The sequence below is a fragment of the Papio anubis genome, chromosome 15 (genome assembly GCF_008728515.1).
Source record: "Papio anubis isolate 15944 chromosome 15, Panubis1.0, whole genome shotgun sequence".
NCBI classification, from domain to species: domain Eukaryota; kingdom Metazoa; phylum Chordata; class Mammalia; order Primates; family Cercopithecidae; genus Papio; species Papio anubis.
Genome location: NC_044990.1, coordinates 34691302 through 34763390, shown reverse-complemented (window position 1 = coordinate 34763390; position 72089 = coordinate 34691302). Strand labels below are relative to the sequence as shown.

Here is a 72089-nt window from a genome sequence, read left to right as displayed (position 1 = left end):
CACTTTGTTTTTAAACTCTTGTAATTTTATTTATCCTGCAAATTTCAGATTCATATTTTTTTCAGACTAGCTACTAAAATATATTGTCAGAGATTGAAATATGCATTTCAAATAATTATGACCTTAGTTATTGACTTTATCTGGTGTGTATTTGTTTATGACTTTTAATTTGAAGGGAGAAATATAGCTGTTTATCAGTACATAATTTTATGCTATGTAATCCTTTACAGTTTGAACAGAAAATTTCCTGTGTATGTAAGTGCAATGTGCTTTAATGTGTTTTCTTTGTTTGCTTTGTTTTAATATTTTCTTACCTCCTTTATGTCAACATTTCTTTAACATTTTACTTTTCACAAATGTTCAAGAGCTGTTTCATTTTATCAGCAGTATCAGAAATAAGGAATAGACGCTTCTTATTAGAATGTAATCTTCTCTATTATCCAAGAAGTGTTGAAATCCAGAAGATCTATGATATTCCATTTGGTCAGCTTCAGGCTTATACAGCCATGTTGTTCTGCTGTATTGGGCTTTTGTCTTCAGGAATGTGATTGGTCCCAAAATTACTGTTGGAGCTCTAGCAATTATATTTACATTCAACCAGTAAGAAATAAGAAAACAAGTTCCAATGCTCCTTTGATTTAAAGCCATTCTCCAGAAATTATACATAGATCTAATTACATTCCTTTGACAAAATTTAGTAACATGGTCACAACCAAGCTGTAAGTCAATCAGAAGTATTTAATCATATATTCTGCTAAATCTGCTGATTGACAACCACAGCTTATAATGATATAATCTGAGAAATGGAAGCCATTGGATTTTTCAACCTGTCAAAGTTCCAAACTGCATATTTACCACTGAGTGTGCCTCCTTTAGCAGAAAGCTATATCCCCACTTCAAGACTGTCTATTGCTAGCTAAGTACTTCTGTCTTGAAGAACTGTAATAGAAGTCGCAAGAAATGGACAACTGAGACCAACACTGTTAATTTTCCACTATTCCTTCTACTGTAGCTTTTTACTCTATCTGAAAATGTAAGGATATAGCTTCCCTTATATAACAGACATCATCAGACTGTCAGCCTGCAGTATGTGAATACTCGATTCTTGCCGCCCATCTGCTCCTATGATTCCAATGTTACATATTTTTGGCTCTTTCCTATACAGCACTCTACTTCTCACTTCCAAATTTGTATTCATTAGGAGTAGAGTAACCTGAGAGTTTCACAACATACAAAAGAACTAGAGTTTAAACAAAATAAACGCTTATTTTTATGTGATATTGCAAAAGGTTGGAAAGAGGCATGCTAGCAGTGATATGTCACCCAAAATCTATAGGGACACAGACTCCTTTAATCTTGTTTTACCTCATGGAAAAGTTTCTATTCTAAAGGTCATACTAGGGGCCAAAATGGCTGGTAGATCTTTATCCAGTACCTCCACACTCTACTCGGAAGGAGGAAGAAAGCATATCTTACAGTGTTAAGGTTACGGACAGGAATTCAAAGACACTGCATCTGCCCACATGTGTGGGAAGAAAAGAGTTAACAATCCAATATGTATTTAAAGAAAGAAAGAAGGCAAGTGACCTGTTTTAATATCCTTTTATATATGTCAATCACAGACTTCCTGACAAAAAACAACAATAACAAAAAACTAATGATATTTGACAGCAGCAAAGTCTGTATGCCTTGGACACTTTCAGAGGGAAGTACTTGGCAGGCCGTTTAGGATTGTTTATAGGACACAAAAATAAAATATGTGGATATATGGGCAATGGCTCCCTGGAAAATGTCACTATCTTAATATAAAATGGAAGTGTTTCATAACTGATATGACTCCCTCTTGTGTAAGTACTGTGGTTACATACATCAGTTAGATGCCTTATATGTAAGTCATGACCAAGCAAGTCTAATGTAGTGTGAAGGAGCCCAGTAACCACATTAAAAGTCCCGTATCACTCTTTTTACAGTGCCTTGAGATTACTTGTGTAACTGAAATTACTAGTAAAGTTTAATGCAGGGTAATATCTCTGATTTTTCCGAGACTAATTTGGCAAACCAGTGCTTCATAATATTTCATTCACTTGGCCAGTACTTACACATGGCTGCAAATTACGCTGAAGCGTTCTTTTATTCTGAGGGACCATGTATCCAGTTAAATATCAGGGATTCCAATTTACCTTTTAAAAAGGGACATTATTAATATTGAGGGACAATTAGGATCTCTGTAATTCACTTCCAGGTATGTATCTCATATAAACTTATAAATAAGCATCAAAACACATGTACAAAAATATTCACATATTGGAACTGATAAACATACTGGGTATCCCAAATGGTTGTGAAAAAGGTTGCCTTTGTTCCTTTCTCTCCTTGCTTGCAAAGTTCCGTCAACAGAAATCTTAGAGGCAGAGAGAGCAAAACCTGATACACAGCCCTGGAATCACTGGAATCAGAGATGTCAGAAGATCTTTCCAGAAAGATTTATCTGGCCAGAGCAGCTCTATTTCTCAGTTATCTTCAAGACACTAAGTATCTCTGGAAAATGCCATGTTACTCTTGTTTCAAGGTTTTTCACAGCTGGTTGTTACATTGGATACCCTGGTGCCAAATGTCTCCTCCTAGCTTGTAGCACAGTCCTCAAATTCACTCACGTCATGGTGAAATATATGAATGGACACTGAAACTCAGGATCACAGTAGACTGGGAAGGGCAGCAAGCATGCATTTGCAATGCCAAGGCTTTCTTCCAAGAACCATTCCCTCTATCTATCATTTTAAAAATAAATGTATAGCATAGATAATATAGTCTTGTCTTCATAAAAACTTTCTGTTAGTCTATCCAAATAAATGTATAAAATATACTTGGCTAACAATGACATCTACTCTTATTTTTGAGAGTTAGAATTAAGGCAGATTTTAAAAACTTATTCTGTAAGTTCCTGACATTGTCTCAATTATTAAAATAATCATATAAGCTAAAAAATAACATTTTTGCCAAGTATCTTAAGAAACGAAAATATGTTTTCTCTAAAAACACAGATTTAACATAATTCTCTTGTAGATAATGACCTTAAACCCATACGTACAAGATATTCTGGACATACAATAGTTCACCTTATAATTTCTTAGAAATTTGACAGAATTAAACATTATTTTCAAAAATTTTATGTTAAAACACTCTATCTTATGTACATCATGAATTTCTATGCAAAGATCTCATCAGCAAAATGAACTGCATTTCAAATTAAGCATAGCATGAACCTCTCTTTAAAAAGAAAAACTTTTATATAAAAAGTTAAAATCTGATGCTGCTAAAATAAGTTTCTGTTTAACTCACAATATGTCTAAGTCAAAATAATCCATATTATCTAATCAGTTTTCCATTCAGTATGAACCTTCATGATCGCTTTACAATATATACTTTTGGAAGGAAGTAAATGTTTTGTCAATTAACTACAAATTCTATATGCCTGAAAGATCAAGGGCTTATCTACATTTGCACCTATATAAAAGACCAAATTTTTTCTATTATAAACTATACTTGCTCTTCATGCTTAATCAGTGCACATATAAAAAGGCATGAAGTATCCAATTCTCTGCACACAATTTTCAGAAGCTAAGGTGAATTGGCTGTCCTGTGTCTTTGACTCAAATTAATAACTAAGAGAGTTCTTGAAAATAAAATATGTTTAGTCATCTTTAATCAAGTGAATAAATTGACTAATAAGAAGGGCCCAGTGATCACTCTCTGGAGAAATACATTAATTCATGTATACACTTGAGCCTTTCACCCAGAAAGAGGTCATTTATACTCTCTGTACTGATTGCTATGTTAAGTGCATTTTGGGCTGGGTAAACATTCAACTTGCTTCATAAAATGATGGTTTAGGTCCCTGGATAACTGTTAAGATTGCAAACACCAAATGAGTATGTGAGAGACTTTCTGTTTTAAAACAAAATAAGCAGGTTATAAAATGCTTAGCATTTTTTTCTAGTTCAGGATGTGAGTTTATTGACATGAAGTTTTATTTTCAAAAGCAACAGACATAACATATAAAAAATAAAATACATTGTATTATATTCCTTTTGATTTAAGTATTTTATAATTTACAACAATATTCATAATACAACCTAAACAGACAAAGAGTTTTAGACAGGCAATCATGTAATGTGTCAGAGTTAGACTACAAAAAATTCTCTATAAAAGGGAAAAAAGATGTTTTACTTTTTTTGATTATTTGTCATAATATAACAATTTTACAAAAGTGGTGCATTCAAACTTAAAAGCTGTAAGATTCAAATCCATTCAAATTAAACAAAGAGAAAAGAATATAAATCTTGAACAAAGTACTTAGATGTGTGTTAAAACCACAATGCCCTAGGGACAACTCAAATGAAAAACATAACACTGCTCATCTCAAGTCACAGCCACAGCCTGCATATAGGATAAGTTTTGCTCTCATTCTACAATATACTTAATAGTCCAGCACTTAGTCTTTGCTCTTTCTAAACAATACATTCCATAGGATCTTGGGATGTGAAAGCCATATATTTCCAGCTTTCCACAGGACTGTCAGGCAGGCTTCAGGCACATTTTTTGCCTTTTTTAAGTTGATAAGAAAAAAAGGACTATTTATATTTTTATTTTTTATGAAAAATTCCTATTTTTCACAAATAGGAAAAATGAGTTGTAATCGTGGAATCTAACTTACTTAGGTTCACGCAAATGATATGGCACAAGAATATTCAGCTTTAAAGTTCGCACCCTTATAACAACTATACGAAACTGAACAATATGTGAGTGTAATTAATATGTCATGACTACATGTGTCTATACTGGGACACACTGTTTCCATTATTTCTGTATCAGACAGAGGTTTTATTTCATATGAACCCAAGATGTGAGTCTTTTAATTTCAGAAGTTAAGTAGAGGACAAATTTTGTATTATTCACATTGAGGTAATATTTACATTCTAAGAACAGCTGAGAGGATGGAGAGAGAGTATGTGCATACAGAAAAGAAAGGAGCATAAAGTGTAACCTTAGTAAATGTCCGTGTATGAGAGTAACAGAATGAGAATTGTAAATATCTAAGTTAGAAGAAAATCAAAGCAGAAAACCAGGTGCCATATAACCAAATCAAGGAAAATTGAAGCATTAAAATGTCATTAATAGCGTGAACCTGGGAGGCGGAGCTTGCAGTGAGCTGAGATCCGGCCACTGCACTCCAGCCTGGGCGACAGAGGGAGACTCCGTCTCAAAAAAAAAAAAAAAAAAAAAAAAAGTCATTAATGATGAAAAAAGAGAGGTCAACAGTGAGAAAGAATGACTGGCAAGGAAAAGACAGAGTATGGATTCCTCAAGATGAGGATACAGAGCAAGTACAGAGCCAAGCAGAAATTCTTCTGGACAGGAGAGAAGCAAGGGATAATATGACAAAATTTACTCATATATTTGTTATTTGCAAAAAATATCCCAGGTAGAAAATGTGATGGAAATAATGATGAAAAGAGTTTTCGGGTAGAATTACCTCATAGGAAATGATGCCAATCATTAATTTAAGAGACAACGAAGATCTAAATAAAACAATGTGCATAAAATAGGAAAGCTTGATGTTTGAAGTAATTCAGATTTCTGGATAGGAGATTTAGTTTTGTTGTTTACTAAATAATATCTCAAATTTTGAAATTAAGAGACATGGCTCTTTCCTTCCACCTAATTCTCAAAAATTGATGTAAATAGTGCTACAACAATAGTTATGTGTGTTAGTAGCATGATAACCTAGTAGACTTAAAAAGGAACTTATTGTGCTGTCCATACAGCACAATTAAGGTTCTACAGCAAATATGTGAGAAGAGATATATATAAAAATAGGTGATAGGGAAGAGATGAAACTTACGCTTGGTTCATTCCCATATTTAAAAACTATTTATATGCATATATGTATACTTTTTCAATTTATACAAATTTAATCTCTGCTGTAACATCTGTAACTCAACGGGACCAGAAGTAGACCTAAGGAGAGATAATACAGTAAAAGTCTCATAGCAGAATACAACAAAATTCCTCCCTCCTCTGTCACTTTCAGCTTTGATTATAGTTCTACATGAGGCAGTAATGCTATTATTCCACTCAAATTAAGATCCACATCCTTTTAGTGGATGAAATATTTTCAATCTGGTTAAAGTAAATAGGTTAATAAACGTAACAGTCACAACTTCAGTACGTATAAAAAAACCAGAAATTGAAATCATATTCGGATACCATTACACATACATCAGAACCACTGAAATGGAAAGTTCTGGCAATGCCAAGTGCCGACAAGGTGGTGCAACCTGAGAGCTTTCCTAGAGAGAAAGAAGGAATGCAAATTGGCACATCCAATGTGGAAGACTTTTTTGGCAGTATCTCCTAACACTGAATATATGAACCCAGTAATTTTATTTCTAGTTATATACCCAATAGAAATGTGTGCATATGTTCAGTTCAGAAATATATAAGAATGTTCATAGAAGTAACATTTATAATTGCCCCAAACTAAAAACTACCCAAATGTTCATAAGCAGGAGAATAAATAATTGAACTGTGTTATATTAACCCAACGGACAATGCAAAGTAATGGTAATGAGTGGACTGCAAATACATGCAAAAAAACAGATGAATTCCAGAAGCTAATGTTGAGCTAAATAAGCTAGGGACAAAAATGCAGCTATTACATCTCTCTCTCTCTGAGATACAGAGTTAGTTTAAGAACAATGCAAACAAATGGTTGCCTTCAGTGTGATGTAAATAAGAGAATGCTGATATGATTTGGATCTGTATCCCCACCCAAATCTCATGTGGGAAGTGATTAAATCATGGGGTCATGAAAAATTCTCTGGCCATGTAAAATGGGCCTGCTTTCCCTTCATCTTCTGCCATGATTGTAAGTTTCCTCCCCAGAAGCCAGGCAGATGCGAGTATCATGCTTCCTATACAACCTGCAGAACTGTGATCCAATTAAAACCACTTTTCCTTTTTTTTTTTTTTTTTGGAGACGGAGTCTCACTCTATCACCTAGACTGGCGTGCAATGGTGCGATCTCAGCTCACTGAAACCATTGCTTCCTGGGTTCAAGCAATTCTGTCTCAGCCTCCCAAGTAGCTGGGACTACAGGCACACACCACCATGCCCAGCTAAATTTTGTGTTTTTAGCAGGGACGGGGTTTCACCATGTTGACCAGGATTGTCTCAATCTCTTGACCTAGTGATCCATCCGCCTTGGCCTCCCAAAGAAACCCACTTTTCTTTATAAATTATCTAGTCTCAGTTATTTCTTTATAGCAATGTGCATTCTAATACAGAAAATTGGTACTGAGGAGTAGGGCATTGTTATAAAGATGCATGAAAATGTGGAAGTGACTTTGCAACAGGGTAACAGGCAGAAGCTGGAGGAGTTTGGAGAGCTCAGATAACAGGAAAATGAGGGAAAACTTTGATCTTCCTAGAGACCTGTTAAATTGTTATGACCAAAATGCTGACAGTGATATGGACAATGAAGTGCAGGCTGAGGAGGTCTCAGATGGAAATAAGGAACTTAGTGGGAACTGGAGCAAAGGTCACTTTTGTTATGTATTAACAAAGAGATTGGCTGTGGTGGCCCTGCTCTAGGGAATGTGTAGAACTTTTGACTTGAGATTGATGATTTAAGGTATCTGGAGGAAAAAAATTCTAAGCGGCAAAATGCTCCAGGGTTGCTTCTAACAACCTATGCTCATATGTGTGAACATAGAAATGAACTGAAACTGGAATTTTTATTTAAAAGGGAACCAAAGCATAAAGGTTTGGAAAATTTGCAGCCTGGCAATGTAGTAGGAAAGAAAAACCCATTTTCAAGGGAGGAACTCAAGCAGGCTGCAGACATTTGCATAACTAAAAGTAAAAGGCAAGTGCTGATAACCAGGACAATAGGAAAAAGACCTCGAAGGTATTTCAGAGACCTTTGCAGCAGCCCCTTTTATCAACTAGCCCAGAAGCCTAGGAGAGAAGAACGGTGTTTTGTGGGCCAGACCCTGGGCCCCACCACTCTGTGAAGCCTAAAGACACTGCTTCCTGCAGCCCAACTGCTCCAAGTCCAGCTGAGGTTAAAAGGGGCCCAGGTACAACACAGGCCACTGCTTTAGCGAGTATAAGCCATAAGCCTTGGTGGCATCCATGTGGTGTTAATCCTGTGGGTGCACAGACTGCAAGCGTTGAGGCTGAGAGACAGGAGTAGTTGGATTTCCTAGGCCGACTAAGAATCCGTAAGCCTAGCTGGGAAGGTGACCACCACCTTTAAACATGGGGCTTGCAACTTAGCCCACATCTGACAAATCAGAGAGCTCACTAAAATGCTAATTAGGCAAAAACAGGAGGTAAAGAAATAGCCAATCATCTGTTGCCTGAGAGCACAGCAGGAGGGAAAAGGATCAGGATATAAACCCAGGCATTCAAGCCAGCAAGGGCAAACCCCTTTGGGCTCCCTTCCCTTATATGGGAGCTCTGTTTTCACTCTGTTTCACTCTATTAAATCTTGCAGCTGCACTCTTCTGGTCCCTGTTTTTTTAGGGCTGGAGCTGAGCTTTCGCTTGCCCTCCACCACTGCTGTTTGCCGCCGTCGCAGACCCACCGTTGAGCTGACTTCCATCGCTCCAGATCCAGCAGGGTGTCCGCTGTGCTCCTGATCCAGCGAGGCGCCTATTGCCACTCCCGATCGGGCTAAAGGCTTGCCATTGTTCCTGCACAGCTAAGTGCCTGGGTTCGTCCTTAATCAAGCTGAACACTAGTCACTGGGTTCCATGGTTCTCTTCCAAGACCCACGGCTTCTAATAGAGCTGTAATACTCACTGCATGGCCTAAGATTCCATTCCTTGGAATCTGTAAGGCCAAGAACCCCAGGTCAGAGAATATGAGGCTTGCCACCATCTTGGAAGTGGCCCACCGCCATTTTGGAAGCGGCCCGTCACCATCTTGGGAACTCTAGGAGCAAGGACCCCCTCGCCCCGTAACATTTTGGCGACCATGAAGGGACCTCCAAAGCGGTGAGTAATATTGGACCACATTTACTTGCTGTTCTGTTCTATCCTTCCTTAGAAATTGGAGGAGAATACTGGGCACCTGTCCGCCAGTTAAAAACTATTAGCGTGACTGCCTGACTTAAGACTCAGATGTGAGGCTACCTGTGGAAGGGCTTTCTAACAACCTCCAACCCTTTTGGGTTGGGGGACATTGGTCTGCCTGGAGCCAGTTTCCACTTTCAATTTTCTTGGGGAAGCCGAGGGTCGACTAGAAGCAGCAAGCTGTCCTCCCGAACTCCTGGCATTAGCCGGTTGAGATCACGGCGCAGCCAGAAGCCTCTACTCAACAGTTGCCCTTGCGTGGGCCCCTACCTTTCCTTGTGACCCATACCTTCTGGGTCCCAACCATGACAATCTTGAAAGTGTATCCCCAAAATTCTCCTTACCTGTGAGTCTACTTCCTCTGATCCCTGCCTCCTAGGTACTAATGGTTCAGATTTTCATTTCCTCTAGCAAGTTGTATCTCCAAAGGGATCTAAGGAAGCTCTAGGCTGCGTCCTTAGGCATCTAGACTATAAACCCAGAGAGTCTTATTCCTGGTGTTCTGCCCAATTCAGGTATACAGCTGTCCACATGGGCAGTTATGTGAGACCCGTTCCCCACCACCCTTGCCAGGGCCCCAAGTTTGTAATGGCTGAGAGAGAGAGACGGAGGGAGAGACAAAGAGGGAGACAAAGAGAAAAAGAAAGAAAAAGAAATAGAAAAAAAAAAAAAAAAAGTGTGCCCTATTCCTTTAAAAGCCAGGGTAAATTTAAAACCTGTAATTAATTATTAAAGGTCTTCTCCGTGACCCTGTAACACTCCAATACTACCTTGTTGTCAGTGTAAACAAGGGCGTAGCCTGAGAACACTGAGGCCTCTGACAACCCAGAGCTTTCGTATCAAAAATCCTTAACCCAGCAGGTTTCCTAACAGGGGATTAAAATCTTAATTACCATGCAAGGTCCGACCAGACCTAGGAGGAACTCCCTTCAGGACAGGACGATAGATGGTTCCTCCCAAGTGATTGAGAAAAAGACCCAGTGGGTATTCAGTAATTGATACGGAGACTCTTGTGGAAGCAGAGTTAGAAAAATTGCCTAATAATTGGTCTCCTCAAACATACGAGCTGTTTGCACTCAGCCAAGCCTTAAAGTACTTACAGAATCAAAAGGCTATCTCAATCCTGACTCAAAAGGTTAGCTACACCTTCTCTGAAATGAATTTGCATAAGAGCTGTTGTTTATAGGAACGCATCTTGATGGCGCAGCTGGGTTGTTATGAAATACTCAGGAGCCCAGTCTAGCTCTAGGATTCACCCCTGAGCACACAGGCAATATTGGGCACGCTGGTAAAGGACGACTAGAATCCAGCAGCCTGAACCCCTTTCTTTGTGTCAAGAGAGGTGGGAAAACAGGTGCAGGACTGCTACATCGGTGAATGTAACTAATCTGATAAGCAGAGGTCTATGGGTGGTTACGCATCCTGGAAAGGAACTCACCCCTGAGCACAAATGCAATGTTGGGCACGCTGGTAAAAGACCACTAGAATCCAGCAGCCCTGACCCCTTTTTTGTGGTCAAGAGAGGCGGTAAAGCAGGTGCAGGACTGCTACACGAGTGAGCATAACTAATCTGATAAGCAGAGGTCCGTGGGTGGTTACGCACCCTCGAAAGGAATAAGCATTAGGACTATAGAGGACGCTCTAGGACTAATGCTCATCGGAAAATGACTAGGGGTGCTGGCATCCCTATGTTCTTTTTTCATATGGGAAACATTTCCCCCTTCCAGGCAAAAATGCCCCTAAGATGTATTCTGGAGAATTAGGAACAATTTGACCCTCAGATGCTAAGAAAGAAACGACATATTCTTCTGCAGTACCGCCTGGCCATGATATCCTCTTCAAGGGGGAGAAACCTGGCCTCCTGAGGGAAGTATGCATTATAACACCATCTTACATCTAGACCTCTTTTGCAGAAAAGAAGGCAAATGGAGTGAAATGCTGTATGTACAAACTTTCTTTTCATTAAGAGACAACTCGCAATTTTGTAAAAAGTGTGATTTATGCCCTATAGGAAGCCCTCAGAGTCGACCTCCCTACTCCAGTGCCCCCGACTCCTTCCTCAACTAATAAGGACCCCCCTTCAACCAACGCATACGGTCCAAAAGGAGCTAGACAAAGGGGTAAACAATGAACCAGAGAGTGCCGACATTCCCCGATTATGCCCCCTCCAAGCAGTGGGAGGAGGAGAATTCAGCCCAGCCATAGTGTGTGCACCGTTTTTTCTCTCAGACTTAAAGCAAATTAAAATAGACCTAGGTGAATTCTCAGATAACCCTGATGGCTATATTGATGTCTTACAAGGGTTAGGACAATCCTTTGATCTGACATGGAGAGATATAATGTTACTGCTAGATCAGACACTAACCCCAAATGAGAGAAATGCTGCCATAACTGCAGCCCGAGAGTGTGGCGATCTCTGGTATCTCAGTCAGGTCAATGATAGGATAACAACAGAGGAAAGAGAATGATTCCCCACAGGCCAGCAGGCAGTTCCCAGTGTAGACCCTCACTGGGACACAGAATCAGAACATGGAGATTGATGCCACAGACATTAGCTAACTTGCATGCTAGAAGGACTAAGGAAAACTAGGAAGAAGCCTATGAATTATTCAATGATGTCCACTATAACACAGGGAAAGGAAGAAAATCTTCCTGCCTTTCTGGAGAGACTAAGGGAGGCATTGAGGAAGCATACCTCCCTGTCACCTGACTCTACTGAAGGCCAACTAATCTTAAAGGATAAGTGTATCACTCAGTCAGCTGCAGACATTAGGAAAAAAACTTCAAAAGTCTGCCTTAGGCCCAGAGCAAAACTTAGAAACCCTATTGAACTTGGCAACCTCGGTTTTTTATAATAGAGATCAGGAGGAGCAGGCAGAACGGGACAAACGGTATAAAAGAAAAGGCCACTGCTTTAGTCATGGACCTCAGGCAAGAGGACTTTGGAGGCTCTGGAAAAGGGAAAAGCTGGACAAATTGAATGCCTAATAGGACTTGCTTCCAGTGTGGTCTACAAGGATACTTTAAAAAAGATTGTCCAAGTAGAAGTAACCTGCCCCCTTGTCCATGCCCCTTATGTCAAGGGAATCACTTCAAGGCCCACTGCCCCAGGGGATGAAGTTCCTCTGAGTCAGAAGCCACTAACCAGATGATCCAGTATCAGGACTGAGAGTGCCCGGGGCAAGCGCCAGCCCATGCCATCACCCTCACAGAGCCCTGGGTATGCTTGACCATTGAGGGCCAGGAGATTAACTGTCTCCTGCATAATGGTGTGGCCTTTTCAGTCTTACTCTCCTGTCCTGGACAACTGTCCTTCAGATCTGTCACTATCCGAGGGGTGCTAGGACAGCCAGTCACTAGGTACTTCTCCCAACCACTAAGTTGTGCCTGGGGAACTTCACTCTTTTCACATGCGTTTCTGATTATGCCTGAAAGCCCCACTCACTTGCTAGAGACATTCTAGCAAAAGCAGGGGCCATTATACACCTGAACATAGGAGAAGGAATACCCGTTTGCTGTCCCCTGCTTGAGGAAGGAATTAATCCTGAAGTCTGGGCAAGAGAAGGACAATATAGACGAGCAAAAAAATGCCCATCCTGTTCAAGTTAAACTAAAGGATTCTGCCTCCTTTCCCTACCAAAGGCAGTACCCCCTCAGACCCAAGGCCCAACAAAGCCTTGGCATAACAGGTTTCTGCTGAATATGGATTCCCAGGTACAGCAAAATAGCCAGACCATTATATACACTAATTAAGTAAACTCAGAAAGCCAATACCCGTTTAGTAAGATGGACATCTGAAGCAGAAGCAGCTTTCCAGGCCCTAAGGAAGGCCCTAACCCAAGTCCCAGTGTTACGTTAACCAATGGGGCAAGACTTTTCTTTATCTGTCACAGAAAAAACAAGAATATCTCTAGGACTCCTTACACAGATCCGAGGGATGAGCTTACAATCCGTGGCATACCTGAGTAAGGAAATTGATATAGTGGCAAAGGGTTGGCCTCATTGTTTACAGGTAGTGGCGGCAGTAGCAGTCTTAGTATCTGAAGCAGTTAAAATAATACAGGGAAGAGATCTTACATCTCATGATGTGAATGGCATACTCACTGCTAAAGGAGACTTGTGGCTGTCAGACAACCGTTTACTTAAATATCAGGCTCTATTACTTGAAGGGCCAGTGCCGCGACTGCGCACTTGCGAAACTCTTAGCCACATTTCTTCCAGACAATGAAGATAGAACATAATTGTCAACAAGTAATTGCTGAAACCTACACCGCTCGAGGGGACCTTTTAGAGGTTCACTTGACTGATCCCGACCTCAACTTGTATACTGATGGAAGTTCCTTTGTAGAAAAAGGACTTCAAAAAGCAGGGTATGCGGTGGTCAGTGATAATGGAATACTTGAAAGTAATCCCCTCATTCCAGGAACTAGTGCTCAGCTAGCAGCACTATTAGCCCTCACTAGGCCACTAGAATTAGGAGAAGGAAAAAGGATATATATACACACACACACACACACACACACACACACAAATAGACTCTAAGTATGCTTACCTAGTCCTCCATGCCCATGCAGCAATATGGAGAGAAAGGGAATTCCTAACTTCCAAGGGAACACCTATCAAACATTAGGAAACCATTAGGAAAGTATTATTGGTTGTACAGAAACCTGAAGAGGTGACAGTCTTACACTGCCTGGGTCATCAGGATAGGAAAGGGAAATAGAAGGGAACCGCCAAGGCAGATATTGAAGCCAAAAGATCCACAAGGTGCCCATTGCCACTCCCGATCGGGCTAAAGGCTTGCCATTGTGCCTGCACGGCTAAGTGCCTGGGTTTGTCCTACTCGAGCTGAACACTAGTCACTGGGTTCCGTGGTTCTCTTCTGTGACCCACGGCTTCTGATAGAGCTATAACACTCACCCCATGGCTCAAGATTCCATTCCTTGGAATCTGTAAGGCCAAGAACTCCCATCACCATCTTGGGAGCTGTGGGAGCAAGGGCCCCCGAGTAACAAGGCTTGGGAGCCTCCACTTAGATTTTAGAGGATGTATGCATAAGCCTGGGTGTTCAGGCAGAAGCCTGATGAAGGGGCAGAGCCCTCACGGAGAACATCTAAAAGGCAGGGTGGAGGGAAAATGTGGAGTTGGAGCCCCTACAGAGAGTCCCCACTGGGCCATGGCCTAGTGGAGCTGTGAGAAGAGGGCCACTGTCCTCCAGACCCCAGAATGATGGATCTTTTGACAGTTTGCACCAATGTGCCTGGAAAAGCCACAGGCACTCAATGTCATCCCTTAAGAGAAGCCATGGAGGCTGAGCCTTGCAGAGCCATAAAAAGGGAGCTGCCCAAAGATTTAGAAGCCTACTCATCGCATCAGTATGACCTGGATATGGGGCATGGAGTGAAAGGAGATTTAGACTTTTAACATTTAATGACTACCTTGCTGGGTTTCAGGCTTGCGTGGGTGTTCTAGCCTCTTTCTTTTGGCCATTTTCTCTCTTTTGGAAGAGTTGTACTTATCCAGTACCTGTACCCCCTTGTATCTTGGAAGTAACTAACTTGTTTTTTTTTGTTTTGTTTTGTTGTTTGTTTGTTTTAATTTTCCAGGGTCATAGGCAGAAGGGACTATCCTTGTCTCAGATGAGACTTTTGACTATGGACTTTTGAATTAATGCTACAATGAGGTAAGATTTTGGGGGACTATTCAGAAGGCATGATTGTATTTCAAAATGTGAGAAAGACAGGAGATGTGGGAGAGAACAGGGGCTAAATACTATAGTTCGGATCTGAGTCCCAACCCAAATCTTATGTTGAAATGTAAGCCCCAGTGCTAGAGGTGGGACCTGGTGGGAGGTGATTGGATCATGATGGTTTCTTATGGTTTAGCACCATCCCTCTAGTGTTGTACTGTGACAGTTATCATGGGTTCTGGTTGTTTAAAATTGTAGCACCTCCCCACTCCATCTCTTTCTCCTGCTTTGGCCATGTAAGAGGAGTCTACTTCCCCTTTGCCTTCTGCCATAGTTGTAAGTTTCCTGAGGCCTTCTCAGAAACCAAGCAATTGCCAGAATCATACTTCCTGTAAAGTCTGTGGGTCTGTGAGCCATTTAAACCTTTTTTTATTCATAAGCAATCTAGTCTCAGGTGTTTCTTTATAGCAATGCAAGAACAGAATAATACATATGTCTAATGGAACTCCTAAAATTGGCAGCAAACATATATTGTAGTGTGTAAACTAAATTAATGGGTTATATTCTATATGAAAATCATCAAATAATGCTTATAATTTATACACTTTTCTATATGTGCATGATATATATTATATTGGTGTGCTAGAGCTGCCATAACAAAGCACCATAGGCCAGTAATTTATTTTATTAAACTACTGGAGGTTAAAAGTCCCAGATCAGGATACCAGCAAGATTGAGTTCTTCTGAGATCTCTATCCTTGGCTTACAGATGGGCACTTTGTCACCTTGTCCTCAAATGGTCGTTTCTCTGTGAATGCACGTCCTTGGTATACCTTCTTATAAAGATACCAGTCATACAGCACTCCACCCTTAAGACATCATTTAACATTAACTGCCTTCTTAAAAGTACCTTTGCCTGGTCAGACACAGTGGCTCACACCTGTAATCCCAGCAATTTGGGAGACCAAGGTGGGAGGATCACCTGTGGTCAGGAGTTCAAGACCAGCCTGACCAACATGGTGAAACTCCATCTCTACTAAAAATACAAAAATTAGCCACGCATGGTGGTGTGTACCTGTAGTCCCAGCTATTCAGGAGGCTGAGACAGGAGAATTGCTTGAACCTGGGAGACGGGGGTTGCAGTGAGCTGAGATCGTGCCGTTGCACTCCAGCCTGGGTGACAGAGCAAGACTATGTCTCAAAAACAAAAGACAAAACAAGCAAGCAAACAAACAAAGTATCTTTGCCTATCTCGAAATGAGAGCGTCACCAAATCAATTTTGGGGATACCATTTAGTCTAAAACAACAACAATAAAAATATAACAAAAATGAAAGAAAAATAAACAACATCTAAAATCTAAAAGGTATCTTACATGGCAATCATCTACCCTCACTCCTTCCTTTGCTACCTTTGTATTTCCATTACACATCTCAGTATAACAGATTTTAGTAGTCTTCCTCCTTCCTTGCTTGTATGTCTGCATCAACCATATTGTGCATCTGCCATTAACTTAGCATCATTCCTCCTGTTATCATTGGGAAGAGTTGAGAATGTTTATTCCCAAAACTTCGGGACAAATATTGAAAGTGTAATAATCATTGGATTTTATTGAGAATAAGAAGCTTCCCTTTGCCTTAAAGAAATAAAATTTCATTGAGAAATATATCAAATCTTATTTTTTTCAAACCACTTTCAAATGTAGATCATATTTGGAAACTCAAGTAAAAATGTAGCATCATGTTAATTAATACATACTTGCTATGAAAGTAATTAGTAATTTAAATGACAGAAACTTTATTAAGCCTAAACAATTTTAAAGATCAAATTAGAAAAGAATTCTTAAAGATTGCTTTTTAATGACTAAATGTGTTATAAATCTGAATTGTACTTAAATATGTTTATACTCGGATTTAGTTATTTTACCAGTATTCCACACTATCCAATTCTGTTGTTGAATAATACACAGGAGCAGTGCCTGATCTGGGATTATACAGTTGGTTCTTGGAACCTGGCAAAGAATTTTAGAAATTTTAGATACCCATGATAACAACTTTGAAGTTGGATGAACTATAATCCTTGAATGAAATCAAAGTCACACTCAAGATTTTTAATACAAATCATACACAGTACATTTTAAAAGTATACCCAAAGTAAAGAACTGAAATACATAGCAACTAATCCAGCCCCAGGGGTGAATGAACAGCTGGCTTACTTTTCACTGCTCATAAGCCTTTGAATGTAGCTGTACTGTTTACTGCATTTAAACATGTGGTGCTTATAACATTCTTAACAAGGAAAACAGGACTGCTTTCATAAGCACAAGCCTCCTAGTTACATCATAAGAAACACATAAATAATAATATTAAATACACTCAATTATCCAAGAATATGGAATACTTTGCAAATTATGTTATATGCTGAAAAATGATACTTCGAGTATCTGTCATTTTTCTTGTATGGACTGTATTCTACATCTATTTTTCTATTTGGTAGCTAAAATTAGAATAAAGGCATGCCCTGAATATAACATACATAAAAATGTGGTACATTTACTCTAAACTATTCAAATGGAAGAAACTCATTTGATATTTTTAGATATCAGTTTAATTTTTTGAGTAATAGAAAATAGGACAATTTACAGATTATTCTGGAAGCCTAATGCACATGCTTATGTATACTGTAGCAAAATTAAAAGGCTATAAACTGTGTCTTAACCAAATAATTTTATATAAAGAGATGTTGACATATGTATATAATCCTTCAGAAGGTAGACATAAATATTTGGCATATTTACTGATTTCTTTATTGATTTAATAGTAATGTTAATTGTAAATGCTTAAGAAAATTCTAATTTCTTCTGTTTCAATTTTTAAACCATTTTTTTAAAGATATAATTAACATATCACCATACAATTCACCCATTTAAAGTGTACAATCTAATGATTTTCAGTATGTTCACAGAGTTGTGCAACCATCACCACACTCAAGTTTAGTACATTTTCACCTCCTAAGAAACTTTCTAATCATTGGCAGTCATTCCCAGTTTCTCCCATATTCCTCACCTATCCTTTGTCCCCTACCCCTTAGCTCTAGGCAGCCACTTATTTATTTCTGTCTGTATATACTTGCCTATTCTAAACTTGTTTTCCTCCTATATAACTGTAATTATATATGCTTGGACAAAATCAAACATCTCCACCTCTCTCACTCCCCACCCAACCACCTCAGCCTCTGGTGTAAAACCACCATTTCACACCACCCTTCTATGAGATCAGTGTTTTCAGATTCCACATGTAAGAGAGATCTTGTGGTATTTTTCTTTCTGCACCTTCATTATTTTACTTAAAATAATATTCACCATGTTGATCCACACTGTCACAAATGACAGGATTACATTCTATTTATAGTTAAATAGTATTCCATTATGTATATATACCACATTTATTTCCATTCCTCTATTCATGGACACTTCTGTTGATGCCATATCTTAGCTATTGTGAATAGTTTTGCAATAGACATGAGAGTGCCGATAGCTCCTCAACATACTTATTTCATTTCCTTTGGATACATACTCAGTAGTGAAATTTTTAGATAATATAGTAGTTTAACTTTTAATATTTTGAATAAATTTCACAATGTTTTAAATTATGGCTACACTAAGTTACATTCCCATTAAGAGTGTGTAAGTGTTCTCTTTTCTTCACATCCTTACCAATACTTGTTCTCTTCTGTCTTTTTGATAATAGTCGTTTTAACAGGTGTGAAGTGATGTCTCATGGTTTTGATTTGTATTTTTATAACGATTAGTGATGTTAAGCATGGCTAACTGTTTCATTGTTAATGGGTTGAGTTTCTTGTATGTTTTAAATATTAACTCCTTATAAGATGCATTAAATGATTTCTCTACATCTGTAGATTTTCTCCTTACTCCATTTATTGTTTCCTTTGCTGTGCAAAAACTTTTTTTAGTTTGTGGTAATCCCATTTATATTTTTGCTTTTGTTGCCTATGCTTTTCAGGTAATTTTCAAAAACATCACTGGCAGGACTAGTGTCATGGTTGTTTTCATCCCTAAGATTTCCTCTTGTAGTTCCACAGTTTCAGGTCTAACATTTAAATTAGGTTTAACACGAAATTCAAACATTTATTGAATTGGTTTAGAATTAATTTTTGTATATAGCTTGAGTCTCAGTTTAGCTTCCTTCTGCATATGTTTAGAATTAATTTTTGTATATGGCTTGAGTCTCAGTTTAGCTTCCTTCTGCATATGTATGTCCTGTTTTCCTAATATCATTTATAGAAGAGATTTTCCTTTCATTATGTGTTTCAGCACCTTTGTCAAAAACCAGTTTGTTTTAAATGCAAGTATTTACATTGTAACTCTATTCTGTTCCATTGGGCTGTTTGCTTTTATGCCAGTACCATGCTGTTTTGCTTATTACAGCTTTGAAGTTTACTTAGGAGCCAAATAGGGTGATACCTTCAGCTTTAATTGTTTTTCCTTATGATTGCTTTGGCTGTTTGGGCCTTTTATGGATCCCATACAAATTTTAAGATTTCTTTTTTTGTGTGTGTGTGAATAATGTCATTAGTATTTACATAAAAATTGCATTTAATTTATAAATTGTTTTGGGTAGTATGATATGAATATTTTAACAATATTCATTCCTCCAACACATGAACATGAGGTAGTTTCCCACTCATTTGTACCTTTCTCACTTCCTTTTATCAACGTTTTATGCTTTTGAGTGTTCAGATTTTTTTACTTACTTGGTTAAAGATATCACTAAATTTTAATTTGTATAGATATTAGGAATGGGATTAATTTATTGATTTACAAATAGTTCACTTTTGGCATATGGAAACACTAGTAATTTTGTTAGTTGATTTTGGATCCTGCAACTTTACTAAATTTGTTTATTAGATCTAATCGGGTTTTTTTTTTTTTTTTTCTGGTGAAGTTTTTAAAGTTTTCTACATATAAAATCCTATCATGTGCAAACAGAAACAATTTGAGTTTTTGCTTTCCAATTTTGATACCTTTTAGTGTTTTCCTCTTGCCTAATTGTTCTGGCCAGGACATCAAGTATTATGTTAAATAGATGTGTCAAAAAGTCTGTATCCTTATCTTGTTTTGGATCTTAGAAGAAAAACCTTTCAGTTTCCTCATTCAGTATGATGTTAGTTATGGGTTGTCATCTATGGACTTTATTATGTTAAGGTACATTCTTTCTATGCTTTCGGGGAAAGTTTTTATTATGAAGGGATGCTGAATTTTCTCAAATACTTTTTCTGCAATTATTGATATGATTGTATAACTTTTATAATTCATTCTGTTAATGAGATATATAATGTTTATTGCTTTGTATATGTTGAACCATTCTTGCATCCCTGGGATTAATTACACTTGATTATGACAAATGATATTTTTAATGTGCTATTGAATTCAGTTTGCTAGTGTTTTGTTAAGAATATGTGCATCTATGTTCATCACAAATATTGCCCTGTATTATCTTTTTTATACTGTGTCCTTTTGTAGTTTTAGTATCAGGGCAATGTGTGCCTTGCAGAATGGGTTTGGAAGGATTCTCCCCTCTATATTTTTTTAAAAATAGTTGTAAAAAAATTGTTATTAGTTTTTTTTAACATTTTATAAAATTTGGCAATGAATCCATCAGTTTCTGTACTCCTCACTGATGACAGACTTTTATCACTGATTCACTTTTCTCACTCATATTTGTCTGTTTAGGTTTTCTGTTTATTCATAGTTCAATCTTGGCAGATTGTATGCATCCAGTAGTTCATTCATTCTAAGTTATCCAATATATTGTCATATAATTGTTGATAACATTATTTTATGAACATTTGTAAATCTGTGCTATCATTTTTAACGTCTTCTTTTTCTTATCTGATTTTATTTGAGTCTTCTCCATTTTTTTCTTAATCTAGCTAAAGGTTTGTCAATTTTGCTTATCTTTATAAAAAATTCTTCATTTTGTTTAATATTTGTAATGTTTTCACGGTCTATTTGATTTATTTCACCTCTAATGTTTATTATTTTCTTCTTTCTATAAATTTGGGGTTGAGTTTGTTTTTATTTTTCCAATTCCTTGAGATACAACATTAGGTTTTTTTACTTGAGATATTTCTGTTTTATTTTCTTTTCAATTTGTATAAATTTATGGCATACATGTGCACAGTTGTGGAGCTGTCAAGTCGGGACTTTTTTAATATGTCAATCACTCGAGTAATGTACACTGTACCCATTAAGTAATTCCCCATTATCCACCACCATGGCAACTCCTTCAGCCTTGTGAGACTCCATTGTCCATTATTCTACTGTCTACATCCATGTGTACATATTATTTAACTCTGGCTTATGAATGAGAACATATAATTCTTGTCTTTTTTTTTTTTTTGAGATAGAGTCTCACTTGCCCAGACTAGAATGCAGTGGCCTGATCTCGGCTCACCACAAACTCTGCCTGCCAGGCTCAAGGGATTCTCCCATCTCAGCCTCCCAAGTAGCTGGAATTACAGGAGCACACCACTACTGTCCAGCTAATTTTTGTGTATCTAGTAGAGATGAGGTTTCACTATGTTGTCCAGGCTAGTCTAGAACTCCTGACCTCAAATGATCCACCCATATTTGTCTTTCTGTTACTGACTTGTTTCACTTAAAATAATGGTCATTTGTTCTATCCATGATGCTGCAAAAGACATGACGTTATTATTTCTTATGACTGAATATTATTCCATTGTGTATATAGACCACATTGTTTTAAATTCAATCATCCATTGATGGGCACTTATGTTGATTCCATATCTTTGCTAATACTACTATAAACTTCCCTTTTAGAACTGCTTTTGCTGTATCCTGCAGGTTTGGATCTGTGATGTGTCTTTCGTATTTGTCTCAATAATTTTAAATTTCTCTTTTAATTTCTTCATTTAATCATCAGTTATTCAGAAGTATATTGTTTAATTTTGAAGTATTTATAAAATTTCTGAGGTTCTTCCTGTTGTTGATTACTATTTTTATACCATTGTGATCAAAAAAAGAGATTTTATATTATTTCCATCTTTTCAAATTTGTTAAGATTTGTTTTGTGGCATGTTATAAAATCTATGTTGCAGAATATTTTATTGTCCCATGTATAGTTGAGAAGAATGTGTATTCTGCAGTTGTTGGAATGCTCTGTATGTGTCCATTAGGTCCATTTGTACTAAAGTGCAGTTTAAATCTGTTATTTATTTGTTGATTTTCTATCTGAATGATCTTTCCATTGCTAAAAGTGAAGCCTTGAAGTTTCCAACTGTATTGCTTTGTATCTCTCCCATTAGATCTAATAATATTTGCTTTAAATATGGGGGTGCTCTGTTGTTGGATGCATGTATATTTACAACTTTTATGTCCTCTAACTGAATTAACCTATTTACAATTATATAATGACGTTTTCTGTCCCTTTTTTTTTAACAGATTTTTCCTTAAAGTCTGTTTTTCTCTATTATAAGTATAGCTATTTCTATTCTCCTTTTGTTTCAATTTTCATGCAGTATCTTGAATATCTTTTTCCATCCCTTCGCTTTCAGTCTATTTGTGTACTAACAGTTGGATTGAGTCTCTTGTGGGCAGCATATAGTTGGTTTTCAATATTCTCTTCATTCAGGCACTTTACATCTTTTATAAAATGTTTGTGGATAGACAGTAGGTGTATATATTTATGCATTACATGAGATGTTTTGGTACTGACATGCAAAGTGAAAAAAGCACATCATAGAGAGTGGGGTATCCATCTCCTATTCCATATCTTTAAATTGAAGAATGTTATTTATTTAAATTCAAGCTTCTTATTCGAAAATAAAGACTTAATTCTGCCATTTTGTTATTTTTTTCTTGTAGTTTTATAGATTTTTTGTTCCTTTCTTCCTCTCTTGTTGCTTATTTTTGTGTTTTGGTGGTTTTCTGTACTGCTAAACATGTTTTTTGCTCTTTCTTATCTGCTGTATTTTTTTTCTTTATTGTTACCATGGGACTTATATTAAACCTCTCATAGTTATACTGAACTCTTTTAAGTTGATAAAACTTAACTTTGTTCACATACAAATACTGCAGAATTTCCCCTCCCTCAAACTTTTTCCTTCTTTTTTTTTTTTTTAACAATATCAAATTTTATCTTAGATTCAGGTGGAATATGTGCAGGTTTGTTACATGGCTATATTGCATAGTACCCAATGGTTAGTTTATCAACTCTTGACCCCCTCCCTCCATCCTCCCTGTAGTAGTCCCCAGTGTTTATTGTTGCCATCTTTATTTCGTTGTATATCCAATATTTAGCTTCCCCATATAAGAAAGATGATGTGTTATTTTGTTGTAGCCTATATTATGTCATTATATATTGTGGGTTTCTTAACAATTTATTGTAACTATAGTTATGATTGACCACTCTGAGGTTTACTCTTCATACTAGAGATCTGGAAGATTAATGTACTACCATTCAGTAGTGGAATTATCTGAATTTGATTATATGTTCACTTCTACCAGTGAGTTTCATACTCTCTTGTTTTTATGTCAACTATTATTATTTTTTCACTTTGCTTGAATCACACTGTTAAGCGTTTCTTGTAAGGCCTGGCTAGTGGTATGAAATCTCTCAGCTTTTTGTTGTCTGGAAAACATTTTATTTTTGTTTCATTTCTGAAGAATAGTTTTGCTGTGTATAATGTTTTTGGTTAACAGGTTTTGTTTTTGTTTTTGTTTTTGTTTTTCCTTTTCCCTTTTCTTTCCTTTGTTTTGTTTTGTTTTGAGACAGGGTCTTACTTTGTCACCTTGGCTAGAATACAGTGGTGTGATTATAGCTCACTGCAACCTTGGACTTCCCAGTTCAAAGGATCCTCCTGTTTCATGCTTCCTAGTTGCTGGAACTGCAGGTGTGTGCCACCATGCTTGATTAATTTTTGTTTATTTTTAGTGGAGATGAGGTCTCATCATGTTGCCCAGGCTGATCTCGAAATCCTGAGCTCCAGTGATTCTCCTGTCACAGCCTACCAAAATTCTGGGGTTACAGATGTAAGCTCCCATGCTTGGCCCGTTTTTGCTTTTTTCTTTCAGCATTTTGAATACACCATTTCTTTCTTTTCTAGCCTGCAAAATTCTTGCATATAAACCTTCTGAGAGTCTGATGGGGATTCTTTTATTTGTGACCTGACAATTTTCTCTTGCTGCTTTTAGAATTCTCTCTTTGTCTTGACTTTTGATAGTGGCTTGCCTAGAGTCAAGTATGCAGACTGGTTCACACACTAATGGGGCACACTGCTCTACTGGATTAAGCTCAGTTTCCCTACTAGGCAGGACTTGATGTTTCTTTTGGGAAAGGGTGCTATGTGGACTGAGGCACAGGGATCACAATGGTTCCACTGGGCTTGGTCTCTGAGTAATCAGGATCAGAATGCTGCAGTCACTGGGATGAGGAAGATAAAATGCCTCTTAGGCTGCTTGTTTTCAGTGGGTACGGAGCTGTAGCAGCTAGACTGGGAGAAGACCTATTTGGGTTGAATCTATTTGAAGAACTTTCATAGATCTGGAAATCCGTATCTCTTCCAAGACTTGATAAATTTTCAGCTATTATTTCTTAAATAATTTTTCTCTGCCTTTCTTCATCTCTTTTCACTTGCAACCATGTAAGGTACATACTTGTTTGTTTAATGGTGTCCCATAAGTGATGTAGGCTTTTTCATTGTTTTTATTCATCTTCTCCCACCTCTGGCTGCTTTACTTTGTAAAACTTTTATTCAAGTCTAGAAATTCTTCTGATTAAACCCACATACTACTGAAACTCTCACTTGTATTTTTTATTCATTCATTATTTGCCTCCAAGATTTGTGTGTGGTTCATTTTCATGATATCTATCTCTTTGTTGAATTTCTCATTTGGATCATAAATGGCCTTCTCAATTTTATGGAATTGTCTACCTGCATCTTCTTTTATCTCACTAAGCTTCCGTAAGATTATAATTTTAAATTTATTTTCAGGCAATTTTTAAATTTCCATTTCTTTGGGGTTATGTATTAGAGAACTATTGTGTTTCTTTTGTGATATCATTTTTTTTTTTTTCATGATTCTTTATTCCTGTATTGATATTGGCACATCTGGTAAAATAATTGGCTCTTCCAGTTTTATAGAGCAGCTTTCATAGGGAAAGACTTTTACCTACACATGGATTCTAGGATGTTGGTTTGGTAAGGTGTTGGCTTTTAGTTAGTTCTGGTGGGCACAACAGGATAGTCTCAGAACAATTTCTTTAGCTGTAATCCATGTCAGCAATGATGCAAGTACCTCTCTGGCCTAGGCTGCTAGAGTGTGTGGTGGTGGAAAAGTTGATTGCTAGTGTTCTTGATGGCAAGAGCTTCAGCAAACATCCTGTTCTCATTTTTTTCATATAGTAGGAAGACAACTACATTGAAGACATCACTCTTGGTGTTGGGTCTAACACAGGCCACAGACAGCTACAGTAGTGCTGTGTTCTAGGGCCAACATTTTCACATTGGTAGTGAATCTTGGGTCCTGGGGTTAATGTCTGGTAGAACTACTATAGCACCTGTAACATGGGTGTAGGTTCATTCTCTTAGACACAGATGAATGCTGTTGTCCCACCAAGCTAAGGACTGTGACTCTGAGGTACTTCCCAATAACTTGAGTCTAAGGGATAGGGATATATCCATGACCCTTATCTTGGGGGTCCATGCACAGCACTGGTATGGCTCTAGAGATAAAAGGGTTTTTCAGAAGTTTATGCTCAGGGGACCAGGGCATGGTTGCAATTTGACTTCCAGAGTCAACAAGGCAGAGTGTCACCTTAGGAACAAGAAGAGTAGGTACAATGTAATGGTGACTCTTGTACCTGGAGTGGTGGAACACAACAGTGGCTCAGACTCTGTGAGGCCAGGTGCAGTGACAGCAAATACTCCAAAATGGACTCTGAGGGATGGGTAGCAGTGCAATGTTGGCTTTACTACATAGGAAGGTGGTGTGACTCAGCAACTCAGACTCCAGAGCAGTGATCGACATTCAGGAAAGAGGGCATTGCAGTTGTTTGACCCAGAGGATGGGAGGATACAGCTCAGCCAGGGTCTTGTTTCCCTGGGAGAAAGGTGTCATACAGAATTGGGCACAAAAAATGCAGCAGCTCTCCTGGGCCAAAGTTGTTTTTCCCTGGATGTGGAATAGCAGATTGGTTATGGTGCTAAGGGGACAACATTCATCCACTGGTTCAGGTATGGCTTGCCTGGAGTCAAGTATCCAGACTGGGTCACACATTAATGGAGCACACATCTGGTCTACTGGATTAAGCTCAGTTTCCCTACTGGTCAGGGCTCGATGTTTCTTTTGGGAAAGGGTGCTATGTGGACTCAGGCACAGGGATCACAATGGTTCCACTGGGCTTGGTCTCTGAGTAACCAGAATTAGAATGCTGCAGCCACTGGGATGAGGAAGATAAAATGCCTCTTAGGCTGCTTATTTTCAGTGGGTAGGGAACTGTAGCAGGTAGACCGGGGAATGGCCTGCTACCACGTGTGTGAGCAGGACACAATGACAGTGGAGTCACAAGGATGGAGAGATGGCAGTGACTATTAGCACCTGGTACAGGACATATTCTGTAGTGGCTCCAATTTCAAGATGGTGCTGTGCAGTAGCAGGTTGGGACATACCTGGGGCACACAATGTGGGTTCCTTTCTGAAGTAATGCAGCCATGTGAACTCCTGACAGCTCCCCAAACTGAGCTCAGGGTCTGTGATTACTGGAGAATTCTCTCATAGCAGAGACTGCAGGTGTCTGTGATGATAATAGGGGCCACTGGGGCCCTCCTGCATACATCTTCTCCACAGGGAGAAGTCCCTCTTGGTTTTGAGATGATCCTAATTGGGTAACAGAGGCAGGATGTTTTGTTCTCTACAGGGTTTCTACAACTCTCTTGCTGTATTTCATCGCTCTCATTTAGATAACGCTAGTTGAAATGTAGCTGATTTTTTTTTTTGTTTGTTTTTTTTTTTTTTTGTGATGAGTGGAATAAGTGGCAGCCACCTCAGTAGGCCATCTTGTTGATGTCACCTTCTGAAGTTTTTAAAACTATATGAATTCACTAAACCAATGTAAATATTAATTCAATAAAATTTACCGGGCACTTTCTGTATAACTGTAATTGCCAAGCCCTTGTTATATGTAACAGTCAGCAAACTATGGTTTATGGACCAAATCTAGCCTGTCGTAGGTTTTTTTGTTGTTGCTGTTTCTTTTTCACTTAATTTTATTTGTTTATTTATTTATTTATGAGACGGAGTCTTGCTCTATTTCCCAAGTTGGAGTGTGGTGGCCCGGTCTCAGCTCACTGCAGTCTCCACCTCCCAGATTCCAATGAGTCTTTTGCCTCAGTCTCCAGGGTAGCTGGGATTGCAGGCATACGCCACCACATCCAGCTAATTTTTATATTTTTAGTAGAGAGGGGATTTCACCATGTTGGCCAGGCTGGTGTCGAACACCTGACCTCAGGTGATCCGCCCTCCTTAGCCTCCCAGAATGCTAGAATTACAGGTGTTTCCCGCCGCTCCCAGCCTGTTTTTTGTTTTCTTTTCTTCTTAAAAAACAAACAAACAAACAAACAAACAAAAAAAGATGGAGTCTCTCTCTATCGCGCCCAGGCTGGAATGCAGTGGCACAATCTCAGCCCACTGCAACCTCCACCTCCCGGATTCAAGTGATTCTCCCACTTCAGTCTCACAGGCAGCTTGGATCACAGACACCCGCCACAATGCCTGGGTAGTTTTGTTGTTGTTGTTGTTGTTGTTGTTTGTTTGTTGTTGTTGTTGTATTTTTATTAGAGATTGGGTTTTACCATATTTGCCAGGCTCTTCTCTAACTCGCCTCCTCAGGTGATCCGCCCACCTTGGCCTCTCAAAATGCTGGGATTACAGGCATGAGACACCGGGCCTGGCCCATGTGTGTTTAGAAATAAAGATTTTGGAACACACAGCTCATTCATTTCTTTCTTATGATTGTTTTCGCTATAAAATTCCAGAATTATCTAGTCGTAGTAGATACTGCATACTCAGCAAAGTAAAAATATTTACTATCCGTCTGCTTACCAGAAAATGTATGTTAAACCTTAATGTAGAGGATTTTGTGTACATGTAAAAAAGGTAGGGTACTAGCTACTGTTTTTAAGATATCCAAATAATATCAATAATAAGTGATACCAACGTCACAAGTTCTCTTTAGCTTTCTCAGTATCTTTACATGCAATCAGGGGAATAGAGCGCTGGCAATTCTTAGATAATTTTTGTGTGAATCAGAAGAAACATTATGTGTAAGCATCCTAGTGCCAATATTAGTGTACATTTAAATATTTTATAGATATTTATCAAGAAATTGAGCTAAAAAATCTAGTAACATGCACTGAGCACATATCAAATGCAAATCAGTCAAGTGCTTATACAAACGTGAAAAAGAGATATTATGAGTTTCATCTATTATCTTAAAATATAACAATAAAAACCATGATAAATTTAACAACTGAGTCAGCTCTTCGTTGTCTGAATAGTCTTAAAAATTACACTTTACTTTTATATCCTGCTCTATCTGTAAGGTTTTGCTCAGCTTAGGATCTTTAGCATGCTGACAAAGTGGTAGTGATGAAAATATGTGATAATATTGATTGATGGGAAGAGATTGGATTCTGGATATACAATTTGTGCTTTATATTCACAGGTTCCACATCCACTAATCTGACTAACTGAAGATCAAAATTTTTTAATCCAGAATATGTTGTTTTTTTTTCTGGAATGTACTATATTTTTGAGCTTATGATGGTTGTATATGTACTGAACAAGTAAAGATTTCTTTTTTCTTGTCATTATTTTCTAAACAATAGAGTTTATCAATTATATTTTCTTATTTTGTTATTTTAGATAAATACCCAGTACTGGGGTTCCTGGATGATATGGTAGTTCTATTTTTAGTTTTTATATAAATTATTGTAAGTAATCCAGAGATTACTTAACATATACAGGAGATTGTACATAAGTGGTTTGCATATACTGTACTATTTATATAATGGACTTGGGCACCCGTGAATTTAAGTATCCATAGGGTTTCTGAAACCAAGCCCCTGTAGAGACCAAGGAATGACTGTATTTCCAAGGTAAAGTCAATATAGTTTACTGACTAATAATGTGAAATGTGAGGGGAAAAGAGTCAAGGATGATTTATATATACATTGTTTTTCTTGAAAATCTAAGATGATAGAGCAGCTGTTGGTTGACAAGGTAAATAGTGTGTAGGATCAGTTTTAAAGGAAAAGATCAGGAGTTTATTTTCAAACATGTTAACACTAACTGCTTAAACTTTAGGTGATTTTACATCTTAGGTACTTAACACCTTAAAGAACATGGGCAAATGACACCTAGACTTTTCTCAAATAAATGTCTGCATCAGTAAAACAGTACATTTTTATATTTATATAAAATGTATAACACTGCACATTTAAACAGTACAGGAAAGGTAGGATGTCAGAAAGGTGCTTATTTTCCCACACATTAAAAAAAGGTCATGAAAGTAAATATGAGTAATAAAATTAAACGTATGTGATAATTTCATGATGCCTCAGTTTTCCATATTAGAACATAAACTAATTTGAATATTTCCTGAGAATATCAGAATGACAGTAAAATGATGTATATTGGAATAAATTGCTTTTATGATATGTGTAGAGACATGAGATGAATATTTCTGGAAATGCATACATAAATTTAAATATATTTTCAAAACAGTAAGTATGTAGCATTTTCCACTATTTCGCTATGGTATTATTAAGTCAATCTGATTTCCCAACTGAATGAGCATTCTCACACCCTTTTACTCATGCAATGAAGAAGTGAAAGGACTGTAATTTATGGTTACATTGTGTAGTTTTCACTGGGGGAAGGAAAGGTGTCATATAGTAATGTATACATTTTTTATTTCCTTAAAATTTCATCTCAGTCACCTTCAATGAATATTATTCGTTCCACATTACTGTTTTTTTTTTTTTTTGGATTAATTAAAAGACTATAAAGCTGCATTAAGTTTTTCATAATGGCAAAACAAAACTTCCTTTAAAATAAAATTAAAAGGAAATCAACAAACCTGAGTTCAAGAAAAGTAATAGAAAAGAAAGGTCTGATCTTTCAGGTTAAATAATAAACTAAGGCATTATCTTAAGGAATGAAAGTGTTCCAATAAATAGTACTTGAAATGAAAGTTTACAAGCTATCCATTTGTAACTTAAATATAATCTGAAGTAATAAAATTAAAGGGATTGTGTATTTATTCCCATCATGCTGGAAATAGAAGAGAATATCTTCATGAAAAAACTTCTCAGAAAAGCATCACAAACTTCAATTCCTGTCTGGTAGGTGATCACTTAACTTATTTAAATTTTATATTATAATCTCAAAAACAAAAGAGAACAAAACTATCTCCTGACTAGGCAAAAGTACGAAAACGTACACAAAGAACTGTAAAACTTCTATCATTTTATTTGGGCATAAACTGTAGTCTGGTTTTATGAGTATTTTGTCATGGTCATTGGAAAAAATTATTTGGATATAAATACACTTTTTTCCTTTTTAAAGCACTCAAGTCCAGAAAATGTTCAGTTTCTAATAGGATAATATAGTGAGAGAGAGACAGGGCCCTAGAAGCAGCAAACTGTGGGTCTGTTGTACTGTTACTATCTCTCCAAACTCTCAATTCTTATATTCATATAATCCACTGATTCTTGGCCTTCTCTACCTCAGCAGTTCTCAACCTTTTTGGCACCAGGGACCAGTTTCGGGGAAGACAATTTGAAACTATTCCACCTAGGATCATCAACCATTAGTTAGATCTCATAAGGAGTGTACAACCTAGCTCACTCATATGCGCAGTTCACAATAGGGTTGTTGGTGCTTCTGTGAGAATCTAATGCTGCTGCTGATCTGACAGGAGGCAGAGCTCAGGAGGTAATGCTCTCTTATCCACCACTCACCTCCTGCAGTGACACCCAGTTCCTAACAGGACATTGACCAGTACCCATGTGGCCCAGGGCTTAGGGACCCCTAATCTATCTCAACACTTCCAGGCAGCTACAAACCAATGATTACCAAATAGTTATGTAATTCAACCTGAAAACTTATACATATTTTAACATATGGCAATTTAACATCATAATAAAATGCACAGAACAATATCAAAATATATTGTATTATAAAATTTTTGCATTTTGCCACATAAAAATAATGTATTTCTTACATTAATGGTAATTTAATAATAATTTGCCTCAAATTGTTTATTTATGTTTATTTTTAATTTTCAAGCTTGACAGCTGTTCAAGATTGTATTTTTTAGCATTATTAAATATTCTAAAGTTTTAAATTATACTAATGCAAAAAATGTATTTTTTATGAGAAAGTAATAAATATATTAAAATGGGTAAAAAATTAATTTTAAAATAAATTTTAGGGTAAGTGGAAGTTGAAGATACTTTTTTTATTTTTGCATGAATTTTGTTTAGTTTTAGATTTCCCAGAGAAAACAAAATAATTAATCTGCTGTTTACTTTCTCCAATAATTAGCCAAGATTCATAGGTCACATTATTTTTACTCAGCTTAAAACAAAAATATCTACAGTGTCATTTTGTGGCCAAAATACTCTTTATTCTGCTAATTTGATAGAAATAAATTATTTATCTGTAATAATAGAACAGTAAAATATAATAGCATTGCATTTGAAAATAATTTTCAACTATCTAGAAATCTCCACATCATAAAGTTATCAATTATAAATATCACTGAAAACGCTTAATATGCTCTAACATAATAAAGGTACTTTTTCTTATTTGTTTTTTATTGTTTTGTTTTTGCATAGCCAACCTCAACTTACTTTGCAATTTGAAGATATTTTGTTATCAGAAGTATATGTCATATATGATCCATAAATGCCAAAAAAAAAAGTTCTTTTAAAACTCTTTCCTTACCCAATATGATTTGTATGTCATCAGTTTCAAAATAACAGTTGTTTTTTATTTTTTTCCATAATTCTTCATGTTTTTGCTCTTGTGTTTCATTTGTTGGTTTCTGTTGGAGGTGTAAATGTTTTTCTCTATTTGATATGCTTTCTGATAACTGAATGTTTGGTGGAAAATGAACAATCAATAACCTATAAATAATTTCAACAATTTATTGAATAATTGAAAGTGAAAATTGATGTTACTTTCAAACATTTGTTTTGTAAATTATTCTTCTGCACAAAGTAGTAAAATTCCCCATTGCTTTTTGGTGGATAATTTTAGTGATTTAATTGTGTTCACAGGAATATTTCGAAGGACAAATTTTGTAAAAAATGTTTAAAAAGAACCTTTCATCTATCTGTTTTTGTGGTTTATATAGAGTTCACCTATAACAAAATTAATAATGTTTTATTATCGCAATCAAAGATAAACACTACTTTTTTATCATTCTTTGGTTAATAACAATATATTTCACAAATGTTACATAGTTATGAGCAGTTCTTTTATGCCATGTTGTTTCGTTGTTCTTCACAAACACACGAGAAAATATCAAAGTCTTTCACCTTCTTTATTTTATTAGAAACAGAAGTGCCTATTGTGGAAAAGATAATTCAAATATTAGAGTTCAAATACATCATTTGTGTTTACAAATACATCATTTGTGTTTACCAATACGTGTAACTGAATTGCAGTTGAAAAAGTCCATTTCCATTATTAGTGACAAAATGTAAAATATACTTATAGAAAATAATCAAAATAGTGTTATATTTGTTTTCAAACAGTAAAATATTATAATTGTACTGACATTTTCCATCAAGACAGTCTAATAAGTATCCAATTGTTTATCCTATAAGTACGTTTATATATATATATGTACATATATGTATTATATATATTCTTTCTTTCACATGTTGTGATGCTTATTTTTATGTGTTACTTTGGCTGGACTACAGTATTCAGTTATTCAATTGAACACTAATATAGGTGTTGCTCTGAAAATATTTTGCAGATGTGTCTAACATTTATCATTAGGTGACCCTGAGTGAACAAGATTAACCTTGATAATCTGGGTTGGCCTCATCTAATCAGTTGAAAGACCTTAAGAGCAAAAACTGAGGCTTCCCTGAGGAAGAAACTATGCCTGTTGACTGCAGCTTTAGCTCCTAACCCAGAGTTTCCAGTTTTCCAACCTGTGGCTGGCCCACCCCACAGACTTGCCAAAATGGACCCCAACAATTGTATCAAATAATTTCTTGAAAAAAAAAACCTCACAATTCTCTCACTTTCTACACACACATACACACACACACACACACACAAAATGTTAGTTTAGTATAACCCAGACTGATACACATGTTTTCCACTCTCATTTGGTAATAATTAGAAAAATTTAATCTGTCAGTCATCATTTCTTTATAATTTTGATGATTGAGAAAAATGTTTTTAATATGGCACAGACAGGAACCAATCTCATAAAAGTCACAACTAAAATCACGCAACTCATTTGTAAATGTTCGTATGCATTGGGAGCTAGTGAGATATGTCTTCATTAAACAAAATAAATAAGTCAATTATTCATATAAATAATTTCCCCCTATATTTTAATTGCCAAATCCAATTAAAAAATTCACTTCAGTGATTTAGAGGTGGAACAATACAAATACTTAATACAGAATGGAGATATTAAGTAGTTTTACTGCAAACATTGCAAAAAGATTTTTCTTATCTAATTATAAAACTGTAAAAACATGTTATTATAAATAATTATAAATTAAAACTGTATCCGTCCTTTACATCCTCAATTTATTATAATACTGTGTTAGTCATATATAATACCTAGTATCTTGATAATGCTTAATGATTAAACAGCAAAGTAGGAGGTACAATTATCAACTTTTGGTTATATGATTCTTTAAAATAAATGAATGTAAGATGTCTGCTGGTCATCAATTACATAATCAGCAAATATAAACATGCAACTACATAAAATTAAAATATGTTATAAAATGTATTATGTTTTTCATCCATATATTAGATAACAATATTGCTTCTTCTTGATTTCTTGACCATTATAGAATCCATAGTAGGCCAAATTATTACAGATTGAATGGAATGAAATAGAATTATGCTTCCCTTGCTAAGTATGTAAATATGGTAAAAAACTAACAAAATATTTATTCTCAGACAATACCTTTTGCTGCCTTCATATATCACAATACATTTTTAATTATAGACATACATTATTGACTCTGAAGAGACAATTCCACATATGAAAGTATTCAAGAAAACTAAAATATGTAATTGGAAGTTTGTATGTAAGAAAAAGTAAAATAACTGATTATAGAAATTTTACTTCATTTTTTGAGGAAAAAATCAATAAAACCAAGTATTTAGTCATTTTAAGATAGTTTATATTAGTATGATGACTCTTTAAATGATTGTTTCCATTGGCCATAGTATTCATGATAATGATGAAATCTCACTCTCAATCATGAGGCATTTTTTTTTCTTTTAATAAAATTAATGAGGATAATACTTATAGTGATATCTAATAGTGACAAATACAGCTAATATAACATGTATATATTGCAGTATAAGATAGTGAAAATATATCCAATACAGTAGTAGAGTAGTATTACATTATATATACATACATACATACAATTCCATATAGATTATATATAGTGTGTGTATATATATGTAATGGTATATTTGCAAATGATGAAAATATGACAAAGAGTTAATTTTAAAAGGTCTAGAGAGCATTCTAAATCATGAAACTGAAGATTTTGGAGAGTAGAAAATAATTTTGATCTTTAAATTTTCTTTCATGTTTAGAAAGCATGTTGAAAAACTTTAGATTTTCTAATTTTTATGTCAAAATTATATCCTACCTCCAATAGACTTCCTTCCTTAAACTGCTTAAATAATATTTTACTTTGTGGAGATTCTTGTGTGTTTTCACCATCATTGTAAGACAGCTATTTCAAGCATTAAGTGAAATTTTGCAACCTTTCTTTTTGCAGTTTTTATTTATTCAATAAATATTTCTTGAAGAACTACCAAGTCTGAGGGAATATTTCTAGGAAAGCAGTGATGAAACATTTAAAGTGCTTATTCTCATGCAGCTTAAGTTTTTGTAGAAATCTGTAAGAACTAATAATCAATGAGCCAACTGATCGATAATCTAAAATAGCGGCAAGTGCATCATGATAAGAGAATAAGAGAGTTACTAAGCAAGTGGAGCCACATTTACTCTAGAAGGGGAGATTTGTGAAAGTCTTAACCAAAGAAGAGATATGTGATTTGTAAGATTAGATACAGCATAAGTATGTCATTTAGATTAAGAGGATAGTATTTCGAATAAGGGAAACATCACGTGCTTGGCACAATCATTCTGTTGCTTTTGTGGCCAATACTTTCATTTCCTCTTTGACCTTGATTTTAATGCGTATCTATTGGACCACAATTATATGGTTTGAAATAATTAATAAAGTATTGAAAAAGAAACTATTATACCATAGTTACACCTTTTATTTTTTATGATATTATGACACTAAATATATCAATATATTTTTCATCATGTGAAAAATAAAACAAAAAAACTCTTGAAAGGATGGCACACTGATTTCTAAATTAATTTCTTATTGTACCCCTAAAGAGACAGAATGGTCAAGCAGCTTGTTTCTTTTTTTTTTTTTTTTTTTTGAGACGGAGTCTTGCTCTGTGCCCCAGGCTGGAGTGCAGTGGCGCGATCTCGGCTCACTGCAAGCTCCGCCCCCCGGGTTCACGCCATTCTCCTGCCTCAGACTCCTGAGTAGCTGGGACTACAGGCGCCCGCCACCTCGCCCGGCTAATTTTCTTGTATTTTTAGTAGAGACGGGGTTTCACGGTGTTAGCCAGGATGGTCTCGATCTCCTGACCTCGTGATCCGCCCGTCTCGGCCTCCCAAAGTGCTGGGATTACAGGCTTGAGCCACCGCGCCCGGCCGCAGCTTGTTTCTTTAAGGTCAACAGCAGAGTCTTTCAAAATAGTCAGCTATGACAGAATATTATGCAATGCAGACTACTCATGACAGTGACAGCCTGTCGGCTTTGTTATGTTCTATTGGTTGCAAGAAAGTCACGGTGTCCACCTTCACTCAAGATGAGGGCGCTGAACAAAGGTGTGAATCATCGGAGTTATATCCTAGTGCCTTTTATTTCCTCATCAATCACGTAAATTCATTCATTTTTTAATTTTGTCAAAAAAGTTAGCTTTTGTTAAATTTAAGCAGTGAGTCTATAGCTATCTCATATAGCATTTCAAATGTTTCAAGTGCTTAAATTTTTCGTAGGTAAACAATTTTTAAAGTATAATCGATATTTATAGTCAGGATATTTTCTTATTTCATCAGATGAACTTTATTATGCATTTTCTCTTCTGTTATTTAAAAATAGCATATTTCAAAGACACTGCTCATGTGTGTTTTTACACACACACATACATTTGTGTATATATACGTCCTCTTTTGCTATACATTTTTCTTTTGTTTATTATCAACATTGAACAGAAAGCATTGAAATTAACTTACAGAGATACTCAAATATAAAATATTAGTTGCCACATTTACTACCAGCTGAAGTTTTCACAAGTTGGAAGTAACCCCAATTTGTGTATCACCAGTGCTTAGTGCACAGACAACATTTAAGGTTTATTTGTTGAACTGAACTACAAAGGCAAAAGATAAGTGAGATTTTCCTTCAAAAGTTTAAAAGGATGAAATACTGTTTATTTGGGTACGCTATATTCTCACTGATTAGAAGTCTGGATAAACAATTTTAAGTAAGAAGAAAATTTATTTACTCATAACTCATTTTTCTTGTGTTTTCATGTTTGTGTGTGTGTGTTTAAATAACAGGAAACCAGTGTTTTCAAAATGTAGTTTGTTCTTTAAACCTACATAACTAAATGTACTTAATCAGAAACCTCATGGTTTGGCATATAGAAGCTGGTGCTATAACAAACTTACAATCTAGCAAATGATTAATGTAAACAATATTTTGAAGGACATTTCTGAGACTAAATTATGTGCACTGCACAAACTATGTCACATAAATAATTGATTTTTATTATTCTCACTATATTGACAGGAGCAGAAAATCTACATTGAAGACATGGTCTGAGGAAAGGGAGAAAAGACATAACTATTTATTCTGCAGTCAGTATTTCCAACATGGTATGACACTACAGTGCATAACATTCTTAAACCGGACTAATTTATAATGACATAAAAGAATATAATTAAAATTCACACTGCTTTATCTACATACAAAAATGAGAAGATGCATTTCTAAGCATTCTAGTTAATAATGTTTACTGGGGGATACATTAAAAAGCACCATTGTCAATGGGTGTTTCATTTTTAGCTATCGCCAAAAATAAAAAAAATATGTGAATAAAATAATAGGTATATTTCTAAAGTGTACACTGACATTTCATATTGAATCTATTATGATGGTCTATTTAATGCTTCATTTTTCTCAAAACATGTTAATATTCTAGAATTGAATGTCACACAATAGCTATTCTGGAGGTCGTTTATTGAGTAACTTGTAAACAAGCTAAGTTTATCTGAAATTGAACATCTCTGAAATTTAGGTAGAAGAAACAGGCCAGCTTTCAACATAGTAGAAAAACAACATAGCTTTATCTGTTATTAATATGTGGACTTTATTTGCCAAAATAGCAATTTTCGTTATATTTTATATCTGCGTGTCTGTGTGATGAAGATTAATGTTAGTATGTAGATTAGAACTAGATTTTGAGTTTGGTGTAGAAAAAAACTTCAAGTTTTCCAATGAAAATTTACAAAGGCGTTACAAAGAAACCTTCATAGGTATGTCGTGTTCTCTGATAGATCCCATTCGGATTTAATATATTTTAAATAAAGACTGAGGAGTTGGCTTCTGTGACATTCTTCCTTTCGTGGTATGAAACTCTTAAGTACGGATATTCAGTCGATGGCATGAACCTTTGTGTTTTTATTGTTAAAACATTGAAATATTCTTTATTCATTGAATATTAGACATTGTCTTTAGTCTCTTGAGTACCTCTTCTGTTACTCTATCTGTCCTATTTTCTAATAACCTCCCAGTTTTGCCCATTATCCATTATCGAAAATGTTAACATTTGAGCCATCAGGGAACCCCCATGACTGTATTTTAGAAGTTCTGAAGACTCAGTACTTCAGGCTTCATTCATTTTAAATGACAAAAGTCAATGCAATTATTTTCTTAAATTCCAGCTTTTAGGCTACTTTGACTATCTGGGGAGACCTAAGGACAGCCAACTTCATTTCCAAGGACTCTCCCCTCAGAGCTTGGACAACCCACTTTCGACATTGGTAAAGAAGAACATTTACAAATACTACCTTTCTTCTTCAATTTCCCTCGTCAGAGTAGGCTCAGATACCAGCAACAATGATGGAATCCGTTTAGGCAAATACCTAACACTAGGTATTTAACAGTACCTTGTTAAACTTATGCTAATTTTAATTTTTTTAAAAAACTTTTGCTTGGGCAAATAAATTATTTATTGTTAGATCATTTATTCTGTTACAATATAATCTTTACCTCTCTTTCATTTCCATCATGTCCTTTTATACTTTTTTTGTTGTTGTTTGTTTGTTTTGGAGATGGAATCTCGCTCTGTCACCCAGACTGGAGTGCTGTCACATGATCTTGGCTGACTGCAACCTCTACCTCCCGTCTTCAAGCAATTCTCCTACCTCAGCCTCTCCAGTAAGCGGGATTACAGGCGTTTGCCACTTATTACTGGCTAATTTTGTATTTTTAGTAGAGGTGGGGCTTTGCCATGTTGGCCAGGCTGGTTTCAAACTCCTGACCTCAAGTGATCCACCAGCTTCGGCCTCCTGAAGTGCTGGCATTACAAGAGTGAAACACCATGCCCGCCCTTCCTTTTATACTTCATCTTTGAACTCAATACCTTGTATCTTCCCTAATTTGGTGTGTACATATCTGACTCTGCTCTTGGATTATAGGTATCTCTAGAATTGATGAACTTTAATTATAATTTCACTAAAGCTATAGCTCTGAAATGCTCAGCATATGCTTTAAGAATAAAAATAAACTAATTGAATAATCGTGTCTTTAACACTGGAAAAGTATAATGTCTCACTTTTAAGTACTTTAATTTTAAAAACTGCAGTTGAATTCCCAAATCTCTATATTACGTGATGCTACATTGGCCAAGATAGAAGCATATGGATATATTTTCAAAGTCCATCATTCATTGTCAGGTTATATTTAGAGCAATTCACCAGTGTAACAGGTGCTTCTCACTCTCTTCAGCTTCTAGTAGATTTTTATCAGCTAATGTGGCATTCATAAATCAGAACACAATATCAAAGAAATAGACCAAGGAGAAAGAATCAAATGTATCAGAAAAGAAGAACCTTGTTAATTGAATTGCATTTCCATCCTCTTGTTGTGTGATTTAATTATAGAGTTTAATTACTAGTTCAGAAATCTTAGATGCTACACAAGCAAACATTTATATTAGAATTTAGACTACAATTTATTATCATAAAGATTTCATTATTTTCAATAGTGATCTACTTTTTTCACATTTTATCTTACTTTATGTGGATTCTTTGTGATTGGCTCTAGCCCATAATCTGAACTACTAGGGAGGCTGAGGCAGGAAAATTGCTTGAGTCGAGGAGTTCAAGACCAACCTGGACAACACAGTGAAAACTCATTTAAAAAAAAAAAAATTAAATATATCGAATTTAATCTTCAGTGATCACAAATACATGATATTAGTTAGATTAAAATTACATTCTGTCTTTAGTTGTTTGTATATGTAAAATCCCTATCATTTATATAATATTTTCTTTCTTGACTATTTTTAACATGATGTAATTTGCCAAACTAAAATATGTGTGTATTATGCATATACACACATACACACATATACATCTATATACATATATGTAATATATTTATTTTTTTATCTATCTATATTTATTTTTTATCTATCTATATACATATATAATGCACATATAAAATTTTTGCCTATTTTAAATCTTTTAACTATAAGTAGGATATATTCTCATTTCATAAGTACATATTTATATAATTTTAATTAGGTAAAATTCAAATATCTGAGCAAAATATTTGTGCTACCAAATGTAAATGGATATACTCTAATTCAATATACTTGGTAAATCGACTTTTTATGGAGGTAATTTGTTAAATAAACATAAATTTACCAAAGTTCTCTTATGTTCTTGGCACTGTGTTAGGCATAGACGATGTATCCAGGAGCAAGACAAATGTGGTACCTACCCTGATACTGTTTTTAATCCAGGAAGTTATCTTTAATTTCAAGGCCTCTATCCAACTGAATTTTTCAACAATTAGTAAGGATTCTGTTAGATGCAAGGGAATATGTTATGTTAGATTATGTTAGAACAGGGAATAAAGCAAGTAAATGTGCTATATTTCGTAAGTGTTGTAGTGTGAGAGGAGACAGAAAATAAATAATTACATTAGGCAGTATATTTAAAAGATAAATGTGCTATGGGAAAAAACTGTAATAGAGTAAGTGGGGAGGATTATACCAAGAGTCTTGTGATTATAAAAGTAGTCAGATGAAACTATGCTGATTAGCTGAAAGATGAGCAAAAATAGAAGGAAATGAAGCAATGAGTCACGGGTATTTGGAAGAGTCAACAGCCAGTAAAAAGACCGAGAGCTGTGGGGAACCCTGGAGCACTGGAAAACTAGTGAAGCCAACATAAACAGAAATGGATAATCAAGGAAGAGAGGAGTATACAATAAGGTCGCAGAGAGAAATTAACCCTACATAGTACAGCTTTTATAGACTATTTTATAGACTTTTATTTTACTCTAAGTTAAATGAGGAATCATGAGAAGATGACAAGGATGAACATGCATTTATAAATGATAACTCTGGCAACTATGCTAAGAATTGACTGTAACAAGAAAAGAATTTAGTAGGTAGACTAGTTAGCAGATCAATATAACTAGTTAAGTTAAAGATAATAGCCCTTTCTAGAATGAAAACAGTGGTGGAAGTGGGAGGTAGATTCATCCTACCATACTTCTTCCAGGAAGAGCCAGGAAAATGTGTTGATATATTGGATTTAAAGTGTGATGGAAAGAGAAGACCAAAGACAATTTAAAGATGCTTAATCACAAACTGAAATGGTGGAGCTACCACAATCTAAGGTGGAGAAAAGCGGGGGTGGAACAGGTTGAGCTGCCTGATTGGAAATTCAGATTTGGACATCTTAATTTTGAGATAACCAAGATAAAGTTGACCTTTTTAACAATGCGAGATTTGGGGCACTGACCCACTAAATAGTTGAAAATTTGCATCATTTTTGACTTTCCAAAAACTTAACTACTCATAGCGTACATTTGACCAGAAGTCTTACCAATAACAAACATATACATATATTGTATGTTATGTGTATTATATACTGTATACTTTCAAAAAAATTAAGCTGCAGAAAAGAAAATGTTCAGAAAATCATAAGAAAGAAAAATATATTTGCAATTTATTAAGTAAAATGGATCATCATGAAGGTCTTCATTCTTAGCATCTTCAAGTTAAATATGCTGAGGAGTAGGAAGTGTCGGGGTTGGTCATACTGTCTTGGGGTGACAGAGGGAGAAGAAAATTCATGTGTAAGTGGATACACACAGTTCAGACATGTGCTGTTCAAGGATCAACTGCATATTGAATAGTATTTGGGTAAACAAGGTGAATTTTAAGGGAGAACTATGAGTCTAAGGTATTTATTTTAGAGTCAGATAAATTTACGAAGTGAGTGAATGTGGCTAGAGAAGTCCAAGGTCTGAGATCAGAATCTTACTCCTGTGTTAAGGAATGAGGCAGATAAAAAGGTGAGAATGAATTAGAAAGGGGCAGGTACTAGGAAACAAAGGAAGAGAAGGAGGAACATGTGGATTCTTGAAAGCAGGACCAAGAAAGTGTTTTTAAGAAAGAGTGATAAAATATTAAATAATGTTTAAAAGGTGTGATGGTTAATACTGAGTGTCAACTTGATTGGATTGATGGATGCAAAGTATTGTTTCTGGGTGTGTCTGTAAGAGTGTTGCCAAAGGTGAATAACATTTGAGTCAGTGAACTGGAAGAGGCAGACCCACCCTTAGTCTGAGTGGGTACCATCTAATCAGCTGCCAGCATGGCTAGAATAAAGCAGGCAGAAGTTGGAAAGAGCAGACTTGCTGAGTCTTTTGACCATCATCTTTCTCCCTTGTTGGATGCTTCCTGCCATCGGACATTGGACTCCAAATTCTTCAGCTTTTGGACTCTTGGACTTACACCAGTGGTTTGCCAGGGCCTCTTGGGCCTTTGGCCACAGACTGAAGGCTACACTGTTGGCTTCCCTACTTTTGAGGTTTTGAGTCTCAGACTGGCTTTCATAATCCTCAGCTTGTAGATGACCTATTGTGGAACTTCACCTTGTTATCCTGTGAGTCAGTACTTCTTAATAAGCTCTCCTTCATATATGCATCTATCCTTTTAGTTTTGTCCATCTTCAGAACCGTGACTAATAGAGAAGGCAAATGAGATGAAGACCATGAACAGAACATTGGATTTAGTAGGTAGAAGTCAGTTCAGATTTTGACAAGAGCAATAAACTTGGAGTAGGATGAGTACAAAGGGATTCAGTGGTTTAGTAGAGAATGAGAGGAGGGAAATTAGAGAAAAGCAACAACTATTTTAAGGATTTGAAAAATGACAGGTCATTCTTCCCAATTCTATACTCAATAATAGATAAACAACAGCTGTCTCACATATTCAAAACATATGAACATTAAGTGTGTAAACTTTTTTTGGAGCAACTGAGAATTTTGTAAGTAAAGTCTACAAAATCATTTCATCTCAACCTTCACCACTTACATATTAAAATATTGTGTGTCTTTACCTGGAGTTTCACTTACCTTTTAAAAACACAATTTTTTTTCAGCCAATATTGCGCGTAGTCACATCTGTCAATGTCTGCTTGCTTAATTCTCAGGATAAATCCTTTCACTGAGTTCCAGAATGATTCAGAGTAAATGTTCCTCTATTTCTTTTGTTGTTCTCATCCTCTTTACTGAGTTTCAGTTACACATTGGAATCATTTTCTTTGAAGACTATTACCCAGTTAGCTGTCTACATATTTTGAAAGAAACCTGTAATTTGTGCCTTGATCTACATATACTCAGGGAATTGCACTTTATTATTTACATTTTAAAATACAATTTAAAAAATTCTCCACTTGGAAAATTTAGAAAAGTATTTAAAACAACATAATTATTTCAGAGTAAAGTGGAGGAAGAGGAGCAACAAAAAACATGCACATATATAATATAATTGTGCTTAAGAATAAAACAACAGTGGATTACCACAATTCTCAGAAAGCGCAAGAGGATTACACAATGTCATATTTATGGTCATAAAATATATGACATAAGTATATTTTATACATTTTAGTAAGGTAAATGTTATTAGCAAACACAATGAGATCAATTTTGTCTGGTGGAGAGAAAAATATTTGGTTAAAAAAATAGGCAATTAAAGAATAAATAGGATTTAATTAGATAAGTCAAATAGGCAGCTTTGAGGTAAAGTTTGTATTAATATGTTTTCATATTGTTAATAGATTGATACCTGAGAATGAAAAATTTAAAGAGTTTTAATGGATTTAGTTCAATATGCCTGGGGAGGCTCACAATCATGGTGGAAGGGGAAAGGCACATCTTACATGGCAGCAGACAAGAGAAGAGAACTTGTGCAGGGAAACTCCCATTTATAAAACTATCAGATCTCGTGAAACTTATTTACTATCATGAGAATAGCATGGGAAACACCCAATCTCATGATTCAATTACCTCCCACTGGGTCCCTCCCACAACATGTGGGAATTGTGGAAGCTACAATTCAAAATGAGATTTGAATGGGGACACCACCAAACCATATCATTCCACCCCTTTCCCCTCCCAAATTTCATGTCAACCAGTTATGCCTTCCAAACAGTCCCCCCAAGTCTTAACTCATTTCATCATTAACTGAAAAGTCCACAGTTCAAAGTCTCATGTGAAACAAGGCAATTCTCTTCCACCTATAAGCCTGTAAAATCAAAAGCAAGTTAGTTGTTTCCTAGATGCAATGGGGGTACAGGCATTGGGTAAATACAGCCATTCCAAATGGGAGAAACTGGCCAAAACAAAGGGTTTGCAGTCCCCTTGTAAGTCTGGAATCCAGCAGGTCAGTTAAATCTTAAAGCTCCAAAATGATCTCCTTTGACTCCATATCTCATGTCAAGGTCACACTGATGCAAGAGGGTGGGTTCCCATGGTCTTAGGCAGCGCCAAACCTGTGGCTTTGCAGGGTACAGCTTCCCTCCTGGCTGCTTCATGAACTGGTATTGAGTGTCTGTGGCTTTTCCAGATGCATAGTGCAAGCTGTCAGTGGACCTACCTTTCTGGGGTCTGGAGGTTTAATGGACTCAGTTCTATGTAGCAGGTGGGCCTCACAATCATGATAGGAGGTGAAAGGTATGTCTCACATGGTGGCACACAAGAGAAGAGAAATTGTGCAGGGAAATTCCCCTTTATAAAACCTTCAGATCTCATGAGACATATTCACTATCACGAGAATAGCATGGGAAAAACCTGCTCCTATGATTCAATTACGTCTCACCAACTCCCTCCCACAACACGTGGGATTTGTGAGAGCTACAATTCAAGATTAGATTTGGGTGGGGACATAGCCAAACCATACCAACTTCATCTGAGCAGCAACTAAATATACTTTATTCACTATACATCCCCAGTACCTATCACAAAGACTAGTAAAGTAGAAGCATATTAATATTTGTTGATTAAAAGAGTAAGAGAAAGAAGACTTTCTCAGGAACTTTATGCAGTAGTTACCATTTTTATTTAATAACCTGAGAAATTTCGGGACTCTTAAGTCTTTGTCTACCTTTAGAAATAGATATCTCTTCTGCCAATCACTCATTGTATGTTTGAGAGACCAAATGTAACTTGATGTTTTATATCAGAAAGGTGTCTTTGATAATATGGCTATTTAACAAATATAATATTACAGATGATAAATAAAGTAAAAATAAGCAATCAAAGTAAATACTGTTAATGTTAATATATTTTAGCCTTAGATATTTGAACTCACAAAAGGTATTTTCATTTTTAGGACTAAAGTAAGTAAATAAAATGAAACAAAATAATTTCTATCCATTTATAAATTCTAGTCATGTTTTTAAACAATATACAGTTAATGCTAACATAATGTTTGTAATTAATTTAGATAAGCTATTAATCAAAAACCGCCTGTGTCATTAATATATGTTTTCTTTGTTGTTAATTAAACCCCTATCAAGCACTAATTGCAATTACTCTAGAGAATCCTCAATATATTTATACTTGTGTTCTACTAGAGAAAATGTGTCTGAGTAGCAAAATTATTTAAAATAATAGTAGTAATACCATAAAATATATTTAGTAGGCAAAAATACTTTTGAATAAATTATCTTGAGCCATTTTAGTAACAAGTTTTGGTCTCGTCTGGATTTATCAAGCTTGTTTCTGAATTTTGTAGTCACTAAAAATACAACATGATTATTTTTAAATAAAATAAAAATATTTTCCTTTGTCTAATTTATCTGCTTTCTGGAGAAAGATTATGCTCATCTCTATTGACCAGTACGCTTCTTAAATTTAGGTTTTGTAGCAGTGAATAACTCATCTAACCAGAATCATATTTTAATACTAAATTTTTGAAAACCTACTCACTGCAAACTATAAAAGTGTATTCCCTACATAAGGTAGACATATTTACTTGGATTACTATGTGGAAAAATTTTAGATAATAATGGAATCATTTCATTATATTTCCACATAAAGTATAATATGGACAATAAAATTATCCACAGGTGGGACTCTTATCTCAGTCACATAGAGCAGATGGAAGAATAGAAATTCTCTGACCATCCATAGGTAATACTGCTTTTCTTAACTCTTTCAGAGTTATATATTACATTATATTCAATTACATTCAGATCTTTGGACACTGATTCTAAAATAATACCAGCTCCTTGATATTCCAGAATTTACATATTGTCCATGGATCAGAGTGAGCATTATGGAATGAGGTGATAAGTGGAGTTTTGATCAAAACAAGGTAGACTAGATCATATTTATCACCCATGGTCTATTTATTTCCCCATACCTTGGGTTTATTGTTATAATGAATATTTTTACCAACTGGAAGAACATCTACAATGTCATCCTGACACAGAGATAATGGTTATGGTGGTAGAAAAAGTCAAGGCGAAAAATTTGGAACGCCCACTAACTACCAAAATAACAGATAGCAAATCAATTCCAATGTTCTAACTTCCAGGGAATTACAAGAATTAGTGTCATGTTGAAGGATTGTAAGGCTCAAGGATATCGACTCTTCTAAGATCCACATTTCCACTGTCTAGGGATAGATTATTTGAGAATGGCAGTGAATTATTTTAATATTAATCATCTGCAAATGCAATTATTATTTGTGAGGTGAATTTATTTGCTTGAACAAATTAAACAGTCCTTGGCAATCAGTATGCAGTTTTTAGGATGGAAAATACTGTCACATTCAGTGCAAGAAATAGAGAATATTATAAGAGTATCATGACATGCTGGCTTTTATCTGGAATAGATAGCAATACACATTTTCCACTTTGCGTCAAAGTTCATTTGGCTCTATGCTATTATAAGTTCAAGGTGCCTTTCTCATATCAAAATTACATAAGACATTACAACAATTCATTATTGAGGTATTGAGATTAAATAATGTTATTTGGATCTGTATATCAGTTCTTAATTTCTTTTACAAGATATATGCGTGCTAAAGGTCTGCTACAAAACTTATGATCTGCCACCTTGATGAATTTAGTTGTTTCTTTGCTTAAGAGATGCTAGATATCCCCTCTAAAGTGAAGAACAGTTCTACACCTTGAATCTTTTGTCATTACAAAGTTGGGACATAGGAGGTGACTTTCCTTGGATTCTTGCAGGCAAAACATTTCTGATGCTCTCATTATCCCCTAAATGGCCTAAAAGATTGGCTGCTTTGAGTAGGTTTTAGAGCAAGACAAGGTTTTCCAGCTGGTTTGGGCAATACTGAAAGCATCATTGCCATGCAGTACTTATGGCTCAGAATATCAAAATGTCTGTAATAGAAAAGGATGTTGTAGAGGCCATAAAAATCCTTGATAATATAATTACAGTGAAGGTCCCTGGGTTTTGGAGTCAAGCATCTAGAAAATAGCTTTAAAAAAGAAACAGTTCTGGGCGCCTGTAGTCCTAGCTACTCGGGAGGCTGAGGCAAGAGAATGGCATGAACCTGGGAGGCAGAGCTTGCAGTGAGCAGAAATAGCACCACTGCACTTCAGCCTGGGCAACAGAGCAAGACTCCATCTCAAAAAAAAAAAAAAAAAAAAAAATCCAAAAAAAACAAAAAACAAAAAAAAGAACCAGTTCTTGTCCTAGTTATAGAGCTTAAAGACTGAGTGAATAACCACGGAACATTAGGGGATATGGCATCTGATCTGCTAGGGTGCTATATAATCTATCTAATATGCTTTGTACCTCTACCTGCATTCTAACATCTGGTTGATGCATATTCAGTCATATAAGCAGCATCCTTACTCTCCCCCATGTGATTTCAAGTCAATTACTTATAACTAGTTTACCAATTTTTTAAATTAAAAAACTTTTAATATAAACTATTTAAAAATAAAATTTCAAATACTATAATCTGGTTTACAGATTATTCTTAATGGCATTCTGAAAGTTGTGGGAAAAATAGCGTGTCTATCGTTCAACTTAATGCAAAGGTGATCGTAAACCTAAAGGGAATAAATTTGTGAAGAATATATTATTGCTACTTTGTGTGGAATAAAGAGATGGAGAAAAAAACTGTGATAAATTCCCATGTATATTTTTGTGTAAATAGGTCCTTTAACTGAAACGCTAATAGAGAAAAGATAAAATCTATAAATTATCTGATTCATAATTCTTAAAAAAGAGATTAAGAGAAACATCTGTACTAATGCATCACAAATAACCAAAGCCTTCGAACAAGAACTTGAAAGAAATAAGACTGGAAGGCTGGTGAGAAAGATATTGAATTTTTTGAGGGATAACTACTTAAAACAGTCTTGATTTGTAAGAGTATTTTTACCCACATGAATTCTCTCCATAGAGCCTTGCTGTGGAACTAGATCACTGAAATGACGATGTCAGTAACCCTCAGCTTCCAGCTTGTTTTGATAAGCCTATTCACAAAAGTAGGTAGAATGTTGACAATGGAGACTGAATTGAGTAAACAATAGCGATTGTCCATATCAGGGCCAATCAAGTTACAAGTTCTTCTCAGTGCTCAAGTCGTGAATGGCAGGAACAACCTGATCACCTGATATGGTACCATAAACCAGAGTGGACAAATCAACTCTTCGGTATCAAATTGATTATACTGAACCTTTTCTTTGGTAAAGGGTCAGTAATACCTTCTCATGGAAAGAGATACTATATTTGGATATACTATACTATATTTGAATTGGATATTTGAATTATCTGTACAAAATCTCCCAAACTGGGCAGTTCATTTCTAAGTCATGTGGTGTCTGCTTGGATGGGCTTGACTGGAGTGTCCACTGCAAAGCTGACTTCTTTATTCACGTATCTGTTTCCTTGGTGTTCCTTAATGTCTCTCTCCCTCTCTCCCTCCATCTCTCTGCCCCCCATCCCCCTCCCTCTCTTTCAATCTCTTTCTCTCCATGTAAAACGATTGAGAGAAAAGATCCCGTATGAAGACAGGCATCTATTCTCTAGATCCTTTCTACATGCTTTGGGCTTTTCACAGTTCAGCAGTTTTAGGGTTTTCAATCTTCTTAAAGGTGGTTGATTTCCTAGATCAATTAATTGTTCCAGTGTTCCAAAAGCATACACTCCATGAATTCTAAGCAGAAGCCAAGAGGCTTATTATGAACAAGTCTCAGGCATGCAAGATATAACTTTAGCTGATTCTCCTGGAGAGCCAAGTTCCTATGGACACAAAGTGGAAGAAAAGAATAAACCCCTTCTCTTAATTGCAAAACAGTATCCACATATCAGAAGGGAAGAAATTATTTGTGGCTGTCTTACAGATGAGCTACCATAACCTCTTTTTTCTGCCAACAATAGCATATGTTATTCAACATAACGGTACCCACACAATCCATCAGTGAAAAACTACTATTTTTATTATGTACAAAATATGCAGAAGATAACCTTATTGAAATGAGAAATGTCTTATTGAAGATACAGCTATGGTTTTAGATTTTTTTTCTCAAAATTGAGATTTTATGCCTCAATTATTTTTTTAAAATTGAGATTAAAACACCCCCAACTATTTATCAATAGTGAGCTTCCTTATATAACTAGAATATATGTGTTCATATATCAAGAGACAGAAAATAGAATGGAATCTCTCATTGTTGCATCCACTAAGCCCCTCATGAACACTTGGTTTCCTTTTCCTAAAATTCTGCATTCTGCAATTTTGAAGATATAATATTCAAAAGAGAAATGCCCTGTCCAGAGGTATACAATAATTCCATTTAAATGGAAATAAAACTGCCTCCCAGACTTTTGGTTTCCTTCCATCTCTGTGTGAGAAGAAATCAATAGAGGTTATACTTTTTGACTGGGGTGATTGATCTTAATCATCTAAAGCAAATAAAGTTGTTTCTATACAACAAAGGGAGGAAAAGAAATATAACATAGGAATCTCCTAATGAAAGTTAACTTTAATTTTATACAAGTGTGACCTCTAAAGGTTTATAATTGCTGAAAAATCAAAACTTCCATATTCAAAGCAAATTATCTTTTTTTGTGTGTGCTATGTCTTAACATTTTTCTCTACATGCTGAAGAATATAATGATGGTACCAGAACTAAAACCAGAGGTGAGATAAGTATCACTTAGAGATCCTAAACTTCAACCTGAATGCAGCAAGATACATATTTGCATATTGTTTGTTTGTTTGCTTGCCTGTCTTTCCTTCCTTCCTCCCTCCCTTCTCCCTCCCTTTTTCCTTCCTTCCTTCCTTCCTTCCTTCCTTCCTTCCTTCCTTCCTTCCCTTCCTTCTCTTTGGAAAGGGAGTTAATTCTTATTCAGTTTTGTGAGGAATCATTGCAAAGAGATTATTCTCTTTTTTTCTTGTAATTGACAAATGTTCATTGCATGTATTTATGGGGAGCAAAGTGATATTGAGATTTACAAATGCAATGTAGAATATATCAAGCTAATTAACATATCCATCACCTCAAATGCCATTTTTTAATGGTGAGAACATTTGTAATTTACTGTTTTAGTTATTTTGAAATGTGCAACAGACTGTTATTTACTATATTCAACATGCTATGCAATAGATCTCAAAAAAAAAAAAAAAAAAAAATCCAAACTATTCTTCCTTTCTAACTGAGGCTTTGTGCCCTTTGGCCATCTCTCCATTCCTCTGTCGACCACCACCCCTTCCCTCAGCCTCTGCCTCTAGCAACCACCATTCTACTCTTGCCTTCTAAGAGTTTGATTGTTTTAGATTCCACATATGTGAAGACATGTACTATTTATCTTTCTGTTCCTGGCTAATTTGACATAGCATATTATTCTCCAATTCCATCCATACTGTTGTAAATGGCAAAACTTCTTGTTCAAGGCTAAAAAGTATTTCATTGTGTATATACAGCAGATTTTCTTAATCCATTTGTCTGTTGATGGACACTTGATTTCATAACTTGGTTATTGTTGATACTGCCGTGTTTTATTAGAAATGCATTTTGTTTGCTTTTATAATTGGAATTGAAATCTAGAAAGAATGGTGGAAATTGGTTTTGGCATCCCATAATATGGAACAGACTGGATATTTCTCTTCATTTTGGTGCAAAACAACTGAATCCTCTTCTTATGTATGGAGACTTTCCCCACTATATAAGTTTTTGTCAGACATACATGCACACGTGGAGCTTTGAATCTTTCTTAGGGATTAAAATAAGCAAGCAAACCTGCACATATACCCAATGAATCTAAAATAATAGTTAAAATTATAAAAATAAAATAAAATATGCAGGGACAACGAAGATATTCAACAGTGGCAATGATGGCGGCCACATCAATTTTGAGGGACATCTGTAGCAAAGGTACCAGCATAGGCAATTTATGCTTGGTTATATTTGCAGTGGTGATGAAAGCTGAGGCAACCTGCATATATTTGTGGAGAGACAGTACTCATAGATTGCTTCTAGCATGAGATTGTGACAGCAGCCCTTATTCTCTAGATTCTCCATTTCCTTTGTCTTTTTCTAAGCCTCGTCTTCCTGTTTTACTGGTGACTTTATGAGGTACTCTATTATCAATCAGCACAGTCTCCCAATGTTTACATTAGTCTGAAACCACTTCTGTTGCATGCAACAGAGAATCCTATCTTGTAAACATATACTCACAAAGACATATATTTTTTAATGTACATTCTGTATATAAGATGAATAAACTAAATGTACTTTAAGAATTTTTGGTGTATTCAAAAACTTTTTTTACATCAGTGTGATTGTTGTTTTTCTCACACAAGATATGCAATCAATCGTATGCATATGCAATCAGAAAGAATTACAATTGACTGAGGGTTATGAAATTATATCAATTTTTAACGAAGTATAATAGAATATTTTTCCATTGTGGAAACAAAGACATTCACTGGTATTTTCTGTGAAAGAAATGCAGGTGTTTTATAGAATACCAAACAAGTATTGATCTCTAGCAGTAGTATGAAGAATGCAAGAACTGGTATTATATCAGTGTTGCTTTACTCTGCAGTATTGGTAGTATATTTAGCCATAAAAAAATTAGATCGCTTTGAGTTGTCATTTACTTGTTATTCAAGGATAATAGTATCTTTTGAACACTTCTATGCACAAATTGATAAAGATGTGTCTTCAGATTATATCGTGGCCAAAATGTTTTACAAGTACTTGGTTTAGTATAATCCTTATACTGATAATTTTACCCTTTACAGCTCAGAGGAAGTTCACTTTATTTTAAGGTTGTGTTAACTGGAATTTTTTTTTTTTTTTAATTACTTAACCTAGGGAAAAAATCTGTATTATAATACAAATAAAAATAGAATTCAAAGTTGGCAATAAAAATACCTCTATTCAAGTGTTTTACTTTTTAAATCTCAAATTTTTTCTGTATGCAAGAACTTTACATATTTTTGTATGTGCGGTCCAAAATATAGGATAATATTTTGAACTTTGTTGCAATAAAAATTCAGCTCAATTTAGCTATTCCACAATGTATATATATATTTCAAAACAGCATGTTGCGTGTAAAAAAGTAATTTATATTTATATATTAATTAAAATATACAAAAGAAAACAGTTAAAAATTACTGAAGTACTATGTCAAATAAGTGAATTTCATGAATTTAGTGTAAAATAACTCACTAAAAAAAGATCCAAAAGTGTTGTGCCATTGTTTCAGCATGGTTTAGAAGAAACTTTGTAAAAATAGACGATGCACACTTAGCATAATGACTAAAGTGTTAATGATGGTAAAACCCTCCACATTGAAGGGTGGATAATTAATTCCCACCAACTAAAATTTTGTGACTTGTGGTTTTGTTTTTTAATATATGAAACATGTCATATAAGGGTTTTTGCCTTGATAACAATTTATAGTCACTGGAAATAGGCATATATCAATATCTCTATCATTATCTATCTGTATTTACTCAGATATTATATGTTATACTAAGAACCATGCTAAACAAAATGATGCACATGTGATTGCAAACATTTATTGAGAGAAAAGTCTTTTAAAAACAATCAGAAAATAAAATGACTAACAGAATCTCAATATCTAACATGTCCATTGTTTTTATATATTGATATTATATCCTTAAGCATATCTTAATTCTTCAGCTACCCTATGTTCTTTGTTCTAGCAGAGCATTGGGATAAGAGTTCAAAATTTTGTCTAGTATTTTTATTTTTCTTTAGTTACTTATAATTTATGGTAACATTGATCTTTCACCAGTGTAGTACTCATTTTATTGACAGAAGATGACATATAGCATTCTTTATTCCTTTGAATGTTTATAAGCTTCAAAGGGACAGAAATATGCTATGATAACTAATATTTATTGGATAATAACTATGTGCCAGATACTGAATATTCTACTGATTATAACCCATTTAATCAATAAAACAGTGCTATTATTGCTTGAGATTATTATTCTGTTTGTTTAAATATTAGGAAAGGAGGACACACAGTGTAAATGGCTTATGAAAGATCGTAGAGTTAATGTCAAAGCTAGAATTTACCAGGCAGTCTGACTGTGGAGTTAATATTGTTGTGATACCCTTAAATGATGAAAGATGATGGCTTTACTTGGTAGATCAGGAAAATTGAGTTTTCATGATTTTACCTTAGTTGTTCCTGATAACTTTAAAAAGTAGCCTTAAAAAAATAAAATTATGTTGCTTTCCAGCAATTTCCATTTTTCTTTTATCTTTGTCCCATTTTCTTCTCCTCTCCACTGGACAAACTATCAGTGTAACCACTAAACAAGAGTCTTACCAGTATAGATCCAGTAGCTCCTTGTAAGCAAAATCTGCTTATTTAATAGGAGTCGTATATGTCCCAGCTAGAGGTGTTTTACTCATCTTGAAAAACATGGTACAAAAGAATTCTTCTTGCATCACCCACTTCCTCCCTAAAAGCTATTTACGGTACTGAGTGCTGAAAGTTTCAGAAACTCGAGCAAGAAAGACAGCAGGAATTGAAACGCTGAAACTCAGACTCAAAACTGGAACAGGTGTCAGCAATTACATACTTATCTGCCTTTAATGAACTGAACTGAATGTCAGATACTACAGTTTATCATGAGCCATTTAGCTATGTTTGCACCAATATCTTAAAAATATTATATTTAGTAATCATTCAAGGGCAAATAAAAGATATGTTTAATCAAATGAAATAAATTTCTCCGCGTACCTCAACAGTTAACTAAAGGCCAGTCTTTTTTGTACTGAGAAACACACAACTAAAGGAATTCAATCAAAGCTAAAAGGTATATAGAGGGAGTTAGATATATTCGAAACCTATTGAACCCTAAGACAAAAAGCAAAATAGTATGAAAAATGTGCAAAAGTAAATGAATACATTTTCCATGACTTAAATATATTATTATTTTACATATTACAATAAAGAGTATTACCCTGAGGAAGAAAACAATTGTCCTATCTTGGAGGAATTAAGCATTTCTTATATTTTTAATCAAGCAAATATTTATATCTAGAGGCTCTGAGAATACTATTTTTAGAAACCCATGGTTCATACATAGTAGAAAAATTAAGATGACTATAAAATACATATTATAATGTTGTATACCATAACATTATGTACCATAATATTAACTATGTATTTGAATTGTTATATCATGGGTAATAGATAAATGTATAAAATGATAATATAAAATTTAGAGACCAAATGCTTCCATTAGCATAGTATTCAAATATTTTTGGGCATACTTTGCTCAGGTAAACAGCTTCAAAATAAGTAAACAAAATATACTCTTTTTAGTTTCTTAGACTTTTATTGTTTGCTGCTTTGCAAAAAGTTCCAGTTCTTTATGATTTTATAATGTTTTCAGTAATCTCATAATAAGAATTATATTAACTACAGGCATGCTATGCCTTTGCTGAAAGCCAGAAATAAGCCTAGATATATCTATCCACTGAGATAAAACTCTCTTTATGGCATTCATCAGAAGCATAGGAAATGTAAGCAATAAATAATTTGCAGTTTATTTAACAATAGGTCTTCCCAAAGGATTATCTAGGGCTTATTAAATAATGTGTTATTTTTCCATCTAATAGGACTCGTTTTGATATGGATTTTGTGTCTGAGAAGAGCTAATGAGCACATCTGAGTCTCCACTTAGAGATAAATGTGATGGACAATTAATGTAAGTATTTCAATGTTATGTTTTAAATTCAATGAATTGAATTGTTTGGTGAATATGTTTGGTTTTCATATGCTTTATGTATATATATATGCTCATAAAATTCTCAGATAATGCACATATGTGTATATGTGTGTATGTGTGTGTGTATATATATACATATATACATATACATACAAAATTTCAAAATCTGAAAAGAGGTGTGAAGGTGTGGATAACAGTAAAGTAACATATACAGAAATTCCCTCTGTGTGTGTATGTATGTGTGTACATATATATTTTATATATATATGTAATATATATATAAAATTTCAAAATCTGAAAAGAGGTGTGAAGGTGTGGACAATAGTAAAGTAGCATATACAGAAATTCCCTCTGTATAGTTTCCCCTATTTCATGGTTATTGAATTATTTGTTTATCATTATAGGGGATTTTCAACAAGAATCCATTTTGTATTATCTGCTACATTGTCTTTTCAGACTGACATTGAAATATCAGAAAAGAAATAATCATAGACAGCCTTAGAAGTTAAATATTAATGAAAATTAAAAATAAAAATTTGAAAACTCACCATGCAATTTTAGAAAATATAAAGTTTACTCAGTGAATATACATTAACTAAAACATAGATTGTTAAGAGTAGGTAAAACACACTTAAATTTTATTAAGTTAAAAACATATTTCACTGATGATGTGGTTAGGCTTTGTGTCCCCATCGAAATCTCATCTTGAGCTTTAATCTGCATAATCCCCCCTTGTCTAGGCAGAGACCTAGGGCGAGGTGATTGGATCATGGGGACAGTTTCTCCTATGGTGTTCTTGTGATAGTGAGTGAGTTCCTGTGAGATCTAATGGTTTTATAAGGGGTTCTCCTTCTTTTGCTCTTACTCCTCTCTCCTGCTGCCTTCTGAAGGACATGTTTGCTCCTCCTTCTTCCATGATTGTAAGTTTCCTGAGGCCTCCCTAGTCATGCAAAATTGCGAGTCAATTAAACCTTTTTTCTTATAAATTACCCAGTCTCAAGTATTTCTTTATAGTAGTGTGAAAACTGACTAATACGACTGACAACTATTCAAAAGAATGCAAATAAAAAAACAAAAAGGAGAGGATGAAAATTACTGAATATCTGGCCATATGACAGATTAACAAACATGAATTAAACTAAATAAGTAGACTTTTTTATGAAGAAGAAATTCTACTACATTAACAAATCTAAAGAGTGTGAAATAATTTGGTGTTAATTTTTCAATATGAAAATGTCTTTTGCACCTCCATATTCTGTAATGTGGTTGCAAATATCAACAGACTTGAATTATCACTTGGCAGTTTTGTTTAAGGGTATGCGATATTTTGTGACCAATTTGAATTCTTACTTGTCCAAAGATAGAAATGGTGACCTAGTTGTACATATGTCCAGTCCCCAAACTGAATCCTGAGTGGTGTTTCATTTGAAAGCAAGCAACATTCATGCTTCATTGGATGAGTGTTTCTATATTCTTAGGGAAAAAAAAATGACATTCAACTATTTCAGCAACTAAAAGTAATTTAGTTGAATAAACAACTAAATTGTCCCTTAGATTTCTCAATGACTTTTGTTTCCCCCTCTATGTCATCTCTTTCTGAAGTATTTAGAAAAGACTCTGGCTAATTAATGTATACAAATGCAAAACAAAATGTGATTCATCTCTAAAGTTTTTCCATTATAATTGAGGTGAAGCTCTAAGCTTAGGACTCAATGAAGAGAATAGCAAAATATATCTAATACTATGAGCACCTTTTGGAATCTCAGAAAATATCTCAAAACAGCTGGGTACACCAAGACCAGAAGAAGACGTTCCCAAAGATGAGACAAAGGGCCAGCAGTAAAGTTTGCAGAATATGTGGTTCGTTCAAAATCTTAGACAAGAATGCAGGAAACAGGAAAGAAGGGATAAATTTATTTTACATGTCCAGGGGTGAAATTATATTGAAAAAAGAATCGTTGGAAACAGGAGAATAGATAGCATGAAGTAGTCCCAATAATTTCACACAGTCATTTATTGACCATATTCTGAATAGAACATCTGTGATTTGGGCATTCTGCCATTCCTAGATACACAAATGTGAATACATTATTACCAGCCCCGGCCCTCATGGTGGTGATGGCCTACCTTAGTGTGGAAGACAAATAATAATGCTGCCTCTAGTCTGCGTAACTTACACTTGAATCTTTCTTTTTATGACACTTGTTTTCATAGAATGTTCATTAAATCTAATATCTACTGTTATTATCTAGAGCAACCCACCATAATTCTTCTATGAAAAGAAAGTCTAAACACCTAATCTCATTTTAAAGGTATTTTCTAATTGTTCTCATTTGTAAGGAATGTATTAGTCAAGTATAAAAATCTTTCATTTAGGACTAACATTTCACTCTTTTCTGACCTATACTTTAGATATTAAGTAGCTTCTAATTATTCTCCAGCAGTTACATCTAAACCTACAAAGTATGTTTTTTTGAGGGCAAAGTGTGGATATTTTAAGTTATCGCATTTCTTAGGAAGTTGTTGTTGGCATTTAGTTGAATGGAAGCTGATAAAGCCAGGTGATATGCAATACAAGACAGTCAAAACAGTAAAGGATTTTTTATTCTTCTTCAGGCCAGAAAAAAAAAAATTAAATAAAAATATGCCTATATCAAATCATTGTCATATCCAGAAAGCTAACAGTGCCTCTGTAGAGAATCACATGCACGTTTTTCCTTCTCAATGAGTTCCCTTTTGCTCTCCTTTGGGAAGTAATCCTTTGAGATGCCCCACTTTCCAGAGAGATTTCCTTCTCTTTCCACCTGTCAACATATCAACAAATCCACACTCTTTATAACAATTATGCTAGATATAATACATCTTAGGAGACATGTTTAAAATAATTAATTTATTCTCACTCGTTTCTAATTATTCTCACTCACAGGTATAATTCTCAAATCCTACCATATATGTAAATCATCTATAATTTTCCTTGTCTGCTAATATTTTAGAAAAATACATTTTAATATCTTAGTTGACTTGAGCACATATTTTCAGAATTGGTGTCTCATAAGAAGCATTAAGATAGGTTGTGAAGACCCGAAGTTTATCCCCAAGGACTCATTAAAAACTCATTAACAAAACCACAGTAAGACACAATTTCACTCTTACTAGGATAGTTATAATAAATAAAACAGCAAATGACACGTGATGGTAAGAATATGGAGACTTTGGAACCCTGAAGAGTTGCTAGTGGAAATGTAAAATGGTGTTTCTCCTGTGGAAAACAGTTTGGCTGTTCCTCATAACACTAAATATAAAATTGAAATATGACCCAACAATTCTAGGTACATAACCCCAAGACTTTAAAGTAGGAACTTGAACAGATACATGTACACCTATCTTCATTGCAGCATTTTTCATAATACTCAGAAAGTAAAAACAACTCTAGTATTAATCAATAGATGAATGAATAAACAAAATATGGTACATGCATACGATTGAATATTATTTTATTTGGCTAGGAGTGAACTTTAGATACGTGCAATAACAAGGATGAACCTTGAAGACGTATGATAAATAAAATAAGCCAGACACAAAAGGAAAAATAATGTATGATTTCACCTACATGAAATTTCTACAATAGACAAATTTAGAGAGATAAAAATGTAGATTAGAATTGACCATTCGCTAGCTAGAGAGAAAGGAGAATGGGAAATTATTTCTTAACAGTTATAGAATTCCTCTTTAGGGTGTTGAAAAAGTTGGAAATAGAGAGTGGTGATGGTTGCATAACATTGTGAATGTAATTAACGCCATGGGATTGCATGCTAAAAAATGGTTAAAATGGAAAAATTTATGTTATATATGTCTTACCACATCTTTTTTAAAAAGTAATTGACAGATTCATTAACAATTTACCATATGTTGTGACAAATATATCATTTACTTATAAATCATTTAAAGTGTTTGAAAATGAGTTGAAACATGCTTCTTATCTTCTTGTGTGACTTTGCATAAGTTGCTTAGCATCTCTAGCTACTAAAAGTCTTTAAAAAGAAGTATGTAAAATTACCTAAGAAAATGTTCAGGAAATAATTGTTTGGTAAATTACACTTATTATGTTTAAGATTATATGAACATTAGGACAAAGAATGTTCAGATGATTTTCCACCTGCCCTATAATTGAATTGTGAAGATGAATATAGCTTGGGGTTTCCTAGCATCTCTATCACACCGCACTATTGTTAAACAAAATTTTAGATGACGAGAAATACATGTATACTAGGCTAAGTGTATTAATTGAAAAGATCCTCTTATATAGATGCTATTTTATCTACATATTATAGTCATGGAAACATAGAATGATATTGAAAAGCATACAATATGTTGCAAAGGCACCTTTAGTCCCTAAGAATTGCAAAATACTTTATTTCACTTGATGGCTTAACATATAGATCAAAGAAACACTTCATTATAGTTACTTTTGACACACTTCTTTTCTTGGGGTCCTGAAGTTCCTCCAGATGTGTGTTTCCTTGAGCTTTTAGAAATTCATGAAATCACCCTTGCCATTGAGGTAAGTCAGCAACAGGGAGTGATTATCTTCAAGAAAGCTCATTTTTACAATACCATCTTTAAACAGGCCCTTACCTTTTATCTCCCCATTAATTACCCTGTTAACTCCACAGTTAACTTTATGTATAACCAGCTTGCAAAATAACACTGAAGGTTAGCAATAAGTATACTTATAATACTTCATAAGCATCTTCATAAACAGTTAGAATAAGTTTAGGGCCAGTTAAGGTGGTTCATATCTGTAATCCCAGTACTTTGGGAAGCCTAGGGAGGAGTTCAAGGCCAGCCTGGGCAAGATGGTGGGACACCTCCATCTCTTCAGAAAAATTAAAAATTAGCCAGGCATGATGGTGTGGACCTATAGTCCCAGATACTTGGGAGGCTGAAGTTGGAGGATACCTTGAGCCCAAGAATTTGAGGCTGTAGGGAGTTATGATAGTGCCACTGCACTCCAATCTGGGAGACAGAGACCCTGTCTCTAAAAAAAAATAAGTCCAGTAAAATTTACCATAAAAGGCACATGTATCTCACGTTTATTGCATTGAGAGCCCTACAATTACAGCACAAATCAAACAAGAGTTAATTATATAACAAAACAAAACTACCTAGAATATTACCTGTAAATTATGATATAAAATGATCCCATTTTATTTTATGAATAAAAAAGTAGCTGGTTATGAAAAATGTTGCATATATTTATATTATTAACTGTCCCCTGGAAATTTTCATTAAGAAATAAAACAGACTGCACAAATACAGTTTGTTTTCTGCCTACTTTAACATAACATTACTATTTCACTGTGCTCATTGATACAACTTTATTATTTCTGAAAACATTGGCACAAAAGATTAACATTTCAAATGACTTTATTTGTTTTTCCATAAACTTCTGGGAAAAATAAAAAAACACATTTAAATGTATATGAAACCATTCAACTTCTTTATAAATAACATCAAAGGACTGTTTTCTTACCAAGAGTTTTTCAACCCCTTGATTAGAACAAAAAAGTGAAAAAAAAATCCTACCAAACATGTGCATTTGTATTTGTTTGCGAAAACTTCCAGAAGAAATTTGGGCTTAAAAATTACTGTCTTAAGCTATTCCTTTGCCGACTCAAAGGGAAACTAAACAAAACAAGATCAACAAACAAAAACAAATAAAATATCTCTGTTTTAAATCCTCTACATAATAATTACTAGCTACATTTCTTTATCTTATTAAACTTTTTCTGCATTCTTTGCTTGTACATTTCCCTCTGCCCCTACTCCTCCCTCTGAACTGGCCTCCTTCCCTTTTGACCTAGCAAAAACCCGAACACTCAATTTTTCAGTAAAGTTAAAACATGATTAGAACAAGGAAGAACCATTTTAAGACTTGGTCTTGTTCTGAACTGGAAGCCATAAACAAATATTTTTAAAAACCTGCGAAAGGTAGAAAGAAATTATTCAGAGAAATACAAATTAGTTGTAAGAATATATAAAGCAAGGCTCTTGGATATATACCTGTTAATTCATATGTTAATGGAAATCTCAGTTGCAAAAATTGAATGGAAAATACAGAAGATTCTAGGAGTGACTTTAAAAGGCTACAAACTGAATAGAGAGCATCAGGATTGGTAAGAAAGAACCGATAATGTTAGATATGATATTTCAGATGTTATCTCCAAAGTCTTTCCCATGAGGCAGTTTTGCCATGATTAAATCCTATAAGCAATAAAAGGTTAAATATGCTGAAGACTTTAGGGGAAGGTCTTTAACATTTTTGAATAGACACTGCTCAGGAGTAAATCCTAAAATACGTATGATCTGGTGCTTTCCTCAAGTGTTGCTAATAGTTTTAAGTAAGAAATGGAAAATGTAATATGGAAGAAAAACTGAAATCAGAAGTCATCTCATTACCAATCTTCTAATACTTTTCTGAGCTTTCTGAGAGTCCTAGAACCAAAACAGGATACAATTCAGATAGACTGATGGCTTTACAGAGGAAAACAAAATGAAACAAATAAAATTCTTTCACCCTAGTCAATAAACATTTTCTCTAGATACTGTAAATGGGATATTGATTTTAAAAATAGTGTAAAGTACTGCCTAAGAATATAAGAGAATTCATGACCAATGAGGATGGTAATAAGAAAATTAAACACCATGCTTTCCTGTTCTCTTAAACTTAAAAAGACAATCTTCTCAAAATGTTTAAGGACATTACAAAATTAACTTCCAGAATGGCTGAATGAGAACCTCAGTGAACTTGCAATTTTGCTACAACAACAAAAATGTGGGAAAGGCAATTAAATTAATCATATCACAATTCTGGCAATAAATCAAAGCTATAGAATGAGCTGAAAATTATGTGTGCAATAAAAAATACTAAATCTCTGTAAGACAGTAGGTTCTATAAAATTTCTCTTGGGGCTATCCCCATATATTCTTCCTCCCCAGCTCAAAGATGTCATAGCCAAAAGCCAGTAGCATTGCAGAAAACAAATAGAATTTTCTTTTTAGAACTTCATTAAAGACACTATACCCAGAATACTGTCAATATTTTGTCTGAACTTACAACCCTCAGGAAAGTCTCTACCTTGAGAATGTGGGAGCTATTTGATTTGACTCAGAGCTCAGCACAGTGGGTAGTAGGAAGGTGGGGCAGAGGTAATTATAGTCTCTGGGTATTACCTAAAATCATAGCAAATTTACCTGCATAAGGCTGTGATTTCATTTGAGGAAAACAAGAATCTGTGCAGAAATTTAAAAGGAAATCCTGATGACAACAGGGAACCTTGAAAATCTCTGACATATTTCTGGGGATCTCATGTTAAGTTGTGTTCTTTTGTTTTTTTTTTTGAGGCAGAGTCTTGCTCTGTCACCCAGGCTGGAGTGCAGTGGCACTATCTCCTGCCTCAGCCTCCTGAGTATCTGGGACTACAGGCGCCCACTAATATGCCCAGATAATTTTTGGTATTTTTTTAGGAGAGACGGGGTTTCACCATGTTAGCCAGGATGGTCTCCATCTCCTGACCTCTTGATCTACCCACCTCAGCCTCCCAAAGTGCTGGAATTACAGGCGTCGCCAGGCCATTAAGTTGTATTCTTACACAAAGAAGACCTGGGAAAGGAAAAGGCACCACTCACTCACCTCTAGTTGGCTTCAAAGTCTTGCAAAAACTGCAAGTAAAAGCTAAGACTATCTTGTAAACTGACTGAAGTTTAAAGAGGTATCTTTGCACATAGATCTCCACTGCGAAGAGAGTGAGACACATAATCATTTAAGAAAGATTTGATCAATCATTGGTTATGATTGATCAAGGCAGCCTTAACATTTCCTTCATCTTAGCTACACTAAGATAGACTTCTTTCTGCCTCTAGGTCCCTGTCCTGCCTTCACCCCAGCCTGTATAGAATCTTCATGGCCTAACAGAGGGGCCCCTCCCCTCCTATTTCTTAGAGCTTTAACCTTAGAAACATTATAATTATTAATTATTCCTCTATCAGTTTGAATTGTAAATCTTTTAAATAGCTTCTTGCCAGTTTTATAACCAGGACTGTTTTGCAACGACCTAGGAGCTACGTCTTTGATGAGATACCATCTCACACCAGTTAGAATGGCGATCATTAAAAAGTCAGGAAACAACAGGTGCTGGAGAGGATGTGGAGAAATAGGAACACTTTTACACTGTTGGTGGCATTGTAAACTAGTTCAACCATTATGGAAAACAGTATGGCGATTCCTCAAGGATCTAGAACTAGATGTACCATATGACCCAGCCATCCCATTACTGGGTATATACCCAAAGGATTATAAATTATGCTGCTATAAAGACACATGCACACGTATGTTTATTGCAGCACTATTCACAATAGCAAAGACTTGGAATCAACCCAAATGTCCATCAGTGACAGATTGGATTAAGAAAATGTGGCACATATACACCATGGAATACTATGCAGCCATCAAAAAGGATGAGTTTGTGTCCTTTGTAGGGACATGGATGCAGCTGGAAACCATCATTCTTAGCAAACTATCACAAGAACAGAAAACCAAACACCGCATGTTCTCACTCATAGGTGGGAACTGAACAATGAGATCACTTGGACTCGGGAAGGGGAACATCACACACCAGGGCCTATCATGGGGAGGGGGGAGGGGGAGGGGGGAGGGATTGCATTGGGAGTTATACCTGATGTAAATGACGAGTTGATGGGTGCTGACGAGTTGATGGGTGCAGCACAGCAACATGGCACAAGTATACATATGTAACAAACCTGCACGTTATGCACACGTACCCTAGAACTTAAAGTATAATAATAAAAAAAAAAAAAAGAAAGTAGTCATCAAGAAAAATAGCACTATTTATCAGTTTCTATGGGACAGTGGAAGCCTAACTTCAATAGATACCTTGATCCAAGCTGTAAAACTACCCACTCCCGTAAAGATATGAGAAAGTTTACTTTACCTTTGTGTAAGACCAATTATCAAATACAGCCTATGATCCACCTCATCCCCAGATCTTAAAACTCCTCCTGCCTCTTATTTTTATCAGAGTTGAGTTTAGACTGCATTCTGGGTCTCTCGCTCCTATTATAGTAGCCTTGAATAAAGTATTTCTTACCTGTTTTACTTTTTCTGAGACCAAAGAAACAAACAGAAAGTGCTGCTGGGGAGGTAATATTTTGGACTCAATTTAAAAAAACCTTTAAATCAGCTGTTACGGATATGTCAAAGAACTAAAAACTGTCTATGGAATGTATTATTACAATATCTTAAAATAGAAAAATATTTTAAAATTTAAAAAGTTAAATTGTTTAAGAAAAATCAAATAGAAATTATAAAGAAGAAAAGTAAAAAAACAGAAATGAAAAAAAATGCATGAGGTTTAACAATAGATTTTTAATAGTCGGGGAAAGAACCTGGAAGCTGTAGATAGTCAGTTAGAGAATATCCAGTCTGAGAAGCAGAAAGAAAAAACAGTGAAGTAAAATGTACACAGACTCAGAGAACTGTGGCACACCATCAAATAGAACAATGGAATAGAATAGAGAACCCAGAAATAAATCCACACATCTACAGCTAACTTATTTTCAAAAAAGTTACCAAGAGTATACACTGGGGAAAGGACAGTCTAACAAATTGTGCCAAGAAAACTGGATATCCATATGTAGAAGACTAAAACTAGACCCCATCTCTCACATATATATAAATAAAATAAAAATGGATTCAAGACTGAAACTTAAGACCTCAAACTATGAAACTACTAAAAGAAAACTTTGCGGAAACTCTCCAGGATATTAGTCTGGACAAAGATTTATTGAGTAATGCCTCAAAAGCATAAGCAACAAAAGAAAAATGGACAAATCGGATCATATCAAGATAAAAAGCATCTGCATAACAAAGGAAACAATCAACAAAGTGAAGAGACAAACCACAGAATGGGGGGAAATATTTTTAAACTATCTGACAAAAGATTCATAACCAGCATATATAAGAAGCTCAAACAACTAATAAGAAAAAAAAACCCTGAATTAAAAATGGATAAAATATCTCAATAGATACTGCTCAAAAGAAGCCATACAAATGGCCAACAAGTAGACAAAAAAAAAAAAAAAATCAACATTATTAATCATCAGATAAATACAAATTAAACAACAATGAGGTATCATCAGAACTCGTTAAAATGGCTTTTATCCAAAACATATGCTATCATGAATGTTAGCAAGGGTGTGGAGAGAGGGGAATCTTCATACATTGTTAGTGAGAATGTAAATTAGGAGAGCCATTATGTAGAACAGTATGGAAGTTTCCAAAACAATGCAAATACAACTACTATTCGACACAGCAATCCTACTGCTAGGTATACATCTAAAAGAAAGGAAATCAGTATATCGAAGAGATAGCTGTGCTCACGTTTATTGCAGCACTGTTCACAAAATCCAAGATTTGGAATCAGCCTAAGTGTCCATAAACAGATGAAAGGATAAAGAAAAGGTGTTACAGACAAAGGAATATGATTCAGTCATGAAAAATAAAATTCTGACCGGGCCCGGTGGCTCACGCCTGTAATCCCCGCACTTTAGGAGGCCGAGACGGGAGAATCATGAGGTCAGGAGATCGAGACCATCCTGGCTAACACGGTGAAACCCCTTCTCTACTAAAAAATACAAAAAACTAGCCTGGCGAGGTGGCGGGCGCCTATAGTCCCAGCTACTCGGAGGCTGGGGCAGGAGAATGGCGTAAACCCGGAAAGCGGAGCTTGCAGTGAGTTGAGATCTGGCCACTCCACTCCAGCCTGAGCGACAGAGCGAGACTCCGTCTTAAAAAAAAAAAAAAAAAAGAAAAAGAAAATTCTATGATTTACAACAGCATTAGGGAACTGGATGACATTATATTAAGTGGAATAAACCAGACAAATTTGCATGTTATCACTCATATGCAGAACTAAAAATTAAAATAATTTATTTCTTGGGCATAAAGAGTAGAACGATAGCAGAGGCTGAAAGAGGTAGGGTGTGGGGGGGGGGGGGCGCTCAGGGAGGGAGTGGTGATGGTTAATGAGTGTAAAAATATGGTAAGATAGAATGAATAAGATTTAGTATTTGATAGCAAAACAGGGTGACCTTAGTCAACAATATTATATTGTATATTTTTAAATGACAAAAATAGTGGAATTGGAATGTTCCTAACAGAAAGAAATAATAAATGCGAGTTGATAGATACCTCAATTACCCTGATATAATTATTACACTTTTTATGCTTGTATCAAAACATCACATGCCACCCCATTAATATATACATCTATTATGTACCAATTGTAATTAGAAAATTTTAAACATTAAAATGCAAAAAAAAAAATTGCCGAACTTAAAAAATGTATCAACAAATACATATTGCAATTCTCACAAGGAGAAAAGAAAGGGGGATGTAAAACATATTTGAAAAAAAATTGATGAGTATTTTCTAAATATGACAAATATTAATCTACACATAAAAGAAACCAACCTCATAGTAAAATAAACTGAGGCCAGGTGCAATAGCTCATGCCTGTAATTGAGATAGCCTAGGCAGGAAGATTGCTTCAGGCCAGGAATTCAAGACAAGCCTGGACAACACTATGAGATCCTATCTCTACAGAAAAAAGCAAACAAAAAACAAACAAACAATAAACTGACAGAGTGTTTCACATGGTGTCATAATATTCTCATTAACAATAAAGACAAAGGAAAGTATTGCAAGATGTAAAAAGAATGATTTTTCATGAATAAGATCCCCAGTCAAAAATTCAAAATTCAGCTGAACTCTCCTTCAAAAATAAAGGGTATATTGAAATATTTCCAGATAAACAAAACGTGGGATAAATATTTACTGGTAGATCTGTCCTACAAGAAATAGTGAAAAGAATTATTTAGGTTACAGGAAAAGCTGCTATACAGGAAGTCAAATCCACATGGAGAAATAAAGATCTCCAGTAAACGTAACTACAAAGAATTTACAAAAGAAAATATAGACATATTTATAGTCTTGATGACTTCCTTTTCTTTCTATTTTAAAAGACAACTACATAAATTTCAAAAACTGCACTGATAGTCTTAAAATGTATGCATATACAACTTATATGGCAATAAGGAATAAGAAGAGGGAGAGAATGAAAAAATATTTAAGCAAAGTTCTTCTACATTATTGAAATTACGTTAGTATCATTCCAAAGTGGATTGTTTTAAGATGCTAATTTTAATTTTCAAGGCAACCAGTAAGAAAATAACTCAAAAATATAAAAGAAAGAAAACCAAAATAAAAGGATGCACTTGAAAATATCTATTTAACACACACAGAGAAAGAAGGGATGGAGAAATAAAGGAACAGAGATGACAGAAGACATTGAAATCATTAACAGAATAACAGACAAAAAACCTACCTTTTCAGTAATTACATTAAGTGGAAATGGAATGACCACTAAAATAAAGATAGCTTATCAGAAATAGAATGAATAAAATAATGAAATAATGTATAACTATGGAACGAGTATTTGAAAGAGAACTGGGGCGGCTATACTAAAATCAGATAAACTAGACTTTAAGTGTTAAAGTTCCCTTAAGTAACTAAAAGTGTTATTTAAGTAGTTACAGAAAGTGTTACTAGACACAAAAAAGGATAATTTATTATAATAATGTCAATTGATCAAGAATATATAACAATAAATTATGCAAGCCTCTAAACAAAGACTCAAAATACGTAAAATAAAACCAGACAGAATTAAAGGAATAAATAAACAATCAAAAGTAATCATTGGAGACTTAAATGCCTAATTTAAATAATAGAACAATCAGACAGAAGATCAAAAAGGAAATGGAAGACTTGAACCAACTAAACCTAACAAACATCTTCAGAACACCCCACCCAGCAGCAGCAGATAATACTCTTCTCATGTATTTATGAAACATTCTCGAGAATAGACCATATGATGTACCATAAAACAAGCCTCAATGAACTAAAACACATTAAAATCATATTTATTATGTGTTCTGACCACAATAAAATTAAGTGAAATATGAAATGACAGGTAAACTTAGGTAATTCACAATACAGTCATGTATCACTTAATGATAGGAGTATGCACTGAAAAATGGCTCATTAGATGATTTTGTAGTTGTGCAAATATCATAGAGTGTACTCAAACCTAAATAATACAGGCTACTATACAACTAGGCTATATGGTATAGCTATTGCTCCTAGGCTGTAAACCTATATAGCATGATACTGCACTAAATACTGTAGCAATTATAACATAATGCTATTTATGGACTAAATATCTAAACATTATAATACAAAGGCATTTATGTACTAAATGTCTGAACATAGAAAGATAAATATATTATGCTACAACATTATGATGACTACAACATCGCTAGGGAATATAATTTTTTCAACATCATTTTAATCTTGTGGGACAGCAGTAATATATGAAGTTAACCAAAACATTCTTATGTGACAAGTGACTGTATTTAAAAAATAAAAATACTCTCCTAAATTGCCAGTGAGTCATAGAATAAGTCATAAGGGAAATTTAAAAATACTTCGACATTAAAAAAATAAAACCACAACATATGAAACCTTAAGATATGCAAAAGTAAAAAAAGGCATGCTTACAGGAAAATTTATAAATATAAATTCTCGCGTTAAAAAATAAGGACAAAAAATTAATAATTATGCTTTCACCACAAAAACTAGAAAAAAGAGAGAAATTTAAACCTAAAACAATCAAAAGGAAAAAAAAAAAACTTTAAAATTGATATTATTGAAATTGAAAATAGTTAAAAAACTTGAGAAAAATTAATAAAATAAAAATGTATTATCTGAAAAACTAAAATAAATATAATACTTTTAGCTAGACCAAGAAGAAGAAAAAACAAAAAACAAAAAACAGAAGATTTGAACCAAAATCAAGAATTAAAGACATTTTATTGCCTTTAGAAAAATACAAAAATTATAGTAAAATAACACTATCCATAATTCTGTATTAACGAGTTATAACTTGGATGCAATGGCCAAATTCCTAGACAGATTCAAACTAGCAAGTCTTTTGAAAAATAGATAGATAATCTGAAAAGATTTAAAACAAGTAAATGGTTGATATAATAATTTTAAAACTTTCAACAACAAAATAAAATTTCAGGGCCAGATGACTTCAATGTTGAAATATACAAAACATTTCAAGAATAATTAGTACTAACATTTCTCAATTTGTTTCAAAGTATAGAAGAGCAGGGAATGCTCTAGAGTTCATCCTATGAGGTTGTTATTACCCTGATACCAACACCCAGTAAAGACTTCACAAGAAAAATACAGACCAATATCATTCATGAATACAGACATAAAAATCCTCAACTAAATGCTAGCAAACTTAAACCAGCAACAATTTAAAACGGAATACACATAATGATGAAGGGGCAATTCTTCTTGGCATCTAAAGGTACATTTACCATCCCAAAATAAATTAATGTAATACATAATATGTACAATTAAGAACAAAAATTGACACAATCATTTCAATGGAAACAAATATCATTGCACAAAATCCATCACCCTTTTAGGATTAAAAAAATTTAGGAATGGGAACAGAAGGTAATTATCTCAACCTAATAAAAGGGTATCTACAAATAAGCCACAACTAAAATTAATTATACTTGATAGTGAAAGACCGAATGCTTTATACCTAGATCAGGCATCAGGCAAAAATATCCAATCTTACTATTTCTATTCAGCAATAAATCTGAAGTACAGATTCAACACTAGCCCTGTCATACTTTCCCTAGTTCTTATAGAATTCCTGCTTTCCCTGTCAAACACACAATGGGAAGGGCAAATATATAGATTTGTTTAGGACCCAAGGGTCATAAATAAATATAATGGTCATTTTGTTTTGCTGTAGTACAGGACCAGAATTTGAATATTGTCAGTACCTCCTGACTGTGACTCTGCATACTTTGCAGTTGTAGATCTCTGTGCTGCTTTTTGGAGTATCTCTTTAGAATTAGATCAAAATAACCAATATTTCTTTGCCTTCTCCTGGGGGTGGGCAGGGGTTGGGGATGGGAAACTAAAGTAGGCTATTATGCCCCATGAGTATAATAAGAAATACTCCCTTTCACAATTCCTCAAATAGGAAATAATAATTTCCCTGTGTTTCTGCCCTTATTCCATAGGTGTATGACTATTTGTTGTTTTAAAGATAATGATAGCTCTGCAAATGATTTTACATATGTATTTAGTATTTTAGTTTAGAAAGATCGTAAGATTAAAAAAAAAAATCCTATTTTTTCTAAGTAAAGTTTGTTACCTAGGTATGATATATTCCAAGGAGGTAAGTCAGTTACTTAGACTATAAGCTATTCATAACTTCCTCAAGCCAATAACAGGGAGAGTTAAACAAATCCTAGATTTTATTTTCTACAGCAGGGAGTGGGTCTAAATTTTTCTCAATCACCACAATGTATGTGACTTATCCAAGTCCTTGGTATCTGAGATTCTTCCTTGAAAATCTGAAGAGAGACAGATTATGTATATATGAAAGAGAGCTAAAATTAGTTATTCACAACATCAGATATGGACTTACCTAATCATTGTAAACTATTCTATCTATTCATACATGAGAGTTTCTTTGGATGAGCCCATAGTGTTCTGGATTAATGATTTGGGAATGACCAAAAGCAAACTATAGTCTCTTTCTTGACTCCGTGGCAAAAGCCAACCAATTGTGTTTAAGGGTAATAATCATGGCAGACAAATTAGCAAAGACTTCTGACAATATTATTCCAGAATCTTCTTTATACTTGATTGTCCTTTATATTTTACATTTGTTGATTGCTGAAAATACACATTTATCAACAAGTAGGCTTACCTCCTGTAAAATTTGATCATTATGTTTTCTCACACATTTTCATTCCTTATTGTAATACTCAAAACTCCTGCTACTTTTATTCCATTATAAGAAAAGGAAACTCAAGATTATCTAACCTTTATCCATGAACTATTATTCAGTTAGATTTATTTTAAAACGTCTTTACAATGTTTATATTATTGGTTAGTTAATCATAACTTAAGACTTAAAAAAAAAGTCTGTGGGTACATCCTTTGACAGATCCTCCTTCATCCCTAAAATATGACTCTCTGCCAGAGGCAAAATCTGCTCAGAAAGCTGAAATCGACACATTTGCCAAAGCTTGTCAATCAGCTGGAGACAGAAGGGTTACTATACACAAAAATAATAGATAAACTTTTTGGTTGGGCAATAATTTTAGAATTGCTTTAAAATCAACACAGGTTGTTGATCTCATGTAAGAACAGTCAATGCATTAAAGGACTTTGTCTGCTCTAATGCTTCATTAAGAGGTTGAGTATAAGAAAATAACATGAGGTCGGGCCTGGTGGCTCATGCCTGTAATCCTAGCACTTTGGGAGGTCAAGGCAGGTGGATTACCTGAGGTCAGGAGTTAGAGGCCAGGCTGGCCAACATGGTGAAACCCCCATCTCTAATAAAAATACAAAAATTAGCCAGGCGTGGTGGTGGGCACCTGTAATCCCAGCTAGTCAGGAGGCTGAGGCAGGATAATCACTTGAACCTGAGAGGTGGAAGTTGCAGTGAGCCGAGATCACGCCATTGCATTCTAGCCTGGGCAACAGAGCAAGACTCCAATCTAAGAAAACAAACCAAAAAAAAAAAAAAAAAAAGAAAGAAAGAAAGAAAAAGAAAATAACATGAAGAGTAGAAGAAATGCCTAGGCTGCTCATCTTGCCAGACAGCCCTTCATCACCAAAATCCTAGTTATCAGGGATAACTAACAAGGAAAATCCTTGAAGAGCTCACAAAGGCAGTTATAATTGACATGGTTTTGCTCTGTGTCCCCATCCAAATCTCACCTTGAATTGTAATCCCCATAATCCCCAGGTGTCCGGGGTGGGACCAGGTAGAGGTAATTGGATCATG

General features: G+C 34.9%; 2 long non-coding RNA genes across 2 annotated transcripts; one reads left to right on the top strand and one right to left on the bottom strand.

Annotated features, from left to right (window-relative positions):
- The first annotated feature begins 27807 nt into the window (after window positions 1–27807).
- Window positions 27808–38634, top strand: LOC103879273. Its single transcript, XR_002518390.2, has 3 exons — window positions 27808–30275; window positions 37047–37132; window positions 38201–38634. It is a non-coding gene; the product is annotated as an uncharacterized LOC103879273 (long non-coding RNA).
- LOC103879274 lies at window positions 31464–43773 on the bottom strand. Its single transcript, XR_001896897.3, has 4 exons — window positions 42918–43773; window positions 42435–42523; window positions 39555–39652; window positions 31464–32506 (listed from the first exon to the last, which is right to left on the bottom strand). It is a non-coding gene; the product is annotated as an uncharacterized LOC103879274 (long non-coding RNA).
- Between the last annotated feature and the right edge of the window lie 28316 nt (window positions 43774–72089).